The sequence below is a fragment of the Triticum urartu genome, chromosome 1A (genome assembly GCF_056163025.1).
Source record: "Triticum urartu cultivar PI428250 chromosome 1A, HENAU_Tu73, whole genome shotgun sequence".
Taxonomy (NCBI): domain Eukaryota; kingdom Viridiplantae; phylum Streptophyta; class Magnoliopsida; order Poales; family Poaceae; genus Triticum; species Triticum urartu.
The window spans coordinates 306,550,394-306,621,937 of record NC_141873.1 but is presented as its reverse complement, the minus strand read 5'-3'; the positions used below and the strand labels follow the sequence as shown (position 1 = coordinate 306,621,937).

Below are 71,544 nucleotides of genomic sequence, written 5' to 3'. Positions count from 1 at the left end.
GTGTGCAGGTGTTGTTTACATAGTGTTGCTTGGTTCTCCTACTGGATTGATAACCTTGGTTTCATAACTGAGGGAAATACTTACCATTTTTGTACTGCATCATCCTATCCTCTTCGGGGAAATACCAATGCAGATACAAGCAATTAGGAAGAATTTCTGGCGCCTGATACGTCTCCAACACATCTATAATTTATGAAGTATTCATGTTGTAATGTTATCATTCTTGGATGTTTTACCATCATTTTATAGCAACTTTATATCATTTTTTGGGACTAACCTATTGATCCAGTGCCAGTTGTTGTTTTTTGCTTGTTTTTTTTTGACTGTGAACTGTGGGGTAAAACCCCCACAGCAGATCAAAACTTTATTGAGAATATAATAGGTACAACAAGTTGATTACAAGGAGTAACCAGGTTACAAGGAACAAAAAGAAAAGAGAAAGCCCTACCAAACTAGCTTAGGGTGGGAGGTAAGAGATCCATTTGAGTAGATCATCCTTGTAAGCAGCTCTGATCCTGTGCTGCATGAGACAAATATCCTGCCGAAAAGCAAACCTCCATTTATTGAAACTGGCCCTCTCATGTCTGAACACTTTGGCATTTCTGACTAGCCAAATATGCCAGCAAGCAATGAATACCACTTCATAAAAGAAAGGCCTTGCAAAATCTCTCCTTGCCTGAGTAACCAGCTCAACCATAGATGTGCCAGCAGTCCAATCAATATCAAACGGAGTCCAAACACCGCAAAACTTTTTGTGGATTTTTTATGGACCAAAAGACTCCCGATGGGCCAGAGCAGCACCTGGGGGTGCCTCAAGGGGGGCACAACACACCAGGGCGCGCCTGGGGGCCTAGGCACACCTAGGTGGGTTGTGCCCACCTTGGTGGCCCCCCGCACCCCCTCTTTACCCTATACATTCCCCAAAATTCCAAAAACCCTCGGGGTTAACCTAGATTAGAAGTTCCACTGCTGCAAGGCTCTGTAGCCACCGAAAACCAATCTAAACCCCGTTCCGGCGCTCTGCCGGAGCGGGGAATCATCTCCGGTGGCCATCTTCATCATCCTGGCAGCCACCACGATGAGGAGGGAGTAGTCCACCCTCCGGGCTGAGGGTTTGTACCAGTAGCTATGTGTTTAATCTCTCGTGTTCCTGAGATGTCACAATCTTGATGTATCACAGGCTTTGTTAATATAGTCGAATCATATGGTGTTTTCCCCTCTCTATCTTGTTGTGATGAATTAGTTCTTCCTTTTGAGATTTCGTTGTTATCGGATTGAATACTTTTATGGGTTTGAGAGCACTTGATATATGTATTGCATATGAATACTCGTGGTGACAATGGGGTATCATATTGATTCGGTTGATATATGTTTTGACATTCAACTCGTGGATTCCCGCCGTGACATTGGGGTAATCTATGCATAGGGGTTGATGCACGTTCTCGTCTTTTGTTTCTCTGATAGAAATCTTGGGGCACTCTTTGAGGTTCTTTGTGTTGGATTGAGTATTATGAATCTAAAATTATTTTGTGTTATTTTAGTACAAACTCTTTGATAGATCGATCGGAAAGAATAGCTTCGAGGTGGTTTCGTACCCTACAAACGATTTCTTTGTATGTTCTCCGCTAGATAGGAACTTTGAAGTGATTCTTCATCGCACTTTGAGGGATGGTTGTATGATCCAATTATATTAGTATTGTTGAGAGATTGCACTAGCTAAAGTACGGACCCTAGGCCTTATTTTCAAGCATTGCAGTACCATTTTTGTGCCCGTTTACTATTTGCTACCTTGCTGTTTTTATTTATTCAGATTATAAAAATATATTTCTACCATCAATATTACGCTTTTATCACCATCTCTTCATCGAACTAGTGCACCTATACAATTTGCCATTGTATTAGGTGTGTTGGGGACGCAAGAGACTTTTTATTATTTGGTTGCAGGGTTGTTTGAGAGAGACCATCTTCATCCTACGCCTCCCACAGATTGATAAAACTTAAGTCATCCACTTGAGGGAAAATTGCTACTATCTTACAAAACTTTGCGCTTGGAGGCCCAACATGTATCTACAAGAATAAAGTTGTGTAGTAGACATTAGCGCTGTTACTCGGGAGGATCAAGTCAAGGTAGTCTCTCGTCAACTTGCCAATTTACGGCGCCGTTGCCGGGGAGACATCATCAACATCTATTAGGTAACCAATCACAAATCTCATCTCCTTGCAATTTACTTTATTTGCCATTTGCCTCTCGTTTTCATCTCCCCCACTACTAAAACGTTTTTGCAAAAACACAAAACTATTTGCCTTTTTATTTGCCTTCTTGGATTGTTCCATGCTGTTATATTATAATTTTTTTGGTGATCTAGCAAAGTAGAGATAAGTATTTCATGTGATTGTTCCATGTTGTTATATAATCATTCTTGGATGTTTAACATTCATTTTATAGCAACTTTATATCATTTTTTGGGACTAACCTATTGACATAGTGCCTAGTGCCAGCTGTTATTTTTTTGCTTGTTTTTTACTTCGCAGAATATCAGTACCAAACAAAAGTCCAAATGCCACGAATTTTTTTGAAGATTTTTTTCTACCTAGAAGACAACTTGGGAGCCAAGGAAGTACCAGAGGGAGGGACCGTAGGGCCCACCTCCCACCTGGGCGCGCCAGAGGCCCTTGGTGCGCCCTGATGGGTGGTGGGGCCCACGGAGGTCCTTTCCACCACCTCTCAGCTCTACAAATACCCAAATGTTCTAGAAGCCCTAGCGGAGTCGACGAAACACAATTCCAGCCGCCGCAAGTTCCAGAACCACGAGATCCAATCTAGAGCCCTATTTCGGAACCTTGCCGAAGGGGAACATGATCTTAGAGGGGTTCATCATCCTCATTGGTGCTCCTCCGATGATGCGTGAGTAGTTCATCAAAGACCTGCGGGTCCGTAGGCAGTATCTAGATCGCTTCTTCTCTCTTTTTGATTCTCAATACAATATTCTCCTCGATGTTCTTGGAGATCTATTTGATGTAATGATTTTTGCGGTGTGTTTGTTGGTATCCGATGAATTGTGAGTTTATGATCAGTTCTATCCATGAATATTTTTTGAGTCTTCTTTGATCTCTTATATGCATGATTATTATAGCCTCGTATTTCTTCTCCGAAACTTTGGTTTGGTTTGGCCTACTAGATTGATTTTTCTTGCAATGGGAAGAGGTGCTTTGTGATGGGTTCGATTTTGCGGTGTTCTCACCTAGTGACAGAAGCGGTGCGAGGCATGCATGTATAATACTCCCTCCGTCCGGAAATACTTGCCTTCTTTTTTGTTTGCTATCTTTGCTTGTGTTTCCATGTGTCTTCTATTTTCTTGCATCTTCACTTGCTAAAAATCTATTGATATGGATCCTCATCCGCTTGCTAATCTTTTCAAAAGATACAATTATGATGAACCAATTGCTAGTGAGTCGAGTGCACTAGATTATCTTTATGAAGTTTTGCTTGAAATTCATGAATTTGAAAATCGTGATGAAGTGTTAAAAGAAGAAATTTATAAGGTGATTCACGATATTTCTTGAATGAAAAGAATGATTACAATGATATTATTATAAATTCTATTAATGTCAATTGTTACAGTGATATGCAAAACCCCAAGCTTGGGGATGCTTGCTTTGTTATGTCCTCTACTTATTGCAATGATCATGATTGGGGTGATAATGATTCTTATGATCTTGATAGTTTTTTTAAGCCTCATGATGAATATGTTTACAATAATATTGAAAGTGCGTTCGGAAGAGTGTCAACTCTAGGTACAAATAATCCCACATATTTGGAGTGTGTTCTATCTTACAATTTTTTTTATAAAAGTGGGCTTGGAGAGGTCATGACTTTATTTGATGATAATCCCACTGTTTTGGAAGAGTGTCAACTTTGCATGCATATGGATCATGTAGAGAATATGTTATGTGATAGATATATTGTTGAATTTGAATATGATCCCACATGTAATTATTATGAGAGAGGGAAATATGGTTGTATAAATTTTCATGTTACTAAATTACCTATTTCCATGTTGAGATTGACTATGTTTTATTCTTCTTCCTTGCATGTGCTAGTTTTTGTTTGTTTTGATATTTTGTTTGCTTATAAAATGCCTATGCATAGGAAGTATTCTATACTTAAATATGATTTTCACGTGCTATATGGTGCTCTCTTTGTGCTTCAATTCTTGTCTTCCGTGCGAGCATCATTAAAATTATCAAAGCCTACCTAGGGGCATAAAACGATAGCTCTTGTTGGGAGGCAAACCAATGAATAATTTTTTTCTCGTTTTCTTTCGATTTTTGTGTGTTCAAACAATTATGCTACTGTTATGATTGTGTTTTTATGTTTTAGTTAGTGTTTGTCCCAAGTAAAGCCTTTAGGATCATGTTGGGTGATAGTTGATTTGATCTTGTTGAAAAACAGAAACTTTTGCGCCCAGTAGTAGAATTGTTAATAATCACAGAAGCATGATAAATTTCTATTTTTTTACACACGATTGATATACAAATTGCCTACGTTGTCGTAATTTTTCAGAATTTTTGGAGTTACAGAAGTATGGTCAAAGTCCACATTACTACAGACTGTTCTGTTTTTGACATATTCTAATTTCATTGCATTGTGTGCTTATTTTGATGAATCTATGGATTGTATTGGGGGATATAAGCCATGGTAAAGTCAGAATACATTAGTATAATGCAATAATAAAATATGAATGGGTTTGCAATAGTACTTAAAGTGGTTATTTGCTTTCTTATACTAACGGATCTCACGAAGGTTCTGTTGGGTTTTGTGTGATTGAAGTTTTCAAGTTTTGGGTGAGATCACGATGGATGAGGGAATTCGGAGTGAAAATAGCCTAAGCTTGGGGATGCCCATGGCACCCCAAGGTAATATTCAATGAGAACCAAGCAACTAAGCTTGGGGCTGCCCCGGAAGGCATCCCCTCTTTCTTCTAACGACCATCGGTAATTTTACTTGGAGCTATATTTTTATTTGTCACATATCATGAGTTTTGGTTGGAGCGCCTTGTATTATATGAGTCTTTCTCTATTTTGCTTTTTAGTTTGTCACAATCATCCTTGTTGGACACACCTATTTGAGAAAGCCATATTGATGCTATGATTTGTTAGAATTGTTCTATGTGCTTCACTTAAATTTGTTGAGCTATGGAATTTCTCTAGTGCTTCACTTATATCTTTTTGAGCACGGTGGTGCTTTAATTTTTGAACAAATACTCTCAAGCTTCACTTAGATTAATTTGAGAGTTAGTATTTTTTGAAGAAATTCTCTCATGCTTCACTTATATTATTTTGAGAGATGATGAAAAATTATTCATGCTCATGTTCTTCACTTATTTTTTTGAGAGCTTGACATAAGCAACGGTAATATATGAAATTAGTCCCAAAGTGATAGATATTCACGGGGGATATAATAAAAAATCATGAAAATCATTGGACATTATAAACTTGATTCTTTGTAATAGTTTTGATATATGATGATAGTGATATGTGAGTCATGTTGGTGAGTAATTATGCTTTAGTAAGAAACTAAGAATATTGGTTTTAAGGTTTGTGATTCCCTATGCAAGCAAGGAAGTCAATAGTTATGCAATAAAATTACATCCTACTTGTGGTGCATTATTCGGTGTTAGTTATGTTTAATGCTCGTTTATGAGAATTTTTGTTTCTTGGTTGGTTGCTTCTTAGTATTTTGCTAGCCTTTCCTTGCACTAAGTGGGAATACTACTTGTGCATCCAAAATCCTTAAACCAAGTTGTGCCATATGAGTACACCATACCTACCTATATGCGGTATTTACGTGCAGTTCCAAGTAAATTTGTATGTGCCAACTCTAATTTTCAAAATGAGTTTCCTTTTTGTGTGTCGTACCGCTCATGAAGCGGCAGGGTTGGCCAATATTTTCCCATGCTAGATGTGTTATATATTCTAAAGATGAGTGTTTATTCACTTGTCAATGCAGGAGAGTGTGGCGGTAATAGGGATGCCTAGTCCCGAAATGAAAAAGAAATTTACTTTATGTTGTCAAATAATAAATTCCTTGGAAAGTGTTCGTATGGAAGGCACTCGTGGATACGGCTAGCCATGGATTATGAAAGAATGGTGGAAAAAGGAATAAACTTTATTTTATGTTTGGGAACTGCCTATGATGTATCTAGCATGGAAAGTATTGGAAACTACTCGGCCATTTTCATTGACGGGAAAAGCATGCCTCTCAAAATATTTTTATCTCTCAATTTAAGCTTTGAGCTATGGCACCTCTACAAATCTCTGCTTCCCTCTATGAAGTGCCTATCTATTTACTTTATGCAATTTTTATTTTTTATTTGAGTCTCCATCTTCTCTTATAAAGCACCAACTAGGGAGCACTATGATCATATTGTGCAATGTATGTAGCTAATATTCGAGTGTGTTTCATGAATGGATCAATGATTGAGCATGATGGGCTAGGGATAACTTTCTTTAGTATTGATATTTCGAAAGACATGGATGCTTGTTGATATGCTTGAGTATTGAAGTCTTCATGTCAAATATAGACTATTACTTTGAATCATCTAAAAGTCCAAATGTCCACGCTACAAAAGAAAAGAATATGTGATGAACATGTTAGGCAGCACTCCACATCAAAAATTCTGTTTTTATCATTTACCTACTCAAGTACGAGCAGGAATTAAGCTTGCGGATGTTGATACGTCTCCAACGTATATATAATTTTTGATTGTTCCATGTTGTTATATTATTATTCTTGGATGTTTTACATTCATTTTATAGCAACTTTATATCTTTTTGCGACTAATCTATTGACATAGTGTCTAGTGTCAGTTGCTTTTTTTGCTTGTTTTTTACTTCATAGAATATCAGTACCAAACGAAGTCCAAATGTCACGAAACTTTTTGGAGAATTTTTTTTGCCCAGAAGACACCTTGGGAGCCAAGGAAGTACCAGATGGGAGGCTTGTGGGGCTCTCCACGACCTGGGCGCGCCAGAGGCCCCTGGAGCGCCCTGATGGGTGGTGGGGCCCATGGAGGTCCTTTCCACCTCCTCTCAGCTCTGTAAATACGCAAATATTATAGAAACCCTAGGGGAGTCGATGTCGGTGTCAAAACCGGCGAATCTCGAGTAGGGGGTCCCGAACTGTGCATCTAAGGTCGATGGTAACACGATACAAGGAACACGATGTTCACCCAAGTTCGGGGCCTCTCTATGGAGGTAATACCCTACGTGCTGCTTGATTGATATTGATGAATAGGAGTATTACAAGAGTTGATCTACCTCGAGATCGTACTGGCTAATCCTTAGAGGTCTAGCTTGTATGGCTATGATAATGAGTATCCTCTCTATCCGGACTAAGTCCTCCGGTTTATATAGACACCGGGAGGATCTAGGGTCACACAAGGTCGGTTACAAAGAAAGGAATCTACATATCCGGTCGCCAAGCTTGTCTTCCATGCCAAGGAGAGTCCCATCCGGACACGGGTGCAGTCTTCGGTCTTTGTATCTTCACAGCACACCAGTTCGGCCCATGGCTAACAGGCCAGACACCTGAGGACCCCTTAGTCCAGGACTCCCTCAGTAGCCCCTGAACCTGGCTTCAATGACAAGGTATCCAGCGCGTAGTGCTGTCTTCGGCATTGCAAGGCGGGTTCCTCCTTCCGAACTCCAAAATAGTCTCCGGATGAACTGATCGTGTCTGGACCTATAACACACATCCGTAGATAGTATAGTATTCCACAAATCCAATCTGCCGACAACTTTAGTAATGTGACGTCATGCTTCTCGGTTATTATTTCAAACCGTTTCCCATCCCGCTGTTCCACGTTTCAGGGCGTGGTTTTTATTGACACGTCTCGTCGAAGTAGAGATCGTGTCCCCTAATTATGGGATTTTCATCAATACGAGCGTGAGTAGCCCAACCGTCCTGCAGGAAAGATTCCTAAGAAATAGGCAGGTTCTTAGGCTTAGGAGGAGGCATTCAATACCCTCGGCCTTTATAAAGGAACCAAGGACCATCCTTTTATGCCAAACCCCTCCTCAGCCTTCCCGACCTCGAGTTCCAGCACCCAAGGTTCGACTTCATTGTTTCAAGCCTCCCCGTCATGTCCGGATCCAGCTCTCAAGGCCGATGGGTGGCTTCCTCCGTTACAGAGGAGGATATCGCAAAGCTTTGGGTGGCCAGATATTTGACTACGGAGGTCCACCATAGGCTTCCTGCTCAAGGACAGGTTATTCCGACCCCCAGATCTGGCGAGAGGGTCGTATTCATCTCCCACTTCCTCCAGGGGCTAGGGTTCTCTCTTCACCCCTTCGTCCGAGGGCTAATGTTTTATTACGGACTAGATTTTCATGATGTAGCCCCGGACTCTATCATCCACATCTTGGCGTTTATCATTACATGCGAGGCCTTCCTCCGAATCCCCCCACACTTCGGCTTATGGCTCAAGACCTTCAGTGTAAAGCCAAAGGTAGTCGACGGGGGACAGGTGGAGTGCGGCGGTGCTATGATCATCCAACTCACCGGCACTCCTTGGCCAAAAGGTTCCTTTACCGAAACCTCTAATCACTAGCAGCGGGAGTGGTTTTACGTTACGGAGCCTTGCAGCACCAAGTGGGTAGCTGTACCCGCATTCCGTCCTGGCCCACCATTACAGCTTGCATCATGGGTCAACAAGGGACTGGACTGGGGATCAGTTGACGAAGTGCAGACTTTACAGAGTCGTATCCGAACCCTCCTCTAGAGAGACATCGATCTTGTCAATGTCATTCAAGTGGTGTTAGTTCTCCGAATCCTGCCATGCCAGCGCAGGTCTCGCCGCATGTGGGAGCTCAATCCAGAAGGACCATGAACCCTCCAACACTTCTACGGTACCACACACGAAGGGATGTGGAAGTTATTTTTCGGGAAGCGGAAGCATTGTCCGGACACTACTGAGGACGCTAGCCTTAACTACAACCGTCTGGATACCCCGGTAAGCACATGGCTCCCGAGCAATTTGTAATTATGCATACCGTAATATGGTACTGAGCAAGCTATCTTCTACCAGGGCTAGGTAAAGAAGGCGGAACTGATTATGTGTCCGGCTCCTCTGCCCGAGGGCCCAACAAATCCTGTTCTAACAAGGATGCTGAACCTGGCACCATACCAGATGCCTATGAAGGAGGGCGAGGCGGAGAGTGAGAGGACCAAAGATGACCCCTATCCCAAGGGTATACCGGACTTTGTGTCCGGAGGAATCAAAATCCCCTCATTCGAAGACAAAAGTGAAGGGGGAGCAACAGTCTCCTTCCCTGCTAGGAAGAAAAGGGCCGCCTCCGAAGATTGGGAGAGGCAGGCTCCTAAGCGAGGCAAGATGCCTCCAGTGTGTGGCTCGGGCTTGGAGGACGTCGAAGCGCAGTCTCATGACGAGGACAAGCCTCAGGCCAAATCGTAAGTGAACAAGGTTGTTTTAAACATGTCACGTCCCTTTCTTATAATGCCTGGAATATATATTTTGCAGCTCAGCACGCAGTCTTCTTCAACAATCCTCTTCCTCGGGGAACCTTCTCCCAGAGATGATGGAAAGCGAGACGCCCCCACCGGCCTCTCCGTCCAATGGGGCAGACGACTTCGAGGTGTCGTCGCGGAGGGTCTCCCCCGACCAACAAGTGGTGCAAGGGATGATGAAGACATTACCCCGAAGGTGATACTTCGGTGGCCCAGGGTCCGGGGAACAACAATGAAGGCCCCGAACAGTCCAGTATCTAGCTGGATACAAATAAACTGATCCGTTCAAAGGGTGGTCATACTCCTACGGCAGCCTCCGGAGACCCAGAGGCGCCGGATATCTTGAGGAACATGCTGCGGCAGGCGTCCGTCTCAGAGGAACATCGTACCTTGATGGGCACGGTGGTTGAAAAGGTCTTGTCCGCGAAGAGCGGATTGAATGAGGCCTTTGCGAGCCTACTAAGAGGCTTCGAGGTTTGTACTGTAATATGTGCAATTGTGTTTTATTCGCAAAATACACCTGTGTATAGGTAGTAGCCCCTGAGACTCGGGTTGGCTTCCCATGGGAGGCGAACGGAGGATCTAGAAGAAATATTCAAGGACTAATCTGATTATCTTGAACACAGGCTGCTTCTCCCCTGGCTACTTCCCAGACTACGGATATTGCCGAGCTGCAACGGAAGCTTGATGTGGCCGGGGATGACATTGCATTAATCAACATGCGCCTGGACGAATCGCAAGGTATGTATCCGGGGCAGTCCCTTCACATGCATTTTTGTGATATAAGCATGACGCTGAAAGTTATATGCTGTAACATGCATGGCTGCAGATGGTGCGGCCGCCATTGAAATTCTTCGAGCGGAGCAGGCCCGGTGTAGTAATGCGGCTGCCGAAAAGGCGTCGGCTGATTTAAAAGCCAAAGAGCTGCTCGGCGTCAAGACGATGAGAAGATATCATGATGGCGCTTGAACTAAAAAATACTGCTAGCCGCTGTGAATTCCTTGAGAAGGAGAATGAAGCAAAAACGGCTGAAATTGACAAGGCCTTACAAGAGCGAGAGAAGCGCGGTCTGAATCCAGAGCCACCCGTGAGGAGATCCGGCAAGCTAGGGAGATTGCGGCCGGTGAGCCATTTTTGCTACAGACTAAGTTCGGCGATACGAACTATGCTCAGCTTAACCAATTGTGGAGTTCTCCAGACAAGTTTTTAGACTTGCCAAAGAGTTCTTCCGATGCGGCGCAGTTTTACTAGGCGCGAGAGGGGTATGCAACAGAGAAGCTTTTCTGGTCACAATTCGGCACGTCGAAGCGCCCCCTATTGCTGAATGAGCAGATGTCCCTGTGGGCCGAGCTTCATAGGATATCTGGCGCTGCCATGAAGAATGTCATAATCCGGTTATGGCCAACTGAACCTGTTCCGAGTAGTTACTTCGGCTTGGTGCAGCGGCTTGTTGATGCGGTGTCGCGTATCGACGCTGTGAAGCGGTTGGTGTGGATTGAGGGTGCACGGATGGCCTTTGCCCGAGTCAAGACATTCTGGGGGGAGATCAAGGCCATCGATGTTGCGGTGAAGAGTCCACCCAAGGGCAAGGACCGCCACGAACCGGAGCATTATTTTGAAGACGTCCTAGTGGCCGCCCGCTTGACAGCGGGTCAATGCTCAAAAGACATAATGTTCGAGTGAGGTGTATGAGAATTGTACGAATCAATTTTATAGTTAGTCTGTTTTTTTTATATATTGCTCGAAAGTTTGTGTTCCTCCTGTGTGGCTGTTTTAATATAATCTGGAAAATTTCTAGTTGTCGGCTTCAGCCCCCTCGTAGGAAGTACGGGGGTGTTCGGATAAGCATTTGATCACTCTTGACCCAACGTCTTGGTTCGTGAAGGAGGTGTCAATGCGGCGAACTAGGCAACCAGACTATAGGGTGTTAACACTTTCACTTAGCCATAGGAGTTTTATGGTGGGTCTACGACATAGCCCCTGGTATGTATGCATCTTATTCATATGATGCGTGTACATATTTGACCGAAAAAGGTCCTTCGTGTGACACGGAGGAATCGCTAGAGATTCCGATAAGTCATCGAGTGGTTGACCAGCTCTTGCCGCATCATGACAGTCAGTTTTCGGCTTTCTCTACTGAGGTGCTGATCCAGGTGAACCGGAAGCACAATCGCAGTAGTTCTCCCTTTACTACTCTAGCCGATAGAGCAGAACGTAGGATAGCAAGCACAGGAGCCGGGCAACCCAACTGTTGACCCAAGACATGATTGAGAGCTGATGCATATAAGGCCAAACTCGCGACGCCGAAGTACACTGTAAAAATTGTTCAGACTTTGTTGGCAACTCATTTGTTCCCGTACCGAGCCCCTGGCAAGTTTAAGCCGGGGTATATCTGTGAAACAACCATAGGGGGCGTTCATTTGTGGAAAGATGTGGATGATTAATTCGGGTAATGCGAACTGGGACCTGAGCGATATGCCAATGATTACTTGATATATATAAAGGCCACGCCCCTGGCTATTTAATATGCCCTGGGTAGAAGGCAGAGGAAAAAGGCATGATACATGCTCGAAAAACAGTGCGGTCTACAAAAAGTTATTTTGGACCTCCTGTCGCACGTCTGCGCCACCAGTCCTCGGTGAGGGGAATCCTTAAAGGAAGTAGCCCCGTAGGTGAGTTGTGGGTCCGAACTCCGATGGAGTCGGTCTTAGATGTTTCTCCTTTGCGCCTCCTGTTTCTAAGAGATAATGAAGAAAGAAAAAGGAAAGTAGATAAAAATGTTACCGGAGTGCTTGCCGACTTGTCCGTATTATGCTTCCGCCAATGCCCATGGTATCTTAAGTGCGTGATTGTGTATGCGTGGTATAGTTCTGACGGGTATATGATATGGGCAACGGAAGCCGAACTGCTATTTCTGCTCCGGATTGGATCGATCTTCGGGGGGAAATTGCTTCTGGCCTCCGGCATTTGGCTGGTGAACCACTCTGTCATCCCTATTGCCTGGCGGCCCCCTTCCTTTGTGTTCGGCGTTGAGCTTGCCGGCCTGCTTGAGGACCCAACAGCTTCTGTTGGTATGATTAGCTGGTTTATTTGGGTGGTCGTGAATCTGGCAGGGTCGGTCCAGTATCCTGTCTAGTTTGGATGGTCCGTCTCTATTCGCCTTGAATGGCTTTTTCCGTTGACCGGGCTTGGGATTGCTGAATCCGGCGTTGACCACTGTGTCGCTTGATCTTTCATTATCATTGTGACTGTTGTGTTTGCTTCGTCGTGGCTTTCCATTGCCGTCTCGGATTTCGGAAGTGCCCGAGTCGCTGGCGCTATTGCTTCTGCGAGCGAGCCAGTTGTCTTGTCCCGCACAAAAGCGGGTCATTAGAGCGGTAAGGGTCGTCATGGATCTAGGTCCTTCTTGACCGAGGTGGCGTGCAAGCCATTCATCCCAGACGCTGTGTTTAAAGGCCGCAAGGGCTTCCGCGTCCGGACAGTTGACTATTTGGTTCTTTTTAACTAAGAACCTAGTCCAGAGCTGCCTGGCTGACTCTCCGGGCTGCTGGACAATGTGACTTAAGTCATCGGCGTCCGGTGACCGGACATATGTTCCTTGGAAGTTGTCGCGAAAGGCATTCTCTAAGTCTTCCCAGCTGCCAATAGAATTTTCCGACAGACTGTTTAACCAATACCAAGCTGGTCCTTTGAGTTTTAGTGGTAGGTATTTGATGACATGAAGGTCGTCTCCACGGGCCATGTGGATATGGAGGAGGAAGTCCTCGATCCATACCGCGGGATCCGTTGTTCCATCGTATGATTCGATATTCATAGGTTTGAACCCTTCTGGGAATTCATGCTCCATTACTTCGTCTGTGAAGCAAAGAGGGTGTGCGGCGCCTCTATGTTGGGCCACACTATGATGTACCTCCGATGAGTCCGCTTGCGGTTTTCGGCCCGGGCGTGGCTAGGTTTGTCATGTACGAATAGGTGGCCGATGTCGCATGTCGAGGTATGTCCTCGCGATCCGTAAGTCGCTCTTGAGTGTCCTGCTTTACTACCCAAGTCCTGTTGACGGTCGTATGCATAGCCCCGAGCTGTTTTGTTCCTGCCTTTACGGCGAGGTGGGGCGGTCTGGTATTCGGCTTGAGTTACCACTTTACCCGGACCAAGTTGAGGTCGACCTTACGCCTTGTGCGTTAATGGCATGGGCTCGAGCGCCTTGTCGTCGCCCTGGGGTAGCAATCTACTCTTCAGGTAGCTTTTGGCTCGGCCATTAAGGTCGTGTTCTTCGATGGCTAGGACTTTGGTCCATCTATCATTGAGCAGATCTTGGTCAGCTTGAAGCTGTTGCTGCTTCTTTTTTAGGCTCCTTGCAGTGGCGATTAGCTGGCGCTTGAAGCGCTCCTGCTCAAGAGGTTCCTCAGGCACGATGAAATCCTCGGTGCCAAGGCTCACCTCGTCCTCGGAGAGCGGAACGTAATTGTCATCCTCCGAATCTTCGTGCATGGCCTGCTTGCCAGGGCTAGCCTGCCCATCTTCCAGTTCATCTTGTTCATTAGTTGTTTCAACGGGGTCTTCGTTGTCTTCAGCACCTTCTGGAGTATTATCTTCTCCTGTGCCGGTGTTGCTGTCTTTACTACGGCGTGACTTAGAGCGGCGCCGCTGCCGCCGGTGCTTGGACTGTATTTCAGAAGGTTTATCCTCAGCTGGACCTTCCCTGTCCTCGCCACTATTCTCCTTTGGTGCATCCACCATGTATACCTCATACAAGGAAGTGGTCGTCCAGCGTCCGGTGAACGGCGGGTTCTGGGCCTCTTCTTCTCTGAAATCGTCGTCCATACCGTCGATGTCTTCGGAGTCGTAATCAAGTTTCGTCGGTCAAATCCTCGACCATGGCTATGAAGTGGGTGGCGGGTGGGAAGCAAAATTCTCCACCGTCAGCCCCCAGTTTGAGCCGGGTATAGTTCGACCGTGAGTCCTCCGCCAAGGACAGGTTTTTTAATGAGATTAGCACATTGCCCAAAGGCGAGTGCTAGAAGATGTCTGCGGCGCTGAATTCGAAGATCGACAAACGATCAAGCTCGGCGTCCGCGGGCTCACGTGGTTCGGAACTTACAACCGGACTCGAGTCCGGGGCTCCACTGACAAAAACGTCGTGAGAGGTTAAGTCTATGTGCGGCTCCAACGCCGTGGAATCTGTGGCCTCCGTAGTGGGGTTGATCCTCCTGTCCTTGGATGGCGCGGCTTGCTCCGGATCTAGGGCCAGAGCTATTACAGGAGCAATCTCCTAGATGCGGCCAGATGATAGATTTAGGTCATGATCATTGGGGTGACCGGGAGTGGCTACCGCAGTCTCAAATCCAGCGAAGATCAAGTCTCCATGGATGTTCGCAACGTAGTTCAAGCTCCCAAAGCTGACCTGATGGCCAGGGGCGTAGCTTTCGATCTGCTCCAGATGGCCAAATGAGTTGGCCCGCAGTGCGAAGCCGCCGAACACGAAGATATGTCCGGGGAGGAAAGTTTCTCGTTGGACAGCGTCATTATTGACGATCGAAGGGGCCATCAAACCTTTTGGCGACAGCACAGTGGAACTCTCAATGAAAGCACCAATGTCGATGTCAAAACGGGCGGATCTCGGGTAGGGGGTCCCGAACTGTGCGTCTAAGGTCGATGGTAACAGGAGACAAGGGACACAATGTTTACCCAGGATCGGGCCCTCTCTATGGAGGTAATACCCTACGTCCTGCTTGATTGATATTGATGAATAGGAGTATTACAAGAGTTGATCTACCTCGAGATCGTAATGGCTAAACCCTAGAGGTCTAGCTTGTATGGCTATGATAATGAGTATCATCTCTATCCGGACTAAGTCCTCCGGTTTATATAGACATCAGGAGGATCTAGGGTTACACAAGGTCGGTTACAAAGAAAGGAATCTACATATCCGGTCGCCAAGCTTGTCTTCCACGCCAAGGAGAGCCCCATCCAGACACGGGTGCAGTCTTCGGTCTTCGTATCTTCACAGCCCATCAGTCCGGCCCATGGCTAACAGGTCGGACGCCCGAGGACCCCTTAGTCCAGGACACCCTCAGTCGACGAAACACAATTCCAGTTGCCGCGAGTTCTGGAACCATGAGATCCAATCTAGAGCCCTATTCCGGCACCTTGCCAGAGGGGAACACGATCACAGAGGGGTTCATCATCCTCATTGGTGCTCCTGCGATGATGCGTGAATAGTTCGCCAAAGACCTACGGGTCCATAGGCAGTAGCTAGGGGGTTTCTTGTCTCTTTTTTATTCTCAATACAATGTTCTCATCGATGTTCTTGGAGATCTATTTGATTTAATGAATTTTTGCGGTGTGTTTGTTGGGATCCATGAATATTATTTGAGTCTTCTTTGATCTCTTATATGCAGGATTATTATAGCCTTGTATTTCTTCTCTGAAACTTTAGTTTGGTTTGGCCAACTAGATTGATTTTTCTTGCAATGGGAAGAGGTGCTTTGTGATGGGTTTGATCTTGCGGTGTTCTCAACCAGTGACAGAAGGGGTAGCGAGGCACGCATGTATCGTTGCTATTAAGGATAAAAATATGGGGTTTATTCCTACATGAATAGATCTTGTCTACATCATGTCATCGTTCTTATTGCATTACTTCGTTTCTCCATGAACTTAATACACTAGGTGCGTGTTGGATAGTGGTCGATGTGTGGAGTAATAGTAGTAGATGTAGGCAGGAGTCGGTCTACTAATCTTGGGCGTGATGCCTATATACAAGATCATTGCCTTGGATATCGTCGTAATTATTTGCTCGTCTATCAGTTGCCCGACGGTAATTTGTTTACCCACCGTATGCTATTTTCTCGAGAGAAGTCACTGGTGAAATCTATGGCCCCGGGTCTACCTTTTATCATATTGTTTTCAGATATATCTTTTGTGTGTGCTCGTTAGATCTATTTATCCAATCTTATACAATTTAATCTATCTCATTACCGAGGAGGGATTGGCAACCCCTCTTACGCGTTGGGTTGCAAGTATTTGTTATTTGTGTGCAGGTATTGTTTACATAGTGTTGCTTGGTTCTCCTACTGGATTGATAACCTTGGTTTCATATCTGAGGGAAATACTTACTATTGATGTGTTGCATCATCCTTTGCTCTTCAGGGAAATACCAACGCAAATACAAGCAATCACTTACCATACCATGGGATCACTTGATCCTTCTCAGTACATCTTGTACGCTTTGTGTGTTGATCAACTTGATTCACTCTTTGAGTTAGTCTTGATCAACCTCTCATATGACCATTCTTTCGATAATTCCTTGAATAGCACCTTGGTCATCACATAAACTCCTTGAAACCAACACATGGACTTCAAGAAAAGCCTATGGATAAATCCTTCAAATATAAATCAAGCCAACCATTAGTCCATAGAGATTGTAATCAAAAGTACCAGAACCAAATATGGGGGCACCACATGTTCTTTTAGCGGCTGCTCCACACTTAGGGTTTGTCGAGGTGGCTCTGGTTCGATGGGCCTAGGAGGCAGCAACAAAGTTGATCTTGAGGAATTGATGAAGATGATGGGACTGAAAGTACAACATCTTGATGATGTAGTGTTTCAGAAGGAAGATCCTTCATTGGCAGAATCAGCATGATGGTTGGCAATAATCAAGTTACACATTGATTAGGAATATAGTGAGTTTTGTTTTTCAAGAATATGAGCATAACATGGGATCTAGCTTGGGCGATAATCGCTTTACTGCACACCTTGCTTGGGTGATTGGGATAAAGTAATGGACAGAGGGCCTTAGACCTTCAGAGGACATCCGGTTCTTGTGGCTCTGTATGATGGCTTTACTAAGCCATCGTCAGTCTACCTCTATATGTTTAAGATCTAGATGCAAATTCATGATTTTCCCGATGGTTTTAGTTTGATGATTTAGCTTCAAAGGTTCGAGAACTTGTGTCCGTCGAAGCTCTTTTGAGTGACTTTTCCGGAAACTTTTATTGAGCCAAAGTCCTATTGGATGTGCGTAAACCTTTGTTGAGAACATGCTCCTCTTCACGCTCCGCATATGCAAGAAGCGACTTCATCATCATTGTTTCATCCTCATATTCATCCTCATTTGTGGAAGACGAGTCCATGAAATTGTTGTAGAAGTACTTCGTGTCTAAATCCATCGTGATTGTTTCAAAGTAAGAAAAAGAAGTCCAAAAATTTGGCTACGAGATTTGGCCGAACACTTGGCAAGTGTGGTGTCCTCCATGGATGAATTCTACAGGGGCGGGCGGATGGTACCTTGGTGGCGACGGACCAGGGGTGGAAGCATGGCGTAGACAAAGCGATCTTGGTGCTTGCGTGGAGCGGCGAGGGTATGGCAAGGCATGCGCGGCCGACAGGGGTGGTAGCTGGGAGGAAGCGAATATAGAGTAAGGAAAGAGAGAGGAAGTGAGAAAAATGAGACTCCAGATGAGGTTTTTGGGTGGGCCAAGAATGGACACCCACAAACTCTCCCCTATCTTTTATTCCGGCTTGCGAGCTTCAGACATTTAAACTGTGTCGCTGACATTTGATGCACGACATTGAATGTCACAAAATGTCTAGAGTGCGGTCCGGACATTTAGAAGTGGTTCACGATGATGAAATTGCTCTTATCTGCCCCCAACTGGCACCAACTTTTCTTCTTTTTTCTCTTCTCATGGTCAAAAGAGGGAGACACCATAATAGTTAGTTGGAATTCATTAGTCTAGATTCACTCGACTTAATTGATTTACCAATTGGATACGTGCTTCAGACCATTTCACACTTGTAAGACTAGTCATAGTGGGGAGTAATTTAGAGTAGTAACATGCATATGTTACTAGTCTATGTTACTACCTCCACGCTAGGTAGTAACATATGTGTTGTGTCATGCATCACTTTATTTATTATGTTGTAGACTCATCTTTTTTTTTGATATGTGTGATGTACAGTAACTAGTTATGTTACCACATGTCTCTCTATCTTCATTAATTACATGTCACATCTTCTATTTTGCTTAGATAAGTGTGATGTTACCACCTATGTTACCCCCACTGTGGATAGTCTGAAAGTGCCACGAACCCAGACTAGCTCTTTATGGTTATTTTCTTTATGGGTTTTTTTTTGCAGAAGCTCTTTATGATTATTTACAGTTGTGGAAGCCGCTTAGCCGCGGACCAAAGTGCGGCGCTATTGACTCTCTCACTGCAGGTCGCATATCCTTGGCTCTCTACTTGGCGCCACCCGTCCCTCCGATGCTGCCGGACCACGGCTAGCTCTCTAGACTCTCCTCGTGGCATGTGCCTTTGTTTATTTTCTTAGGGCTTGCTGAGCTGATTCCCTCAGTGGAGTCTATTTGTGTAATACCTTTAATCTATATACTTTTTATGTGGTGTGTATTTTATTGACACCGAAACTTGATTGTCTTGTAAAACTCTGCTTTATATATAAAGTCGAACAAAAGCCTTTCTAATAGAAGTAACACGTACAGCAAAGCTTGCAGTGCACTCTCGAAGTCTAAGTCCAATTTGATTGCTTCCTTTAGCACTTAGCATTGATTAGTCAAGTCCACGGCCGAAGACAGTTCTTCTGCAAAGTCTCTTCCGTTGAACACGTACGTGTTGACGAGTATTTGAACAACCAGACACGCACGGCATGGGACCGTGTTCGCGATCAGGAGAGGAAATGATCTGCAGCTCACTGTTCCCGCGGGCCGTTCAGACGACGTGGCGAAAGTTATACTACTGGCAAAATTCGAGAAAGAAGAGAAAATTCCTTATTTGACATTATTTTAAAATCTGTTTTCTTATTTGGCATTGAAAAAAAATTCTCTTCTATTTGATACAAGTTTTAAATTTTATTCTCTATATAACATTTCCGTTCATTTTAAGCCTAAATGACACCTAAAAAGACTTTTTTGCTCTTCATGTGGTATGTCTGTGGGGGGCAATAGCACACACATGCAGCACCAGTGCGAGGGCAGAAGCACACACGCAGCAACACATACACATGCACCAACACACATGTACGTGTACACACGCGCAACAACACGCACGCGCACATGCACACACACACACGTAGCAACACACATGCACGCGCACGCACACACGCAGCAACACACACGCACGCAGCACACACACACATACACACACGCAGCAGCAGCACACATGCAGGCAGCGCATAGGCACGCAACAGCACACATACACACGCGCGCACGTACACACGCAGCAGCAGCACACACGCATGCAGCACATAGGCACGCAACAGCACACACACGCGCGCGCACATACACACGCAGCAGCACACATGCACACACATGCAGCAGCAGCACACATGTGCGCGTGCACCCACACACGCAACAGTACACATGCGCGCACACATATGCAAAATCGTCTTTTCATGTGTCATTTAGGCTCAAAATGGACGAAAGTGTCGTATAGGGATTAAAATTTAGGACTAGTGTCAAATAGGGAAAAAAAACTTTTTCAGTGTCAAATAAGAAACCAGATTTTAAGACAATGTTAAATAAGGAATTTTCTCGAGAAAGAAATGTTTTGTCTGTATATAAGTTAGGTAAGCATTTTGTATGTCAAAATTATCAAAAACGTTATTTGACTGACGTTTCCTGGGAGACCAACCCCAGTGAACGGCCCCATCACCGTTGCATGGATCGATTCACAAAAAAAAAAATCACCATTGCATGGATCTCAACGCGCGGCAATGCCATGTGGGATGGCCGGAGGCGTTCACTGTCTGCCGATTCCCAGCATACGCTAATTTTTTGTTTTCCCTCATTTTCTCTTTTCTCTACTATACAACTTAAAAATAACGTAAAGTTCTCGTTTCATCTTTCTTTCCATCACCTCTTTGTCTAACTTTACCGTGTAATAATCAATCATCTTAATTTACTTAGTTTCTGTATCAATTTCATTTTAATTTACTTACCAAATTGTGATCAAAATATAAGGTAAATCAAGGCAGAATTGGATGAACATTTATTTATACAATCGTATACTATGGACAGATAAATCACTTCTAATCAAAATATAAGGTAATTAACGGACAAAATTTGATGAACATTTATTTACACAAGTCATATATTATGGGCAGGTAAATCACAAGCTAACGACTAATGTCTAGAATATTTATATCCCGTTGTAACACACGGACATTGTTCTAGTTCTTTAAAAAATGTGTAACCAACGCAGAATCTCTTTGCGCGAGAACTGGGCTTTTGGCCAATGGGCTAGTGGGGCTTTTATGAACATTCGTGGTAGAACTAAGATTTCAATATAACTTTAGCATTTTTGAAGCTTTTCTTTAATTCTTCTAATAATCTCTTTTTTTACTTGTTATAGGGCAGTTTTATTTTAAGAGGATGACATTTTTATTTTTATAATAGGATGTTATTTTCATTTTCATAATATGATTGGCTTTTTATTATTTTAAGAGGATTGCAGTTTTAGTTTGAGAGGTGAGGTGACATTTTTATTACTGCCACTTTTTTGCACACAAGTTTTTGGGTGACGACTAAGAACATGGCAACTTTCCTGGTATTTTTCCCATTTTTTCATTTTTTCATTACCTTTTATAAAAAACACTATTTTTTGTGCCTTTGGGCCAATTGGGGGTCGCCATGGCCCTCCCCCTGGCGAACGGGAGAAATGATCGCCATAGGACCTCCCCCTTGGCGAACAAAAACGTTCAATGGGAGGCTCCCTCCAAGCTAATGTTCCGTGACTATTGGGGTCCCTAAATTAATGATGCCAGCCATCAAAATTAATCTTTGGTTTGCTTAACCGTTATCCAACACAAAAACATGCCCCTGAAACCAAAGGAATTAGACCATTTGTAGCTGAACTCCTAAAATGGTTTAACTCCGCAAAAGAAGAATTAAAGTAGTTAAGCCATGCCTAGCCAAACTCCTATTCAATTTAGTTGCTCAAAAATATTAAGATGACTCGCCGGCGCACGATGCATCCAGCAGCCCTTTAGGGAAGTGACGTGAGATATCTCCATGTGCGTCGTTTTAGCTTAGTTTTCAAGATGGCTTAATTCTTTCGGGCCCGAAGTAAGATGTATTGCCTCTCCATTCCATGATCAATTTCTGTAACTTCTCCCAGCTAATGAAATGAAAACCAGCTACACTGGCCACTTCAAAAAAAATATTAAGAAGAATTGTCCGTCGGCTCTCAAATTTGAGCGTCCGAAAGAAGTTCTTAGCAAAAGATTCTCTTGGGGTGCCACTTTCATATCGCTTGACGCCCTGCACACCGGCATGATCCATTTAAACTAGGGAGGACTCCATCGGGAGAAATAAGTATGTGCCCATTGACTAGTACTCCTTCCTTTCTTGAAAGAGTGACCTTCCAAATTTGTTGGAAAGTCAAACATTTTTATGTTTGACCGTATTTATATAATAATAGATTAAATTTATGTCATCAAATTAGTAGCGTTATATTCATGATAAAATATATTTTCATCATACACCTATTTGGTTTCACAAGCATTGACATACTTTCGCACAAACTCAGACAAACTTTAAGATGGTTTGACCCTCCAACAAAGTTAGAAGTACACTCTTTCAAGGATGGAGGGACTGTGTCTCGATTGTTTGAGTGCTTCCCTATGAGTGTTCGGCCGTTGCCATTGATGATTATTTCCGTATTTTAGAAGATACAATCATAGAGGTCATTCAAAGATATACACAAGCCATGATTGAGATTTGTGGACTGGAGTACTTGAGGGCAACTAATGATGAAGACACCGAGAGACTCTTTGGTTTGAGTGAAGAACGAGGATGGTCAAGGTGCTTGTATTAATTTATTGCATGCACTGGATATGGAAGAATTGTCTTGTGGGGTGAATAGGTCGGTATAAAGTCCATTTCAAAGATCCAACCATCATTCTTGAGACACTTGCATAAAAATGATCTATTGATTTGACATTCATTTATTGGATTGCTTGGCTCTCATAATGACCTGAATATGCTTTTGGGATTACCACTGTCCGGAAGGCTTGTTGCCAGATATGTTCCTCCTTGCAACTATGTTGTCAATGGGTGTCAGTACATGATCGGGTACTTGTAGATTGTGTCTCTTCCCCATGGGCCACATGTGGGAAGAGAATCCAACATCCGAAAGGCAACAAGAGACCCCACTTTGCAATGCGTCAAGAGGCGACAAGAAATGATGTTGAGAGAGCTTTTAGTGTGCTTCAAAAGCGTCTATCCATTATTCATGGTCCTGTCGAGTGTTGTAAACCACATATCCTATGGAAAATAATGACATGTTGCATCACCTTACACAACATAATCATTGAGGATGAGACAGACATGACAGAGAACTTTCATTACACCTCCAATGGAGGTCTTGTCAAGCCGGAACACAATGAGAATAAGATACGGAGATTCCTCGTAGTGCATCAAAGTATCAAAAACCAAGAAGTTCATACCTAGCTCCAAGATGATCTTGTTGAGCACTTGTGGGCAGTCCAGAACACTTGATTAATGTTCTTCTATTGTGCTCTTTATTTGGATTATTACTTCGTTGGGCCCTTTCGTGTGTTTGAATTGAATAAATAGATTTGTCAATTTTGAAATTGCAATGTTTGTGAATTCTTTGAACCTTAATTAATATGTTTGGATTTAATATATGTGCAAGTATGTAATTGAACTGGAGTATGTAAACCAAAACTTAGAAGAATTGGAAAGTTAAGTCTCTGGAGTTCAGCTAAAAAACTTTTATTTAACACCTCAAAGTTGAGAAGTTAAGGTTTGAGTGAGGCTTTAGAAGGACTCAATTTTTTAGGGGTTCAACTAGATATGCTCTTGCCACTATTAATCTTGACATGAAAAAACTCTTAGGCAAAGATCGGATAAACATAGAATCAAAAGAAAATAAGGCCAGTTTTTATGACTAATGCACTTTGTCCGTAATCATTCGCTTGTGTTTCTTCATTTAATTAAGTGCCGCTGCATGGATGCAGAGGGGGAACAACTAGGGATGAAAACGGAGCGGAAACGAACGGAACTGGGTGCTACCATATTTGTTTTCATATTTTTTTGCAGAAGCGCAAATGAATACGGAAACCCCGGAAATGAATACGGAAACAAATACTACCGGAAACAGACACGGAGCGAATACAGAGCGGACAAGAAAACAGAACGGTGTGTTGACTGGAACTTAAAACCCCCTTGAATCATAGAGAAATACACACAAAAACAAAGAAATTTAAGAAATTTTTAACATGGCTACATGATAATATGGTTGTGTTGGTAACATAGGATAGTATTGTAATAGTACATGACAATTCTGTATTGTGTCTAGTTGAGAATGTGTGTGGAAGTAAAAGTTGGTCCTCAAATGATCCAGTCTGCTCATTGTGTCATTGTCTGTTGTTTAGTAATTGGGCTACAAAGCAGCCATGGGCCTATAGTAGAAACGGAAATTCCATATTCACGGAAACGGAAAGTTCTGTTTCCGCGTCTGTTCCACCGGAAAACACCGTTCCGTTTTTGTTTCTGTTTCCGCATAAAAAATTCCACTTCCATTTCCATTTTGCAAATTTCCGTTTCCGTTTTCATATTTCCTCTCTGTTTCCATTTTTCCTCCGGAAAAGCGGAAACTTTCCACTCCATTTTCATCCCTAGGAACAACCCACCTGATCCGTAATTTTTGGACCGGAGAATACGCCATGGATGCAATGCCTACCTCTTCCCGAATGTCTCTCCTTGATGCAGAGCCTTTGAGCCAATATCGTTTTCTTTTGAGTAACAAGCAAGAGCTATGCCTTCTCATTAGGAGGAACAGAATTGGCTAGTTTATAAGGATACCTGACCAAAAATTGATACATGTTTTACACGATGTACACATCAGACCCGAGGCTGCGCACCAACCGAGCCAATGACATCCCCACACCTAAGTGCAAAGAGACGACACTCTACCACCCAACAATGGTTTCTGGAGCCATCGCTCCACATCCACACAAGCCCCAAGGAAACACACCAGCATAGTCGATGCCCCTGCGACCTTAGCGACCAAAGTCAACACCCTATAGGTATGCGATCTCTGAAGCATCTGTTCTGACTTTCACAACACGCATAATGTTGTCGTATCCCTTGACGCACGGGACCTGCTTCACATCGATCATCGTGTAGTTCTTGTTTTATCGAGACAATTAACGATGCAGAGTTCAACGGCTAGAACATTACCACCATTGATGCCTATTCTCTCCGCTCATGCGGAGGAGGCGGACCGGTGGTTCCTATAGTGGTTGACGTAGAGGTGTCCGCTATGACAGTCAGTGTTGCCGACCATACCATCAGGAGAGTCGCATCGGTAGTTACGTACGTGAACAAACTGGCGCCCAACGATACGATGAAGGAGGCGGGGACGATGGCGCCTACGGTGGTCAGCATGATGTTGGTGACGTGGACACAACGGTAAGCGTTGCTAGCCACATCGACAGAGTCATACATGCATTAACGCCCCGACCACATCTACCGGTTCTCGTCCATTACGCCTAGAAGGATCTAGCCTAGCCTCACAGACCAATACTAGTCTTTACTACGTACTTTGTCCTCATTCGTCTGCACCCAAGATCAAATTTCCAGTCAGTCACCCATCCTCAAATCGCTCCAAGCCAAGCACACTTAACTTTGAAGTTCTTTCTAAATTGGCTATCGAAAAAGAAGGGTTTCCTTGTTGATATGCATAGTCTATCATTCGTATTAAGTCGGGATGTCACAAACGTGCCGCGATCGGAGAGGCATAGGGGTGATGGCGGCCTCCATGGGACGCGGCGACAACACTGGCGGTGGGGACGACCACCATACGTCGATGTGGTACGAATGTCGATGGCTAAATTTTGTGAGGGCTATAAATGGCAATTGAGGCCACTTGCACTCGTTGTTCTGACGAAGCCGGCTGCCCTCAATTGCCAATACAAGGAGATAAAGGGGGGAGTGGCAGTGCATCTATAGGCACAATGGCATTTGTTGCGTACGACGCTATGGTGCTCGTTGGCAGCAGAAAATATATTTTGGTCTAGTGGGAGGGCAATGACTATCATAGGCACAATGGCATTCGTGGCGCCGGCAGCAGCGGCTCCAGCAGTATGGTTGATGTTTCAGTGTGACTCGCGCCGGTGTGGAGTGACAATGGTGAGTTTTGAGCTGAGGCATTGGCAGCCTCTAAGGGCCATGGCGGTGGTCTAAGGTGAGAAGTTGTCCCATCAATCCGCTAGTGCTTTTTTCGGCATAACGTGAAGTATTGTCAGATGCTGCTATCCAATGGTCCATGTTCAAGATACTGACCGGAATACCACTCCATATCCGGAGTGAAAAAATCTTTTCTAACATAATTAGTCGGGCTCAACAGCAATGAACTTGTGTCGTTAATTTGCTGAATGTGGTGTCGAACTTACTGCCTTATCCTCTTGATTTTAATTAGCTAGGCTCGGCAACTAGGATAAAAATCCTTGTCCAGAACGTCTACCACCGGATGTAGCGCTGGTGAGTGAGTACGTTCCTTACTTCTTGAAGGTGTTGCTACAAAAGAATTTAAGTAATTTCGGTGTATGTGTTTATTCATATTTTGAATGGTTTGATCAGGGTTGCCTTTGTCCTTTATCCTATTTTAATACTAATTAATAAAAATAATTGTATGCATCGCAGGGATGCAAAAATCTCCTTCATCAGGAAAAAGGAAAAGAACTTAATGAAGTGACGGACACGTGACCAATCTACATCGTGCACGTCATGCCATTTCAAAAAATATGATATAGATAGTTCAGATATAATGTGTCACAAAATTTCAACTCAAAATTTATAGACATCGCGTGGGAAGGTGCTCGAAGTCATACGCGCTAGAAATTTCCCGAATCAAGAAAACTTGGCCCTGGAAAAAACAGATTTCGAGCTGCTTTGACTAGCGCCATGCCGTTTCACCGAACACGTATTACCGGCAACAGCTTCCAAACAACTACTCCTACATCAGCTAGCTATTCTGCCTATAAATTGGGCCGCCCCCCACGTACCACTCACCAAGGCACCCAGACGAGATGAAGATCTCCATGGCAGCAGCCGCTCCCCTCCTCCTGGCCCTCGCAGCCACGGCCGGCGCGGTCACGTTCGACGTGACGAACGAGGCGGCGAGCACGGCCGGCGGTCAGCGATTCGACCGGGAGTACGGCGCCGCCTACGCCAAGCAAGTGCTCTCCGATGCTTCCTCGTTCACCTGGGGCATCTTCAACCAGCCGGACCCCTCCGACCGCAGGCCCGCCGATGGCGACACCGTGACCCTCGCCGTCCGCGACACGGACGGCATCGCCTCCACCAGCGGCAGCACCATCCAGCTCAGCGCCCGCTCCGTTGGCGGTATTACCGGCGACAACCTCAAGGAGCAGGTGGACGGGGTGCTGTACCACGAGGTGGCGCACGTGTGGCAGTGGGGGCTGCAGGAGTACGGCGCGCACTCGGGGATCTTCGAGGGTATCGCGGACTACGTGCGGCTCAAGGCCGGGTACGTAGCGGCGAACTGGGTGAAGGAGGGGGGCGGCGACCGGTGGGATCAGGGGTACGACGTGACGGCCAGGTTCCTGGACTACTGCGACTCGCTCAAGGCCGGGTTCGTGGCGGAGATGAACGGCAAGCTCAAGGACGGCTACAGCGACGACTACTTCGTGCAGATCCTGGGGAAGAGCGTGGACCAGCTGTGGAACGACTACAAGGCCAAGTACCCCCAGCCCCAGGGCTGATCCGGTCTACGTCTACGTAGTACGTACTGATATAGCATACTTGTATTACTATACAGTTGATGTACTGCCTGAATGGAATAAATCAACGTTGGCACAGTGTGTTTGTTAACGAACTGTGGAGCCAAATGGTGTCAGAGAGAAGAGTTCATGTATATGTTGCAGAGAAAATATCAGGTGATACGGGAGCTTAGGTCCTCCCATGATACGAGCTACCACGAGCTGTTGGATCTGAGATCCAAGGGTTTAAAGCCTTGGATCCCTGAGATTCGTGCCATACTTTTTGATTATTGGCAAAGTTTATCGTGTTTCAATGAATTAGATGATTTTTCCTGTGTTGCAACGAGGGTATACATAAGATTCAACATCAATCATGTTTAACATATACTTAACAGCCATGTACATGTACATTAGGCGGTATTTTTTAGTCGATTTACCGTTAAATAATTCCTCTTCCACCAACCTCCCTCTCTATCTCTATCTAAAAAACAAACACTTGATTAATTTTGAATAAATAAATCCAGTGTATAGAAGGCCTTGATCTTGCTCTTCACCGAACTGTCTTACCCATTGTCATTGAGCTGGACTGTGCTCGGGCAGTATCGATGTTAAAGGCGAGTCCTGGGGACCGCTCAAGATACAGGACATTTGTGCGAGACATCCAGTTACTCATGTTAGAGGACCGACAGGAGATTTCGATTACGCATATTAGGCGCACTCAAAATAAAGTTAGTCATAGCCTCGCAGCCTATGGGCGTAGTATATCCCGTACTGCCATTTGGTTTGGTACGGGCACAGACGAAATTGTAAATTTGTGTATGGCTGAAAGGCCGCCTTGAGTAATGAAATCTCCCTATTTTCCGCAAAAAAAATCCAGTGTATAGTGGGAATAGAGGGGAAGGATGGACCCGTATGTGAGTTATAGCGAGTCGGTTTTCCTTTGGTTTTCTTGGCATGCTAGGCATGGAATGGAGGCGGACGAAGGTTGAGCGAAATGAAAATGTTATGTCTTTGTTAGGTAGTGTAGATAGATTACATGGTATTTCATTTTTTCCTAGTTTTTTAAAAAATGTATCGTAATGTTTCATTGTGTATCAACAATCTACTTAAAAATAAATGCACTCTTAGTTGCTTGTACATTGCAAAAATTTATGCTAGAAACTAGAAAAACGACCCGATGAAACATGATTTAACACTATGAAACAAAACATTTTCTGTTATAGGCTAAAAATCATGGCACAAATTTCTCATGTTGGCGGGCGATGGATTCTTGCACGGAATAGTAGAATATCATTTCTCATGTTGCATTCACAACCTATTTTTGAAAAATCAATTCATTAGTCCGGCATGTCTACATGGCCCTTGTCTGTCATAAACTTCTTTCTCCACTAACATGCGAACCAACTTTCTAACAGTGAAAAACCCAGTCAAGATTAAGATGAATGTCGTATCAAGATGTTATGTACCGTCAAAAATGAAGTTCATTGAAAGACAACATTATTACAATTATGTGATAAAAATAAAATATCCACTAAAAAATGGTGTTGTTGTCTTTGGTTGAGTTGAGCCTACATTTATTACCTAGAAATTCTCCACATATATGGATAGAGGATTTATAGCACGCACAGATGGGGCATGTAGGTTCTTGGCTGCAGGATTGCGTCAAAAGATTCAGAAACTTGCAAATGTGTTCAGAGCTTAATTACTCCATGCATGCAGCTTTTGGCACAGACTGCATGGCCCACACACCCCACCTCGCATGTTTTTTATTTTGACTTGTAAATTTGACTATATTATATATGTTGAATCAAAAATCCAATTTATATTTCGTTTGTATATTCGTGTTTCTTGTGATGAGGGCTTTGAAATAAGACCATTGTTGAATATGTTTTGACTGGTTTGAAAAACTTCACCGAGTTTCAACTACTAAAACTTGATAGGAACAAATGATATCTTCCCTGCATCTCACATGATTAGTACAAATAAACCAGTCTTTATGATATACATGAATAACATAATGTAACTTTGCAATGGCATGTCAGTTGTCTCACAAAATTTCTTTGACCCTCCAATGTCACAAAAGCAACTCCATGTACAAAAATACATTTCAATGCAGTCAAAGAATGCTTTGTGTATTGTATCAACGCATACATCATATGTTTCTTTCATGTACGATGCAATATCATTTGCACATTGTTGATCCAAAATGTTAATTACTTTATCCTTCATATCCCACATATAAGTTCAGCAACCCTGATGCATCGGCACAACCAGGGGCGGAGACAGGGGGTGCGAGCAGGGGTCAGACACCCCCCATCGCCTGCCCCCCCCCCATACATCATATGTTTCTTTCATGTACGATGCAATATCATTTGCACATTGTTGATCCAAAATGTTAATTACTTTATCCTTCATATCCCACATATAAGTTCAGCAACCCTGATGCATCGGCACAACCAGGGGCGGAGACAGGGGGTGCGAGCAGGGGTCAGACACCCCCCATCGCCTGCCCCCCCCCCCCCTGTGATTTTTCTTAGGTACTAGCGTATACTAATGGCCCGACGTTCCAGTCCAAAGGCCCAGTACTACAGAATCCTAAGTTGTACGCACCACGAAAATAGGAATTCCTAATGTGCAGCCGTTTAGATTTAGTAGGTTCGTCCAGATTGACGGTTTCCTTTCGTTCGTGCCTTCGTGCATCCTTGTTCGCCGCCGCCTCGCGGCTCTGCCTGCCCCTCTCGTTAAAATTGAAAACCACTCCGCGATCGAATCCGCGGCAGGTCAGCTGCTTCACGGATCAATCTTGGAATCATACATTCATACCTCCACTTCAAGGTACGCCATCATACAACCGCAAGCTACTAATTTATCAGATTGTTTTTTACCTTTCTTTTCTAGTTTGTAGTCTGGGAGTCGGTGGCTGCTAGATGGGAGTAATATTTTCTGTCGCTTTGGATCTTTGTTTGCTTGGAGATTTACCGCGCCTGAGCTGGATGATGTTCTCTCTTCGTGTTTGGTCAATATATGAAATCATAGGGGAAACCCCTCTTTTGCTCAAAAAATAAGTTATCAGATCGATTACACATTAGAGATTATAGGAGTATTTCTTAGTGAATTGGTACTATTGCTACAAGTCAAAGGTTCGATTCACTAATTGGATGCAATAAGATTTCAAATTGTACATCCAATTTCACCTTTCGTTTAATGTTTGCACGTCTTCTCTATTTCTGAGGGCCCTTATCAGCCATACACAATAGCATCGCCGACTCCAATATACGAGTATTTATTTTTCATCCGATTGGATAATCAACATGTTCAACCATGGTTCTTGTAGAGCAAAATTTGAACTAATAGAAATGTATATTTTTCTTTACATTACAGAAATATATGGCAGGACATTCATATAAGTGCCATATTTTCAGACTATATTCTTGTGGCGCGTCTCTTGAGCGATCATTATTTTTCTCGCCCCCTCATGTTCAAATCCTGGCTCCACCCCTGGGCACAACAATTACAAACTAAAATTATTATGCACAATTAAAGATACTGCATTAGAGATAGATAAGTCAAGACAACATTTTTAGATGGAAACATCATGTATTAAGAAATTACCATTATGGAAGGAGTAATGGCATACTTCATCTTGCTTTCAATAAAAATATTTTGTATTGACTTCACCTTTGTTACATTAATTTTAGCAAGGGTCAATGTATGCATGGTGTTGTCACTATAATTATCATTCGCTATTAGATATTTATGATGTAATCCTAAAATATCATAACAACAATACTTACAGAAAATTCCGGCTCAATGAAAATCCTTGTGAGATCTAGACCGGTCCATGTATAGTTGTTGCTATCCATTTGACTTACACTTTGGACACATGAACTGTGTATACCTCATGATCCAGTCTTTGTGCCAATTAATTGCTCTTCTATATCACTTTCATAAACTTTCACATGCCTTTGTTCATAATGTTTTATCCATAAGTTGTAATAATAAATATATTTAGTAGTAATATTGACATAATACAAATCTAGATAATGAGAAAGAATATGTTTACTTTCTTGCCAAATTCATCTTTTTTGTCGCTAAAATGCATTGATCAAGAGATTCACTTTGTAATTTAGTTGGCAGGTAGGATATCATTGTATCATACATTATATTATATATTTCACTTAAACAGAACTAACTTGTCTCTGGACAATCTCATGGTCACAGAAATCAGCAAAATCAACATGATGAGCACGAGTAATTTCAATTTAGTTGTAATCATGCTTGACCTTCATGTGCAAATCTAAAGAAAAGTTGTAAGCAAGTTGTTCCACAATCGATACACTTGATGTATCAGAATGGCCATCATCTAGTTCAACAATTTTGATACCTAGATTATCGATGGGATCATTCTTAGTAGTAATTGTCCTTTCCACATTTGAAACCTGAATGCAATTATTAATTAAGATAGTGGCATTGTTGAAAAATCATGCAGTAATTACTTCAAATAAGACTTTACCATTTTTGTCCCTCGCCATACTTTCCATTTCAATGTTATCCTCCACATTTCCTCCGGTTCTCGCAGAACCTTGATCTGTATAATTACATTAATAGAGAGAACAAAAAAGTGTTTGAACAAATATTATCTTTTTGAACTTGCATGAATATTACTGAGAAGAAGAACTTGTTTCAAAATGCTTGGCAGAATTTGATTACCTGAGAAAATAATGTAAGATAAAATATGTAGTAACAATCATTTAAAACTCAAGTATAATACATAATACAAAGTTTTTCGCCAATATTTGTTGACTTATTTGCTCTCTAAGGAAAGCATGGACTCAAGCCTCTCTTAGTGCAACGCATGCAAGTTTGATTTAACAACGAAGAATTTCTCTATAAATTCAATATCTTGCCTTATTATATCATTTTTGGTATTCCATTTGCAGTTTCTTTTAGCATGCACGAGCTTGAATTCTTGAGGTCTATAATGTCTCACCTTCAAATATAGTATTGATTTGTCAGGTAAATAAATTGCATTTTGGATTTTTAAAATGTAAAAATGAAAATTTACTATTTGTGGGTAAGTATCTCTTATGTGATAATTGAACTTTCCATTGGAGATACGTTGCGGATTCGTTGAAGGTGAGAAAAACTGCACGTTCTTTTAAACAACTTCAAATTTTTTTATACTTCCAGTATTGATTAATGAATCTTTTGGCAAAATGTCATTGAACAATCCAATTGATTGTGTTTTTCATGCAGCCATTGTCTTTCAAACTTTTCGGGAGCAAAAATGTCCCGTCGCCTATCAACTATAATCCTCAAATAGCATACAAGTTCTACTCTTTCAATCTAGAAACAAGGAGAACAAGATAATTGTATATTAATTTTTATACCATTTTTAAGCGGGACAACTAATTCAACGATGAGATACAAACCATGCATGCATCATATGTTGTTACACTATTTCTTTCTCTTCTTTGCAAAGGAGTGTTGGGGAACGTAGCATAAATTCAAAAAATTTCTACGTGTCACCAAGATCTATCTATGGAGTCATCTAGCAACAAGGGAGGAGTGGATCTACATACCCTTGTAGATCGCGCGCGGAAGCGTTCAAGAGAACGGGGTTGATGGAGTCGTACTCGTCGTGATCCAAATCACCGATGATCCTAGCGCCGAATGGACGGCACCTCCGCGTTCAACACACGTACGGAGCAGCGACATCTCCTCCTTCTTGATCCAGCAAGGGGGGAGGAGAGGTTGATGGAGATCCAGCAGCACGACGGCGTGGTGGTGGAAGTAGCGGGATTCCAACAGGGCTTCGCCAAGCGCTGCGGGAGGAGGGAGATGTGTCATGGGAGGGAGAGGGAGGCGCCAGGGCTTAGGTGTTGCTGCCCTCCCTTTCCCCCACTATATATAGGGCCAAGGGAGAGGGGGGGGCGCAGCCTTGGCCCTTCCTCCAAGGAAGGGTGCGGCCAGGGAGGAGTCCATCCTCCCCAAGGCACCTAGGAGGTGCCTTCCCCCTTTAGGACTCTTTCTTTCCCTTATCTCTTGGCGCATGGGCCTCTTGGGGCTGGAGCCCTTGGCCCATATAGACCAAGGCGCACACCCCTACAGCCCATGTGGCCCCTCGGGGCAGGTGTACCCCCTTGGTGGACCCCCGGACCCCTTTCGGCACTCCCGGTACAATACCGATAATGCGCGAAACTTTTCCGGCGACCAAAACAAGACTTCCCATATATAAATCTTTACCTCCGGACCATTCCGGAACTCCTCGTGACGTCCGGGATCTCATCCGGGACTCCGAACAACTTTCGGGTTACCGCATACTAATATCTCTATAACCCTAGCGTCACCGAACCTTAAGTGTGTAGACCCTACGGGTTCGGGAGACATGCAGACATGACCGAGATGACTCTCCGGTTAATAACCAACAGCGGGATCTGGATACCCATGTTGGCTCCCACATGTTCCACGATGATCTCATCGGATGAACCACGATGTCAAGGACTTAATCAATCCCGTATACAATTCCCTTTATCTAGCGGTACGATACTTGCCCGAGATTCGATCGTCGGTATCCCGATACCTTGTTCAATCTCGTTACCGGCAAGTCTCTTTACTCATTTCGTAACACATCATCCCGTGATCAACTCCTTGATCACATTGTGCACATTATGATGATGTCCTACCGAGTGGGCCCAGAGATACCTCTCCGTTTACACGGAGTGACAAATCCCAGTCTCGATTCGTGCCAACCCAACAGACACTTTCGGAGATACCTGTAGTGTACCTTTATAGCCACCCAATTACGTTGTGACGTTTGGCACACCCAAAGCACTCCTACGGTATCCGGGAGTTGCACAATCTCATGGTCTAAGGAAATGATACTTGACATTAGAAAAGCTTTAGCATACGAACTACATGATCTTGTGCTAGGCTTAGGATTGGGTCTTTGTCCATCACATCATTCTCCTAATGATGTGATCCCGTTATCAATGACATCCAATGTCCATGGTCAGGAAACGGTAACCATCTATTGATCAACGAGCTAGTCAACTAGAGGCTTACTAGGGACATGGTGTTGTCTATATATCCACACATGTATCTGAGTTTCCTATCAATACAATTCTAGCATGGATAATAAACGATTATCATGAACAAGGAAATATAATAATAACTAATTTATTATTGCCTCTAGGGCGTATTTCCAACAAGGAGATCATAAGATTTATGTGCCACTTATCGTAGTCTCCAATCCAAGGCAGTTCATTATGTTTCCTTGGTACAATTTGTACTTGATTATCAATATAGAACATATGCATACATAGTTTGTAGTAGTATAGAACATACGACATTTCTTATAGTATTTGGCATTCACGTTATAACTTACTGGGAGAAAGAAGTGACAGCCATATAAGTATATGACATGACTATTTGACTCAATTTGTTGTTGTGCCTTATAATAGCATCAAGTAGATAATTTATGGCATATTCACACCAGTTATATTTTCCTATATAGTGGACTTACAAACGACTTACCAATAATCAATGATGGTGTAGTCATGTTTAGAAGAAAGTGTTACCAAATGACCCATGATAAATATCGCCTTTTCAGTTTCATTTGATAGCTCTATTATATCTCTAGCTTAAAAAATTGCTAGCCCCAAACGGTGAGAATCCTTCTCAACCATACCTATATTTGCCTTCAAGAAATCAATAGAAGCAGCAGTTGTCTGCCCATAAACGCCATCAATGTCTCTTGGTCTAGAAGGAATACCAAAAATTTTGTGCATATCTCCAGCAACTGTTGCACTTACAAGAAATGTATTAAACTTAAGATGTAGCCCCTCCCTCCCATAATATAAGAGCGTTTTTTACACTAGTGTAGTGTTAAAAACGCTCTTATATTATGGGATGGAGGGAGTACCTTTTTTATTTCAGGAAACTTCAACAACCATCAAATTTGATTTTCCAAAGCATGTTTTTTTGTAATGCGTAAACACAATAAAAACAGCATGAACATGATCTATCTTCAATCTAGATTTAGAGTTACATTTTTATCCTCATTTTTTACGCTTGGGTCATCCCCTTGAGTGTAATAATATTTTAAATTCCGCTAGATTTTGATGTTGCACTTGCTGAATAACTTGACTTAGAAGACATATGTATGTGACTAAAAGATAAAATTAGTCAATGTACCATAACAGTAGTTGTACATACTTATGATATAAATGTTTATCAATACTTGAACCTTTGAAACTAAATTATCAGACTATAAAATATTAACAACCAATATGATATGGCATCTAATACAATAAAATATATAATTCAACGGATTGCTCTTTAGCTTCATATTTCATATCACAAAACATACTATTATAGGTTGAAGTAACAACATAAAACAAAATAAAATTTCATATGTTGCTCCTCGACTCTCAGAGAGGTAAGATCATCAATCAATATATAGTAGGTTGCTGCTCACTTAACTAAGTAAGTTTTATAACTAGTGCCTACATTCCAATTTGCAGACTAATATTAGTCAATGAAGTCTCTGAAAGCTTATATATTGTATCTATAAAAACAATTGTATCTATTAAGTCGCAGAAGTCAAGTAAAAAAATGTAATAACATAAGCTTAAGTTGTTGTCCCTACAACTTGACTCAACATTGGCTTATGATTAGGTTTTTGTGTCTGTAACTAACATGTTCATTAAAATTGGCCAACTTTCTATTTCCCAAACTCTTTTACATAGATAAACTTACAACATCTATTCTTATTTGCGTCATAACATTTGACATCCAAAATTTCCTTAGTATAAATATTCAATAAGTCCAAGATCTGACTTTCGGGAAGAGAACAAACCAATAGAAGCGTTGTAACTTAACTCAACACTGATATACCGATTAAGTATTTGTGTCTGTAACTAACATGGTCGTTCAAATTTTCTAAGTTCACTTTTACGGTAACTACAAACATGTTGTAAATTTATCTATGTACCTTCATTATTATTTTTGTTCTAAGATTCGACAGCAAAACTTTCCTTACTACAAAGATTCACTAAGCCAATGATGTGAGTTCTTCAAAGTGAACAAGCTAGTAGAAGCACAAATAACAAAAAAAAGATTGAACACATAGCAAGCATATGCAATAGTTGCACCAACATGAATCTTCAATGCAGATCAAACATACAACAACATCTAAGCTCTGCAGCAAAATGTTCGGATATGACTCTGTTGTTGTTGTTACTATTGTTGATGTCTATGAGTGGTTGATAACAGAAACACTTCGGTCCCTTTTCACCTACACCATTACTGCTAGAACACAAGAGTTCTAGGAAAAGAGGAAGGTAATTGAAGAACAGGCAATGAGGAAGAAAAAGAACAGAGTGAATGGTTTTTCCACAACTCTACCGTTTTACTACAAAACTTGTTGCACACCGACTATTTTATCGAAATATGTGTACCCTCGAAACTGATCCCACAAAAACATATATATTGCTTTCCATTTATGATCAGTTTACAAATATTTGCAAAGGGCTGTATGAGGGGAAGTAGGTGATATACACAAACGGCGTTTTGAATCTTGACGCAGACCGGCGGTCGACTGCCCCTGATGCATGTCACAAATACTCTTCCGTAAGAGCATCTACAACCGGACCCTTCAAATCCGTCTCAAACGCCTGGGCAGGCCGCCCGGTCACTACTTGTTCATGATTTTTTGACCTAGACGGGCCTCTCAAACGGCCCTCAAACGCCCGGGCTAACCCCGCCCCCCATACCCAGCCCAAATATGGAGTGGATATGGGGATGTCCGGGCACGCCTGCCAAGTCGAACCCGGCCCATGCTAGCTCACCCGACCCCATAAAAAATTCTTCCCATCCACTCGCCGGACCAAACCCTAGCCACTTCACTCCCCTCCCCTCTACTTCCCTCCGCCACCCAATCTCATCTCCGGCTCCTTCCGATCCTCTTCGGCATGACGGGTAGCAGATCCGAGTCCTTCACCTCCAGATCCGTCGACCCCGATCTCATCCCGCGCGGCCCCGAGGAGGAGATGGTCGTCCGGCTTGCGCTCCGCCGCGCCCGGGAGGAGGCCCGTGAACGGCTGCGCTCAGACTCCATCCGTCGAGAATCCATTGCTTCCGCCCAAATGGAGCATGGATCCGGCGCTAGGCCGGCCATAGCTGCCTCGTCGGAGGCCTTACGGTCCATCTGGCGTCCGAACGCGCTCGCGGACTCGCAACCCCTTCAATGGCGCGCCGAGCATCGGGGCGCACCATGAGCCTCGTCCGCCGCGGCCATGGCACGACGTGCTCGCCGTGCAAGGCACCGGGCGCGGGAGGCGGCGGCGGATGTCGGCAAGGCAGAGTCACATTCTCCGGTGCCCCGTATGGCGCATCAGTCCAGGCGCCGCAACCGCATCGTGGTGGATGTCGGCGGCTCGTCCTCGGATGGATCTATCATCGATCTGACGTCCACCGGCACCGTTCGGTTCTGGTCTCCGATGAGAAAGAGTAGGGCAAGGGAGACAGCGGGGCCTTGAGTCCCATGAGCCAGCTATTTATTTAGCTTGGAACCCCTACTTAATTTAGGGTAAACTTGATCGATCGTGAAAAGAAAAACTAAAAACCACAGAAAACGAGTTCAACGGAAGACCTGACACGTAGGTACTTACACTGACAAGAATTTGAGCAGTCAAGCACGGCACAGAGACATCGACAGATTGGAAAAATATTGCCGCCGGCTGCCCCCTAGTGTAAGGAAGCCCTTCTGGCCTCATACCAAAATTTAACACCACCAAGACACGGCAGACACCATCATCATCAAACATTTAGCTTCCTCGCAGCTTCGCGAGTTCATTGACACCGCACATTGGCAAGTCGTCCAAAGATAAGTCAAAGCAAGTTTGGCCATGTTGGAAAGAACACGTCAAGCGAGGACTAGTACGCACCGGTGGTACCAATTCAAACGACTTGATGAGTTGATCACACTGCGGTCGTCCAGCCTATATAAATTTGGCCCTCCACTGCCACTCACCGAAGCACTTAAGAGAAGCTCACTAGCTAGGCACGCACGATGAAGACTGCCATTGCAGCAGCCGCTCCCCTCCTCCTATTCCTGGCCCTGGCCGCCATGGCAGGCGCCGTGACGTTCGACGCGACGAACACGGTTCCGGACTCCGCCGGCGGGCAGAGATTCGACCAGGACGTTGGCGTCGACTACGCCAAGCAGGTGCTCTCCGAGGCCTCGTCCTTCATCTGGACCACCTTCAACCAGCCCAACCCGGAAGACCGGAGGGACTACGACTCCGTCACCCTCGCTGTGGTTGACAACATCGAGCCTGTGGCCCAGACCTCCGGGAACGCTATCCAACTCCGAGCCCAGTATGTCGCCGGCTTCGACGAGGGCGACGTCAAGAAGGAGGTAATAAATCGAATTCTGCACCCAGGCCGCACGGCGCGACATACCTTCATGTATAGCTTCTTAAGTTTCAAACACGAGATTGATGCGCGCGCTCGCAGGTGAAGGGCGTGCTGTACCACGAGGCGACGCACGTGTGGCAGTGGAACGGGCAGGGCAGGGCGAACGGCGGGCTCATCGAGGGGATCGCCGACTACGTGCGGCTCAAGGCCGACCTCGCGCCGACGCACTGGCGCCCGCAGGGGAGCGGCGACCGTTGGGACGAGGGGTACGACGTGACGGCCAAGTTCCTGGACTACTGCGACTCCCTCAAGGCCGGGTTCGTGGCGGAGATGAACAGCAAGCTCAAGGACGGATACAGCGACGACTACTTCGTGCAGATCCTGGGGAAGAGCGTAGACCAGCTGTGGAACGACTACAAGGCCAAATACCCCCAGCCCCAGGGCTGATCAATCGATGCAGATATATTCGTATAATGCATGCAGTTTGTTGCTGTATGTGTACCGTTCTACGTCTACGTACCGATACAGTATACTTGTATTACTATACAGTTGCTGTACTGTCTGGAATGGAATAAATCAACGTTGGCACGAATTGAGGAGACAAATGGTGTCAGAGAGAAGAGTTCTTGGCCAGATGGTTATTCTACCATGCACGGGGTATCCACCGTCCACCGCTGTCGTGAGATTGCCGCATTTTGTGATTGTTGGCAAAATTTATTGTGTTTCAAAGTAATACATGACGTTTCACTAGGTTTTTTTTCTTGTTTTATAAAATGTATCATAGTGTTTCATTGTGTACAGTGGCGGAGCCAGGAAATTTGAATGGACAGGGCCAAGAGCTGCTAAACTTGCTTGGGGAGGGCCAGACCAATGGAAAACAAAGCGAATACACTGTTTTAGTAGAAATACTTAGTGTCCTAGTGAAAATATTTGCATGTTGGCCTGGGCCCGGGCCCTGGCTAGCACCCCTGTCTCCGCCACTGATTGTGTATAGCAATTCACTTGAAAATAGCTCAGATGGTTCGTTCATCATCGATAAGATTTACACCGGAGGAGCGTATCAGATCCAAGAAGCGAAGACTCAACGTCTCGAGACCAACTCCTGAAACCCTACTCTGCTATGTCGTTTTTATGCTTAGCTTTTTTCAATCTTAGTATAAATTATTGTCTAGCCCGATCACCAAACTCTATTGTTCGGATTGAATCAAGTTTGTTACCCCAAATTCGGGGTCTCTTATATCCGCCTTTGCGTCTTTATTAAATTTGTTAATCTTGCTCAATAATTTACTTAAGTATGATTTTTGTCTAGCGGTTTGATTTTGGTCCCCAAGCCAGACTTGGGGGTTGTTAAATCCTTTACCTTAACGAGAGCCGCTAGTCGGCATCTATGTGCTTTCTTCCTTAGTCGTTTTGCTGCATTTTTCTTTTGCTCTGGTCTTCGGTTCGTGTCTTTGGCCAACCAGACGGGTTGTCTGGCTTCTCTGTTTGCCTCTTAGTTTCCACTAGTTCGGCTAAGATTGGCCTTTGAAGCACTCCATATATGCCTTATGGCCGAGGAGGTTGAAGATGATAACTGGCTAGCTCAAGTTCTTCAAAACCAAATGCATGGTAAGTTTTTTTAACATAATACAGACGCGGACGCTTACACATACGCACATACACTAAAGCATGATGGAAACATAAATAACTTTTAAGACCAAATTAGTATTTGGCGCCAAAATAAATAGTAGCAGCTGAAACTTGGAGATTTTTTACACCATTTCTCCTTGGCATTCGGAGAACAAACTAGTACTCTTCCAGGCGGCGGTCTTGCTGGGTTGACATAATCCATCTCGCATAAAAGAAGTTGTCCGGATTCACCTCTTACTCGTCCAGCCCCATGGATCCGACCTCGGCAATAGGACAAATGTCGAACACGGACAAATGGTTCTGGAGCATGTCCCACGCCTGGTGTGCTCCCTCCCGGGATGCGGATGACTTCACGAACCTATCCGGAGTGGTGCCTCCTGAAGCGAAGGTTGAGTTCGAAGAGGTTTCATGGGGTCACCTCAACGGGCCAGAGCCTAACCTGTGGCCGGTCAAAGATCGATGACTCAAATGGTGTGTTGCAAGTTGCCAAGGTTGCAGAACTGTCCTCGTGATTCGTGGTCATTGTAGGAGAAGTTGGGCCTTGGGGATGAAGCGGTCTTGCAGTTGGCAGAAACCTGTTGAAGACGCCGAGCCGTCTGAAATCATCGATGGTGTAGGATCGTAAGTAGGCTAGAGGGGGATGATTAGACTACTTGACCAAATAAAAACTTATCATTTTCTCAGTTTTAGTTGTAGGCAAATCTTAGCAACTATCACAAGTCAAGCAACACCCTACACATGCAAGTCTAAAGAGTGGGCAATGGAAAGTAAAGATTTTGCATATGTACGTAAAGGAGGGGTCGAAGATATTAAACGCAATGAAGACATGGAGATTTTTGGCGTGGTTCCGATATGTGGCACTATCATGCATCCACGTTGATGGAGGTTTCAACCCATGGATGATAACGGTTGCGTGAGTCCACGGAGGGCTCCACCCACGAAGAAGCAACCCTGTCTATTCCACCATGGCTTACGCCCATGAAGGACTAGCCTCACTTGGGGTACATCTTCACGAAGTAGGCGATCTACTTGCCCTTACAAACTCCTTGGTTCAACTCCACATGATTTGGAGGCTCCTAAGTGACACCTAACCAATTTATGATACACCACTCTTGAAAAGGTAACATGTGTTGTTGTTGATGATGAATTCCTTGCTCTTGTGCTTCAAAAGATAATCTCCTCAACACTCAATCATTCTCTTCATGATTTGGCTTGGGTAGGAGAAGGATTGGAGTGGAAAGCAACTTGAGGGGGCTAGAAATCAAGGATCAAATGGTTGGAGTGGAATCCCTTGATCTCAACACAAGTGTAGGTGGTTCTCTCTCAAAAAATGGATATGGGAAGTGGTGGCTTCATCCTGGTTGCTCTCTCTGAGAGTAGGAGGTGGGTGGGGGTATATATAGACTTCACCAAAAATCCAACTGTTACTCACTTTTATGCACAACTCGGTGGCACCAAAAATAAATCTCGGAGGCACCAACTAGTGCAAAAGATTCGAACATTAGACATTTCGATGGGACCGGATGAATCCACTCGATGGGGCCAATTTGTGATGACCTAAGAAGTTACCTCATCTCGTTAATTCTGATCGGTTACTAAGTACTTCCGAAGTGAAATCGATTGGTTGCAGAGAGTTGGCACATGCACTTCGGTGGGACTGAATGCCATCTCGGTAAGATCGGGTTTCTAGGGTTTAGGCAGTGGCTCTGTCTGGTGTATTTCAGTGGGTCCGGGTGTGTCTGTTTCGATGGGACGGAGATGAACTTTAGGGTTCTGTACAGATTGGATTTGTGAGGTTGTGGCTGAGGTTTTTGGAGCAATATCTTCGAGCAAATGACTCATGATCAAAATCTCATCCCCTTTTAATAGTATTGGCTTTCCTATGGACTTAGTATGATCTTGAATCACTTAATAAAAAAGTAGAGTCTTGGAGCTTTTGCCAGTGTATGTCCTTTGCATTTTGAGGGGTCCACATTCACATGTCCTTGTCATACCTACATTGAACTTTTCTGAAACAATCTTTGAATAGGCATTAGTTCAATGACATATATGTTATTATTAATTACCAAAACCACTTGGGGATTAGTTGCATTTTCAGATGACGCAGATCATATCCGCTACCATGGTGCGGGCCACTGTGAAGGAGAATCTAGCTTCATCTTCCATGGTGATGTTGAGCGTGCAGTAGTCTCCACCGATGATAGTCACCAGGAATTGAGCAAGCAGCTGGCAGTCGATGGAGAAAGGCAACTGAATGAACCTGGCCGACACGCGGCAGCCTTGCGGTGGCAACGTGGCATCTCGAGTGACCATAGAGCGGTGTCTGAGCCAAGCACGAATCTCGTGTCGGTTGACCATGTCTTGTGGGAAGCTTGGCAGCTATGGGAGAGATTGACACGTATGCATGGCCACGAGTTGGTGATGTTGGCGCGTAGCTTTGTGGATGGAAAGAGTAGGAGATCGTGGGGAGAGTGATGGCTTTTCCCGCAAGCAAGATTTCTGAATTTCATCGGAGAACCGAGAAACGGTAGGTGAGTGCATCGCATGCATGAACGCGGATGTCGGCCATGCAACCGCCCATAGTGGCCTGCAGAAGCGTCGCAGCTATTGTGGAGTCAGGCTTGGCCTTGGAGAAGGAGAAGACAATGTATAGATGGTGGTCTAGGTGTAGTTCCATGCCGTTTATTGGGGAACGAGGGCGATAAGTGGGATGGAGTTGGTGCGGGAAGGGGGAGGGAGAGCGCCATTCACATGGCCAAAACTACGCCATCCGTTAGAGACGGATCAGAGGCCCTTGCAAAAAAAAAGAGACAAGATCGAGGCATGTGGTGTCTTTGTCATCGACGCCCTCCAGCCATTACAATGTTGTTCTTGGGCGACGATGCTCACTCTCCTTCTCCGCTGGTACCCTTTCTTGGTTTCTTGTCTCCACTTATTTCATGATTTTTTTTCAAATCATAATTCATGTCTCGTTGTGCTAATTTATTGATGTGGGTGTTGTGCTAATTCAGGTCGTGCAGGACACTGCTATTTTTCTGCTGTGTTGTGCATATGGAAGAGGGGTGAATCCCAACTCAAGCGAAACATTCCATTGCCCTCGTTGTACAAGAACACGAACTTCCTCATCGTTTTGGTACTATTCCACGTCTCCCGAGTATACATGGCATTTCGAAATCCGAGGAAAGGAGATAATTAGAAAACCAGGTACATTTACTCTTATATTGAAACCGTTCATGTAGCCCATCAGGTTATTTCGATATGAGATATCATCTGTTTTATTTCAAAAATGATGCTTAAGATAGTCATGCATACAGCATTTATCCTCAGTTTTAGTTTTTATCTAATACTCAATTCCTACGGGTAAGAACTTTATAACTCATCGTTGATGCCAGGCAAGAAACATCGGCCTAATTAGCAACGCACCTGACCGCTTAAGACTGATCACAGCAGGGAGTAACATAGAGTAGTAACTTGCCGATGTTACTAGTCTATGTTACTACCTCCATAGTGGGTAGTAACATATGATTGGTATCATAGAATAGTTCATTTATTAGACTATAGACTCATTATGTCTTGAAATATGTGATATTACAATAACTAGCTAAGAGGGTGCTTGGATCCAAGGGACTATTTTTAGTCTGACTAAAAATAGTCTCTTTTAGAGGCTAAAGTTCCAAGCACCCCTGACTAAAGAGAGGTTAGGACTAGTCTTGAGGCTAAAAATTTTTAGTCATAGAAAACCTACTAAAATATGTATTAGCTCTCTTTCTCTCTCTCCTCATTTAATTCCTCTCCTTTAACACATGCGAGTTCTGGATTGGAGGGTTTGAAGGATAATAAATGCTCAATAACTTGATTTTAGTCTCTTTAGTATTTGGATCCAAGCATGGGTGAGGCTAGCAAGTTTTAGTCCTACTACTTTTAGTCATGGGACTAAAACGTATCCAAGCACCCTCTGTTACCACAAACCTCTCTCTCTTCATTAATTAGCTGCCACATAAGCAATCTTGTATTGAAATGTGTGATGTTACTAGTTAAGTTACTCCCGTGACTAGTCTAAGGCTGATCGTAATGGTAGTATCATAGCTAGTATTATGCATACCAACTACTCCATCCGTTTCTAAATACTTGTCTTTCTAGGCATTTCAACAAGTGACTACATACGGAGCAAAATGAGTGAATCTATACTCTAAAATATATCTACATACATCTGTATGTAGTAGTCATTTGAAATGTCTAGAAAAATAAATATTTAGAAACGGAGGAAGTATGACTATTTTGCCGAGGTGGCATAGAATTAAATGAAAAAAGAGAGCGTTGATTATCATATCATAATACCATATCATATTAAATGCTATGCTAATACGTGTCATGCATGACAATAAATAAGGCTACCTACAATATTAGTATATAATATTATGCATTATGGAGGTAGTATCATATCTTAGTAGGCTGTTTGTTACAAGCAGCCTAAGAGGCACGCCAGCACCCCAGCCACTAAGGTTCAATTCAGACTAAAAACATGCTCACTTGTGATTATTTGATCACATGTACTCCCTCGCTCGATGTTATTGCAATAAATTTACGAGTATCGTTGGCATCTTATATTATACTGTAGTAGGACAGAGGATCTTATATATTATAAGTACAGTAGGACAGAGGAAGTAATTGAGAAAAATATCCAGAATGATTGTTCTAAGCACAGGTACCCATTGAAAAATTCCTTGCCAGACGTACACTGAATCCATGGCGCTAATCCAACTCCGTCACTGATCACACCACCTGATCAATCACTGTCGATCTCTGGGCTCTGGGCCTCGGCGTAGGCGTAGGTGAGGCCGCACTTGCCGCAGGCGTGGCGGTCGGCGTGCGCCGCCATGAAGGTCCCGGCGCCGCAGTCCGGGTTGGGGCACTCCTTGCGCAGCCTCTCCACCTTGCCCGTCGCGTCGTCCACCCTGTAGTAGCCCAGCACGGCGAGCGGGGTCTTCTCGCGCTCGTGCTTGACCTTCTTGGGCGTGGAGTAGGTCTTCTTCTTGCGCTTCTTGGCGCCGCCGCGGAGGCGGAGCACCAGGTGCAGCGTCGACTCCTTCTGGATGTTGTAGTCGGCCAGCGTGCGCCCGTCCTCCAGCTGCTTCCCGGCGAAGATGAGCCGCTGCTGGTCCGGCGGGATCCCCTCCTTGTCCTGGATCTTGGCCTTGACGTTGTCGATCGTGTCCGACGACTCCACCTCCAGCGTGATCGTCTTCCCCGTCAGCGTCTTCACGAAGATCTGCATCTTGCCCCCGTTTGCCGGTCACCGAGATTTATGACCTGTTTCGTCGGGCGGCGGCGGCGTGTATTGGGAGCTTTGGGTGGCTGGGCGATGTCGCGGCCCATGGTGGGGTGGAGATGGGGTTATATGTAAGCCTGGTTCGTTTGATTGGCCGTCCGATCCGCGACGGACGCCTGTGATCGAGCGGGTCTGAACCGACTCGTGAACGAGCCGGACACGGCAAGGACCCGTGAGACGGAGACCAGACCAGAGAAGTAAAACCAAAGCGGCGCACGCGACGCCTGGAACGAGGAGAGGAGAGAGAGCCGGTGGAGCGCGCGGCGAGCGGAGGCAGAGGGGCGCCGCGTTCGCCCGGCGAGAGAGGCGATGTCGTCCATCGGCTCCTCTAACATTGGCTTCCAGGTCCGTCCCTCGCTTGGTTTCTTCCCCTGCCCATCCATCCTTCCCCGCCCACGCTGGGGATTAGGGTTTGATGCTTTGTTGCCTTGCGTATGCCTGATGGTCGTGTGTTGTTGGGTTGCTGCAGCTGCTGAAGAAGTCCGGGTGGAAGGAGGGCACCGGCCTCGGTGCGCAGGAGCAGGTCTGTGTCCCTATTCTCTTTTCTCTTCTCCCCGATCAAGATCTCATCTGCCCATTTTCACCCAATCCGTGTGTTAGTTTTAGGGATAATTTTGTTAGTTGTAGCATGGCACTCCTAACACGAGGCTTAGTTCTCCTTGTTTTTCTATTCTTGGTACTAGATTATATGATCCATTGTGAATCAAATTGTTCTGTGTTTCTCCAAGTGTTGTAAGAGTCTTATTACTGGTCTTTGAGATCATTGCGGATCAAATTGTCTCATATTGTGGACTTCACAAAATGATAAAGGGCGTGCTGAAATTAGTTTGGTTTCTGGGTAATGATCACAGTCGGACAAATAAAGCTAAATACTTGAATTTGTTAACTATAAACAACTTACCTTCGCTTCTTGTATAATCTTGTTCACTTCACAAGCTCAGGAGTAACTGTATAACTGAACACATCCATGGGTTTTAAAATAAACAAATGCACGGTTGGCCGTCTGCTATATAACAAGTTGTGATTACACACTTGGAAGGAGCCAGCTTGTTACTTATAGTTGCCTAGCTACTCCTGGATTATTTCTGTTTGTGTACTCACTTGTCCAAACTGTCATGAAACAGGGGCGTTTGGAACCAGTAGAAACTCGTGTCAAGAACAACAAACGCGGTTTAGGTTCCAAAGAACCAAAGCCAAAGCCAAAGGTTGAGGATGATGTTGAAACAGCTCCTAGTAAAAGACCCAAGGTGAGCAAAGCATTCTTGTTGACTTGATTCCAGAACTGTTTTGTTGTAGTCCATAGGTTCTGCCGAATTCACAAAATTTGTTTACTACTCCCCTCCATTCACTATTATAAGATGTTCTAACTTTTTTTCTGAATCGGATGTATATAGACGTGTTTTAATGTGTTTGTTTACTCACTTCAATCCATATGTAGCCATATTGAAATATCAAAACATCTTATAATAGTGAACAGAGGGAGTACTATTTACTGATTACAGATTCTTTGTGTGGTACTGTTGAAAAAAGTGTATGTGTTTATATATAGTTATTAAATTAAACAAACGTAACACGTTATATTGGATGCTCATCAATTTCTTTCAGCAGAATATTTGTAAGGTTTAGAAGATAATACTGATGTGTCCTTTGTACATTTCTGCATCTCGAACCAGCGTACTTGTAGTCATCACTGATCTGACTTCCCCTTTTCATCAATGATCTGACTTAATGCCACAAATATGTTGCTATTGTCAGCAGGATGCGCCGGTAACGAAGAAGGCAAAGTTGGCCGCAAAGAGGATACGGAAGATGCAGGAAGAGGAGAAGAAAGCACAAGAGAGGGAATTCGAAATTGCTTTCTTCAGGGAATTTTGGCCTGATAATGTATAAACAACAAACCTGACAGCGTTGCACCCGTTGGCATCAACTGATAATGCCATTGTACAGCTTATCGATGCTTTTGCAGTTTGCAACTGCTGTTCACTCTTTCTGTCTTTGTTCTCTTCCAAGTGTTACATTTATTCAGTTGTAGATATTTGTGCCCTGCAGAGATATGGTGTAACTTGTAACAGACGTTCTTTGATTGAAGAAAATGTCACTTGGGTTTTTTACTACTGCTGGGGTAATATTAGAGCATCTCCAGCCCGTTCGGTACCCCAACGGCGCTTGTAGGCGAAAAATAGCGTCTCTTGGGGCCTTGCCGGCGATAATTTTGGCGTGGGGGGAACTGATTCCCAACCGCGACCACAACGGCATCGGCCAAAAAAAATTAAAAAAGCCCAAAGTAGACAAAATTCAGTTAATTTGGATGATTTCATTAATATTTAGGTGAATTTACGTAGATACAAACGTAAAACTACTCCTTAATTCACGCCGAGGAGGTTGTAGAAGACGTTGTTCTCGTCGCCGTCGCTCGGCCGCCCGTCCTTCGGGGCGTGCTTGCTGCAGCCCTGCCCTGGATTGCCGCTGTGAACTGGCTGGCTCAGCGCAGTGACCTCATCGTCGCTGTCAAAGAGCATGATGACGCTGCCCTCGTCGGGGTCGTGGCGCTGCCCTCGTCGCGGCCGTGGCGCCGCTCGGCGATTTCTTCCAGAGCACGGCGCTAGCGCTCCATCTCCTGCACCACGTAGTCCGCGCACGACCAGGCGAGGCCGCTCTCGAGGTCGACGGCCATGTCCTTGTGCTCATGCTTCACTACGGTCGCCGCCGGCTCCTTCTTCGGCTTGACCAAGCGCATGTGACCGCAGAGAGGGGAAGGGACGTGGCCGCCCTCGTTTATGACGAGGTTGCCGCCGCGGCTGCGCAGACGGAGCGGCCTCTCCTGCGACTCGGGCTTGACGGGGAGGAGTGCCGCCCGCGCCGACCTGGAGGAGTGGGAACCAGAGGACGACGAGGACGGCGTGTCCATGCGCCTCGGCATCCAGGAGCTTCCGCGGCGACGAGAGAAGGACGGCGTCGGGTACTCCAGCTGTGGCTCATTGCCGCCCTCGATGTGCGCAAGCACGGCGAGGAGAGTCCGCCCGGGCGCCCCGCCATTGACGGCGGCCCTCCGAGTTGTGGCACCCCCTCTGTGCCGGGCCGCCGTTGGTGGACGCCAGCTGCTCAACATGGCGTCGCTGGAAGTACGCGGTCCACAGCGCATGGTTGTCCGCTGTGTACCATGGTTGTTGCCACGCTTGCTCCGGCATGTTGGCCCGGATCGCCGCGATCTCGGCGGGGCGTTCCGCGTCAGAGGGCGGCGGAGGCACGGGGATGCCGCCTGCGCTCAGCCGCCATGCGCCCGTCGCGTGCATGTCGGACGGCGTCGGGTAGTTGGCCTCCTGCAGCAGGCGAGCCTCCCACTCGTGCAGCCAGTGGCGGCCGAAGCCCTTGGCCGCCACCTCGTCGCCGGGGAACCTCTCCGCCATGGCGAGTGTGGACGGTGAAGGGCAGTTTTTTGGGCGAGAAAGGTGGTCGGCACTGGAGCGGTGCAGGCGAGAGAGAGATAGCTTGGCGAGTTTGCGGCGAGCGGCGGCGAAGGTCGGCTTTTATAGCGGTGAGAGGGCGGGAGCGGTGTGGACGCATGGAGCGAAAGGGCGGGACGCGCAACGGGATTGGGCAGGGACGCGCGGCGGTAGCTCCCATCCGTCCTTGATCAATGGAAGGCTGACCGGCGACCACATTGATTCGTGCGGGAGCCGAGGCGAGGTGATCAAGACGACGAAGCATATTCGTTGACTCGGCGAGCCCACGGGGGGGGGGGGGGGGGGATCTAGCGTGGGTTGTTTTCGTGCCATTTTTCTTTCCCCCGGCGCCCCGGTCGCCCCCCAGCGTGCTGGGTTCGGTCTGGGCCCGCCGACGCTAATTTCGACCCAAACCGATAAAAATTGGGCTCCTGAGGGCGTGACTGGACGCTTTTTTTGCGCCGGCGATAGAAAAAGTGCCTTGGGGGCCTCTGGTGGGGGGGGGGGGGATGCGCAGCACCTTTGAGATGTACCAGTTCACCAGGCAACCAAAAACACATTTAGAAGCTGTGACTAGAGATGAACATCTATACCATGTCATAAAATCTAAGGTCTGAATTCAATTCAAAAATTGACAGACAAAAAGGCAAAATATGGTGTAATGTAAAAAAAGGGCAAAACTTGAGTTGATTCTCACAAAAAAATGATGGTATTCAAATTTTAGGAGCGAAGGATTTGGTGCCACATGGTAAAAAAATTTAGTTGATTTTGCAAGAAGCTTGGCATATGATACAAGTTAGCTGTTGGTAACGGGAAGTATGATATACTAATATCATGTATATTATACTAATGTATGATACTACTCCCATAATGCATAATATCGTAAGTTAGTACATCTTATGTTACTTTATTAATTGCATGTATGACATAAAGTAGTACAACATTTACTATGATGTGGAATCATAATATGATATCACATTCTCTCTTTCCCCATTTAATTGTGTGCCATCAAAAAAGTATAGTTGGCATGCATGATACATATTCTCTCTATCTCCATTTAATTGCGTGCCACATCATAAAAAAAATCTAGTTGGCATACATAATACTGTTTATGATACTATCGTTACGACCAGCCTTACACAACAAACCACATTTATTACAAAAGGACCTGCAGTGACTCTGGTACATGACCAAGAGGCCAAAAGCGCAAAGGAGAAACAGAAAATGATTTCAGTATGGTTTGAAAGAATGCAGCAGAAAACTGTCACCCTGTGGTGTCAAATCTGTCTATACAAAATACTTATGCATGTCAGGATTATGCGTTGCTTCTCAAAACCATGCCTAGCTACAACAGCAGCTATTGGCGCCACAGCACCGCGTCTGGCAGGAGCTCGACTCTGCTGGCTACCTAACAAAAAAGTGCCTCTTCCCATCATCATCCCCTCTAGAACGCCAACTCTTCTTCCTCTTGGCCTGTTTGAGGCAACGTGCCTGCCGTCGCCGCATCCCGAAGGTCCTCAGCCTTCTCGGCACTGATGTCGAGTAAATACTGCAACCTTGACAACTTATCCTGCTTCGGAATGCTCTTCATGTACACACAGTACAGGTCGTCAAGCTCTCGTGGAGTGGGCCATGACAAAGGCTTCGAAGCAGGCACGGCAGCATCACATGCGAGCAGGTCGTTCAGTGATGAAATCTGCATCAGATATGAAGCAATGAAAAATTTCACCACAAACTTCAAGAAATCTGCAGGAGTATAACCTAGCAGATGTTATTATACCTATATCTCTAGGAGCAATTATGTAAATTTAACAAAACAAGCAGACAAGGGGCACACGATACGTACCACACCATCTCTCTTCTTCTGCCGAAGCAAAGCAACAGCCTGGACAAGGGCGTTCTCCAACCTAACCTTCGCAATGTCCTGAACAATCGACCTGGCCTTCTCAGCACTTATGATAAGATCAGCTGGCATCTTTACATACACTTCCTCTTCATCAAATTCACCTGTGCCTGATGAGAATATCTCCTCAGCACACTTTTTGTAAATGGTTTCTCGCAACGGTTCTGAAATCAAGCTGTCCAGCTCGAAATTTGCGTCTTTCAATCCTCGGACCTGCTGTATACCAATCTGTCCTCGCGATATAGATGCTTCAATTGCACTAGACAACTTTGTCGTTGTGATGCTCTTAATGATTTTCTGTGCATGCTCAGATGGCAAACCAACCTGCGTTTGTATCGTTGCAAGCTGGTCAGCCTTGGATTCTGTCAACTTCCCATCAGCTAGAACCACTTCAGCCTGTTGCACAAATGCTTTTTCTGCCAGCTTAATGTGGACATCTTGAGCTTCTTTGGCGGTTAAACCAAGTATGCGTCCCAATTGCTTTAGCATTAAATACTCTGAATCGTCTTTCTTCGAGGAGATTGCTGTCCCGAATGAAACATTAGTAGTCTCACCAGTGATACAGAACATCAAATATGTTTGATACAGCTCAGCTCTATCTCTCAATGGAAGATCATCCTTGAGGGTTATCTCTTTCTGACTTGACTTGCCCAGCTTTTCTTTTAGCTCTTTATCAGGCCTTGTCTTCTTCAATGTTTCTAGTGATTCCCATTCATAGTCCTCATCCTCTCCCTCAGATTCAGTCGTTTCAGATTCTGAGGTCGCACTTGATGTTGCAGGTTCAGCAGTTGTTAGCTCCCCTTTAATGTCAGCCAGAAGCTCACTTACAACAACTGTGTTGAAGGAAATTAACTTCTTCAACTCTTTTGCCTGTTCAATGCGATTCCCAGCTGCTTTTGCTTTCTGAATGTAGTTCAGGAATAATTTCCGTACCTGCCATTGAATTTGGCAATACAGAAAATTAATTGGATCTGCAGTTGGAATATACCAAAAGATATACATAGTAGTAGTTTCTACAGAAGAATATAGGCCAATCTATATAGCCTAATTTTTTAGGTAAGAGGCATACTGCTTTACTAAAGATGGTCATAGCAGCCTCCTTTTTCAAGTTTAGACTCTGTGCTGCTTTCCTAACTGCCTCTCGTCTATCAGCGTTGTATCCATCAACTGACAAAATTGCTTCCTTGACAACCTGCAATGTCCTAAAAATGGTAAGAATACATTTACACAGAACAGGCCATCAACTTTGCTGAACTAATGCAGATATGGAATTTAACCTAAAATTATGCAGTGTGTTAATGAAAGGCACAATAAAATACATCACCTTTTCAAACAATTGACCGCAGATGTCAGTATGAGCAGCATCAACAGTTTCTTGAGGAATGCAGAGACGCACTTGGAATGCCGTCAAAGCTTCTGTTTCATCCTTGCTCAGCTCTCCGTCAGCTACAAACTGCTGAAGCTTCTGTCTGTAAATGTCTGAAGTATGAAGCAGCATTAATACGCGCTGATAATCATAAATACAAAGGCAGTAATTTTAGCCATATCATATTTGTCTTTCTTTCGTACTACCTCCGATCCATAATAAGTGTCGTGGTTTTGGTTTAAATTTGAACTAAAACCATGAAACTTATTATGGATCGGAGGGAGTAGTAAAAATCCACAACTGCTCGTACAACACAAGAACAGCAATGTATAACAAGATTAAGTAAATGCAGTCAGTTCCCTTGCTGCATATTACTTCCTATAGCCAATGTAAAATGTTGGCAACTAAAATAATAAGCTGCAGTATCAGCCCACAGCTAATGCCTGATGATTGTATAATGAATAATTGTGTGTACTGATGCAGCAAAAGGATATAGGATACCGTATAGAACCTAGTTAAACCAGATTCTCAATTTGACACGTGATTTTCCAGAATGGTACGCATATTGCTAGCAAGAGAAGGATTAAACTGTAGCAAATATAGAGCTACGCTGTAATACTAGAAGCAAGTGACAACGTGGTACCTTCATGCATCTTGCTAGCAAGTTCGGGATCAAACTGTAGCTCTTCGCACAGATTTTGGAGGAACGATGCTTTGCTAGGAGCTGCAGCCAAATCAGTGTTAAAGGATTTTGCAAGTCTCTTTCTGTATGCTTGAGATTTGACATCTGAGATGATTGCTTCTGCTTCACGCTTCCCCAGTCCAAATATATTTCTCAGATCATTCAAAGGAGTAAGCTGGAATTTTTAATCACAGAAAGATTTATCTTGTTAAAGGCTTAGTTATTGTTGTTGTTGTAAAGATTTATCTTGTTAAGATGCTACCATATGTTTTTAGACTCAATGGTCAGAGAGCATGGGCAAAAATATAAGACAGTTCATGTTGAAAAAATAAAATTGTCAGCCCGATGTGATACAATTGCTAGGTTATGTACTTCTCAAATTATTTTATCTTGATTAAAGCAACCTTTACAGAACAATGACAACAAATCAAAGTACTAGTTATTATCTATATATTGTGACTGTTCCCAGTTACTCCCTCTGTTCCTTTATATAAGGTGCATTAATTTGTTGGCATGAATCGGCATAAACTCTAGTTGAATCAGAGTATATGTTCTCTCTTTTGTCAAAAATTGCTGGTCTGATCAAGGGCTTGGTATTAAATTCATGCGAACCAGAAAATACTATTGATGTGTTACTGATATGTAACCCTAGGCCACACAGGTTATTCCTTAACAACAGTGACAGGTACCGCTTGAGTTTGTTTAGTTCAGCATCTAACATGATGTGAACTACAAAACAGAAGATGTGTGACAAAGATGGGCGTGGAGTTACTGTTCATTCCGGGTGCAAACACTTTCAGACTACTCTTGTGTTGTCTGTGATCCAAATATGTCAATAGACTAACTAACTAAATTCGTCCACACAAAGTCCAGACTGTATTTTCCAAATACTACAGCCTTGCAAACTTGCACTGCTCTACTTAAATTAATATGCTTCACAATAATAGGTCAATAGACTAACTTTGTCCACAAAAAATCCAGACTGTATTTTCCAAATCCTACAACCTTCCAAACTTGCACTGGTCTACTTAAATCAATATGCTTCACAATAATTGGTATCTATGTTAACCATTTCAAAAGAAACCTACGGAATTATTGATTACTTATTTTAGCTTGTCATCTGATATGGAGCATCAGCTAACTAAACAAAATGTGAATAACATGTGATCACCTTCTCATTATCAACAGGTCCATCTGAAAGTACATCTGTTGCATAGGCCCTATAGAGTGTCTTTAGATCACCAGCCCTCCTATCATGATCAAGCTCTCCCGCTATGCAATCCATGCAGAAGAACCAATAAGAATTCATAAGGACAACCCACCTCATCAACATATGAATTCAAAAATCTTCAGTAACTTACCTAATGAAATAGGTCCAAGCCCACGTGCAAATCGATCGCCTTGAGGGTGCTTGCTCAGTACAGTTAGCAGGCTATTAAATGCAAGGACACACTTTACTTCTTCAATAACCTGTGTTGGGCTATTCCTGCAGGCAGTGACAATATGGTTTAGTCCTGAGGTAAAAATTTGAGCATTCTGTATTGATAAGATCCAAAAAATTAAGCATAGCAAGATTCAGAGGGTTTACACTTCTTGACAGAGATACATGTATTTGCTAATAACTGAACAACGAAAACAAATGGGGCTTCTTGGAAAAGTATTTCTCAAACTTCCTTGGGAGTGCAGATAGCTCAGTTTTTGTAATAGTAGAAAAATATTATTTGCTAATTAATATTAAAGCAGATCAATCCACCAAACATACTCTAGTCTCCCTTATAAACAGCATGGTGCGTACAATAATACAGCTAAGATTTTTAACTGGAGGTTGAGTTTATATGTTATTCTTCATGATATTAAAATAATACTGAAAGCTTGCAACTCGAACAAGCCAGCAAAGACTGATAACATCACTTGCTCATGAGGTGGAAAGCCTCTCTTGTTGTGGAGGGAGGAGAAATAAATTTTATCATTGCTAGTTATGAAGTACTTTCCATAAATATAATATCAGAGGAAATTCTAATGTACAAAATACCTATGTCGGATTTAACAAAAATATATGTTCCCTTTTCTTAAAACCATCAGATTAGCAGTTAATACATTTATGTTTTCATGGAAATTGTCAAATAATGAAATCAGCCAGCAGGTTCGCAAGAGGCTTCATACGTGGCTTTGTTACGCGACTTCAAGATGTCTAAAGCTGATGAAATGTTTTCTTGAATCAACTTCTTCGCATGTTCCCTGAACATGTCAGCAGCAATCTGCCAAAATATAAATATCAGCACATGTTACAATAGAATATGCTTAGATTGACGTCGTCTGCCATGTCTTGCCATACTTAGATTGATGTCAACAATCAAATAGAAACCTGTATGGCGTCCAAGATACTATCCTTAGATTTATGCTATTTGGATATAGGTGACAAGATGCCCCAAGAACTGATGAAATGATGCTAAAGCAACCCAGCAGTAAATCTCCAGAGAGAAGGATTACCTCATCAGAAAGTTTACACGCAAGTTGGGCTCTCCTTACTTCAATGAGAGTGCCTATGTCCAGACCTAGCGAAACAGAATATGTCCAGGTGAGAACATTCATGGAATGCAACAAGTAATTAGTATACAGGGGATATCCTTGCTATCTACCCTGCTCTAAATTTAATCTACTTGAATGACAAACCTTGTAAGCACGATATGACCTAAGAATGGAACTAATGCCTACAAATAATATTTCAGCGGTACCTCTACCAATAGACTTGAGCTGTATCGCGTACAAATTTTTGGCATTGTCCCGCATAGCAATGTCGATCTGCCAAAAGATTATGAAAATGTAACAAAACAGCCATGATGTCAAATAAGACAGAGACACACAGAAACTATGCACCAAAGTAACAAGAGATAAGCAAGCATTTCAAAAAGACATGCTCTATGAGAAAAAAACATTTGACTTATGTGAATGTGTGATCTGTACATGTTAAAGCAATCTACGTCTTCATCTTTATCAGCACAAAAGATCTTCCCTTTCAACTACTACATTCAACCTGAAACAATTTTTATAGCCATATGCTACTCAAACTTTATAAGGTTGATCATGCTTGTCAAGAAACAGAGGCACTAAACATGTACAGTCAGTCTGTCTATTTTTGGTACAAGTAACAATGCATGTGTCATAGTGCATCACATTACATTGCATACATTATTTTGCAGGGAGAATTTTCACACCAGTAGATCATGTATGTCTCGCAGACTGATATGCACGACCAATAAGGGCAACAAATTTGTAATCATAGTACATACATATATATTAAAATTGGCCACGACAAAATGAGCATGCAAAGATCACCTATTGCATTATGAAGGGTGAAACACTAGCTTCAGGAGGTCTCTTACAGTAACAACGTAGTTAGAAAATGGGTGCAATTACACTACAAAGTTTAGCAAAAACAACAAACAACATAATGGAGGTAACGTTCTGCTTTCTCCATGAGATGAAATCACAAACAGAGAAATGGCATGCACAAAGGTAAAACAATGTATACTAATGTACCTGTGAATCAGTGATCCCGGAAAGATACCATGAAATCATAAACAGAGACATGCCATGCACAAAGGTAAAACAATGTATATTAATGTACCTGAGAATCAGTGATGCCGAAAAGACGTTTCCATGGAAGTAGGAAGGCTGATGCGTCTCCAAAGACAAGATTTGACACATATATCAGCTTTTGAAATGCCTAAGAAATATTTCCATGGTTACTGTTAGGAACTACAGACAGTTTTAAGTATCCATGTATTTACTTCAAAGCAGAAACAATTACCCGCCGCTGTTCAATGTCAGCATCACGGTCCCTTGTTTCCAACCTCTCTCTGTATAAGCGTCTACCAATCTATTGAAATGGGCAAAGTGGAAGGCATAAGCAGGCAGAGGGAAAATAGTGCAATTGTGAAAACAGTGACTAAAGATAATACAAACATCTGAAAACAATACGGGATACCAAGATGTAACAAAAAAAAGGCTTGGATCACGAGGGAATACCTCCATGTGCATATTTGCAGCATCTACATCATCAAGTCCAAGGCCTCTTTTAAATTTTGCAATGACCTCAACTTCATCACCTTTGAGATCTTCATCTCCTGGAGGAAGTACCGAGTAAAGAAAGCTGCAGGAAAAAAAGAAGATAGGAGAAAGAATGAGCGAATAACAAATGTTCAGGAGCGTGAAGCTCAAATATCACATTGCAAAATTGGTACGATGTGGATAGTGTTCGATTTCTAAAGACGGTAAATGTTCAACACCAATGTGAATTTAGAAGTGCTTATCAAAAAGGTACTCCCTCCGTTCCATAATTCTTGTTGTGGTTTTAGTTCAAATTTGAACTAAAACCACGACAAGAATTTGAAACGGAGGGAGTGGTATATTCAAGAACTGAGTTAACTGAATGCAATACCAAAGAATCGTACGAAATTTTTGAGTTGAATCGTGCTCATGTGCATATGTGCGAGCCTACCAATGTATAAATTGGTAGATTTGCCATATGAAAATAATATGAGTGAATAGGCATCAACATTCACAGTACTTCCACCATTATAATAGATCCGTACCATTTACGGAAATATTATGGTACAAACTTCAATATTGCATGCTGTTGTTTATAAATTGTCAGAAGTGGACCCTTTTTGGGACAGGAGGGGGTGATTGCTAAGAAAGGTGTAGCCATGTACTAGAAAATATGGCAGTACAAATACTCCCCTCCAAGAGTAAGATTGCATAGAATCCAGTATTTATCTGGTCGTTCTGTGCATATATGTTTTCACAATCATCATGGAAAACAACTGAACATCACGTGTATCAAGAGGTTTACCTGCCATACAAGTCACAGAGCTCTGTTTTGAAGGCTGCATCTTGTGTACTAACTCCATATCTAAAAATAAATAAGAGAAGGATAAGATAATGCAGAAAGAGCAATGCATTCAATACTTCCTTGCAAGTTCACATCACCCTAAAAAAATCTTTCGTCTCCTCCGTGTACATTTAACGATAGCCCCAATTATATATTTCATCTTCTACAGAAAAAGCATACAACACAACGCTGCTAGTACCCCTAACAAGTTTGGAGTTTCAAAAGTAAATGGATTTGCACAAACTACATTGCAAGCCTAAATTTGATACAAGACAAAACGAGCACAACAAACCGTTGAGATGATCAAATAGCTGGTATAATCTACTTTAGTGATCTAAGCGCTCTTATATTTCTTTATGGAGGGAGTATTTCAGAAAAAAAAAACATACTTATATAGCTGATATAAACGACGCAAGCATACAACGAAGGCAGCAGCTACACGGAGGTAATCCAAACTCACTTGTTCGCGATGGCCTCCACCTCGCTGGCCTCCAGCTTGGTGGGGTCGTCATGGCCGGCGACGTAGTTGTGCAACCCGACAGCGGCGACCTCCGGCACTACAGAGTTCACCGCGACGGCAGCCGCGACGCTGGCCCCACCAAGCACGGCCGCGCCCGCGAACGCCGCGGCCCGGTTGCCGCCGCCGGCGCGGAGCCCGATGCCGTAGCCCGCCGCCAACGCCGCGGCGGAGACCGCGAGCTCCGCCGCCGTCCGTGCCACCGGCGGCAGCGCCTCCACGAGCGGCTGCACGCCGGTGAGCTCCCTCCGCCCTCCGAACACCTGCCCACTCCGGCTGCCGAACACCTCCTCGTCCCGGTCCGCGGCGTCGCCCTCCCCCTCCCCCGAGGCCGCCACACGGCGAGACCGCCGGCTGCGGAGGCGGGCGAAGGCGGTGCGCTTCCGTGGCGGGAAGCGGAGGAGGGGCAATGGTTTGAGCGGGGCGAAGAGGAGCGGGGAGGCGGCGGGGCGGGGCAAGGGCCTCGCGGAGACGAGGGAGAGCTCCATTGTAAGATCTCGCCTGGACGGACGGCGGCGGCGGGCGGAGGGGCGGGGGAGGAGGGGGAGGGGCGGGGCGAAGGGTGTGGATAGCGTTGCGACGATGGGGATTGGTGGGGGCGGTCGGGGCGGAGCAACGCCTGAGGGGCTCGGGCGGCTGGCTGGGCAAAGGGGTGGGACGAAGGGCCGAATTTAGGGGCAAGGCAAGCACGAGGTTTCCTTTTCCTTTTCCCTTTTTCTTTTCTTTTCTTTTTCTTTTGATTTGATTTGAGGATTAAGGAAACCGGAAGTAGTTACGATGTGATACAACTGCTTGTAAGAAAACCCAAAACATACCTACTCACTGTGTTGCTCGTGACATCACACTCCTTAACCAGGAAAGCTATTTCCTCACAATTAAGCCACGAATTTTCAAAAGTTGAAAAATAACTTGATAAAAGTCTTCAAAGATGAGTGTGTGCTTTCCTTTAGACCACACAGGGCGTCACGTTGATAAGATAAATGACAAGTCTTCCGTGGTTCATTCCTAGTCCATAAGTAATACTATTATGAATGTCATCGAGGTTGGTAGTTTGTTGCTTTCACTTTTTACCTCTTTGAGGCTTGTATGACATTGTAATAATTTGGAATGTGCCTAAAGTGAGAGAGTTGTTTTCATCCGTTATTTGCAAAACAAAAAAGGGTAAGAAAGGGGCGTCGATATGAAGCTATGGGATCTAATAAGCTAATCTAACTAGATTATACGGACAATCTCGTTGAGCACAAATAATCATCATAAGGATCTTGCCGTGCAATACAAATAAAAAAGAGACTTAATTAGCCTATGAGTTTTGGGAGGCTATAAACTTTGGGTTTTTAACCTCTCGGATGGGCTTTGTGGGCCAAACTCATCGAGCAAACATCATTTGTGTTCTATGTGCCGCTTTCACTAAATCAATAGGATGAAAAAGGTAAACGTTCAACGTTCAATGCCAAAAAGAAAACAAGGGAAAATGCTAGCGTTCACTCGACAGGTGAAGCTGCGCGCATCAACCGCCTCTACGCCCGTTAGATTTGTTTTTTATCAAACAACTCGTAGCCATCTTCACCCTATCGTAACTTGGCCCGTGTTGAAATCCGTTCAACCACAACAAGAGGTATGTTGCAAACATTGAGTCGCCGCCCCGTGCTCTATGTCGCCGCTCGCCGGTGAGACCCCGTGCCCCGCCTCCTCCTCTTGTTCTCCTCATTTTCCTCTTCTCCTCTCTCTCCCTCTAACCTCACAGCCCCCTCTGCAGGTTGGCGACCATGGAGCCCACTCTGTCCAAGCTCGTGTGGGAGGGCGCGTGTTGCCACCACTCGCCGACCAGCGAGCACCTCACATGTCGTGCTTCTTCTCCACCCAACGACGTTGGCCTCGCGGGCCTCTGCTACCATCGTCAGCAACCCCGGCGCCGCTCGTGTCAAGCGTTCGTCCCTGACGCCGAGGGACCTTGAGACCCCGAGCCGTCGCCCCTTCGTCCTCATTGTTGGGATCCCGAGTGGCGATGCCCGTCGTATATGAATCTTTTTGCAATAGTGGCGACGAATGATGGTGGTGCTCAACGGCGGCACCGTATACGAGCTTTAGCAATAGCGGCGGCAAACGATGATGCTACTCAACAGTGATGGTGTACCAGCTAAGGGGCCCTTGTCAGTTCCGACCTAGGCCACATCGGGCGTCCCATAGTGTATAATCAAAAGGTTCCAGAAGACTGGGTGTACACGACAAGATGTTGGAGCCATGGAGGACTTTGCCTCCCTGTACGTCACTGACTAGGATCTTGTACCCCAGTACCCCTGGTACCTATATAAACCTGGCTCATAGAAACCACGAGTTAGATATTTACAATCTCTTGATAGATATATGTACTATGTACTCACTCAAACACAATAAACTAAAGCAGGACATTGGGTATTATCTTCTCGAAGAGCTCGAACCTGGGTAAAATCCATGTGTCTCTGTTACCCTCGTTTCAGGATATCTAGCTTAGGTTTAGGTTCCGTCAAATGGCGGTGGATTTTCTGCAACATCATCTTGTTGCAAAGAAAGATTTCTGCATCATCAGCTATGTTGCAAAGTGGTACTAAATAGGCAATGGCGTTCTTACCACATCACCTCTATTGCAAAGGTTTTTATAACATCATCTATGTTACAAGGTTTCTGCAACATCACCTTTGTTGTGATGGTGAAGGGCGCTTGTCCGCTTGATGGCACCAAATCCGATGGCTCGTGACCCGGTCGGTCTTTTAAAAAGATCAGCCGGTGGACGTGTAGCGCCTCGTAAATCAAACAACTCTAGAAGTTCGACATAGTTACCGAGCTAAACCACTTATGGATGGAAATTGATAGCATGTCGCTCTTTCATGGTTGTGTTTTATTTGTCCTTGTTGTGATCTTCAGTAGCTTTGGTGCACAAAGCCAAAGTATCCCACCCCTCGATCCATGGCAAAGTCATGCTAGAACAAAGTCTCACCACCTATCACCCGCACATGATAATCTGAAGAGAACCATCAAACGAATAGTCTATCCAAGTTGGGTGCGATGTTTCTTAGCTCGAGCTCAAACGAGCTTGGGTGAATAGTAAATTCCATAAAAACAGAAAAAATATGAAATTTTCTTGTAGCAAAACTTTGAAAAAATTTAAGTGCTTGCAAGGTTTCATCATGGAATGACATTCTTAGAAGTCGTGGCAAAAAAAATCAGTACTTTAAAATGCTTTCGAAAATGCTTTGGAAGTTGTGGCACAAACTTCCCCGATCTTTACGATGAATTACTAGCTTCCACTGTGGGTTCCCGCCACATTGGGTGGCTTGGGATTGAGGTTCTCATATGGACATTTGTGGATGATTCGCAACAAGTTTGTAATTGAACGAGCCTTGTTGCGGCAGTCTATTGATGCTCTCTACAAACTGTGTAGTTTTTTTTTGCCGTGGATCGGAGTTGTGACGCCCGGATAATTAGGCTACAGTGAACCTCTGCTAATGATGCCACGTCACCTCCATTACTGTTGCTAATCTCGCGTTAGTTCGAAACGGTTCGAATTCAAATTCAAAATTAAGCAGACAATAAAAGTTTTTAAATATTAAAACTAAAATGTTCGGTGTGTGTCAAATATTGCTATGGTAATTATAGTGAAGAAAACATAATTTTACAAAGTGCCTAAGTGCTTTAAAACTAAATAAAATAGAGAAGGAAATAAAAGAAAAGAAAATACAAATCAGACCAAAAAGAAGAAAAACAAACAAAAGAGAAAAGCCCCCCTGCTGGGCCAAGTGGCCCAGCTGGCCTCCACCGGCCCAGCCGGCCGGCCCACTCCCTCCCCTTAACCCTCGAAACCCTAGTCGTAACCACCCGTCGCCCCACTCGCTCCCCCCCGCCCCACTCCCCTCGACCCCCACTCCGCTCGATCCCCTTCCCCCATCTGGATCGAGGGAGCAGTCCCGAGCCCCTTCAACGCCAACCCCGCCGTCCCCCATCGCCAAGCGCTCGCCGGACCCCGTCGGCGCCGTCCCGTCGTCTCTCCCTCGCCTTTCCCCTCGCTCAAGATCACGCCCGAAGGCCGCAGACGCCACGGCCACCGCCGCGTCGCCTGGACCTCGCTGGCCTGCTTCCGCCTCCCCGCTGGTCTGCCTCCTCCACGTCACAGTCGTCCCCGTCCTCCTCCTCACGACGCTGCCTTAGTCCCTGCGCCCCATCGTGAGCTCCCTCCCTTTTCCCCTTTCTATCTCACGTCGCCGCTCCCGACCGCCCCGACGAGCTCCTCCGCACGCGTCCGTCGCCGTGGCCTCCTCCGGCCTCTCCTCCTGCCCTCTGCATCGGCAGCCCCGCGCGCCCAACCGTCGCCGGCCAGTGCTGCAACACAGCAGCTGCTGGCGCTGCTACTGCCGCTGTCTGCTGCAGCTCCGCGCCGGCCGCGCTCACCATGGCCCTGGTGTTGGGGAACGTAGTAAATTCAAAAAATTTCCTACGCACACGCAAGATCATGTGATGTATAGCAACGAGGGGGGAGTGTGATCTACATACCTAGTAGATCGACAACGGAAGCGTTTGGTTCATGTAGTCGTACGTCTTCATGGCCCGACCGATCAAGCACCGAAACTACGGCACCTCCGAGTTTTAGCACACGTTCAACTCGATGACGATCCCCGGACTCCGATCCAGCAAAGTGTCGGGGAAGAGTTCCGTCAGCACGACGGCGTGGTGACGATCTTGATGTACTACTGCAGCAGGGCTTCGCCTAAACTCCGCTACAATATTATCGAGGACTATGGTGGCTGGGGGTGCCGCACACGGCTAAGGAAAAGATCACGTGGATCAACTTGTGTGTTTCTCGGGTGCCCCTGCCTCAGTATATAAAGGACTAAAGGGGAGGAGGCTGGCCGGCCAAGGAGGGCGCGCCAGGAGAGTCCTACTCCCTCTGGGAGTAGGATTCCCCCCCCAATCCTAGTTGGAATAGGATTCGCGGGGGGGGGAGAGAGAGAGAGGGGCCGGCCCCCTCTCCTTGTCCTATTCGGACCAAGGGAGGGGAGGGGCGCGCGGCCCATGAGGGGCTGCCTCTTCTCTTTTCCACTAAGGCCCATCATGGCCCATATAGCTCCCGGGGGGGTTCCGGTAACCTCCCGGTACTTCGGTAAAATCCCGATTTCACCCGGAACACTTCCGATATCCAAACATAGGCTTCCAGTATATCAATCTTTATATCTCGACCATTTTGAGACTCCTCGTCATGTCCGTGATCACATCCGGGACTCCGAACTCCTTCGGTGCATCAAAACTCATAAACTCATAATATAACTGTCATCGAAACCTTAAGCGTGCGGACCCTACGGGTTCGAGAACAATGTAGACATGACCGAGACACGTCTCCGGTCAATAACCAATAGTGGGACCTGGATGCCCATATTGGATCCTACATATTCTACGAAGATCTTTATCGGTCAGACCGCATAACAACATGCGTTGTTCCCTTTGTCATCGGTATGTTACTTGCCCGGGATTTGATCGTCGGTATCCAATACCTAGTTCAATCTCGTTACCAGCAAGTCTCTTTACTCGTTCCGTAATACATCATCTCGCAAATAACTCATTAGTTGCAATGCTTGCAAGGCTTAAGTGATGTGCATTACCGAGAGGGCCCAGAGATACCTCTCCGACAATCGGAGTGACAAATCCTAATCTTGAAATACGCCAACCCAACATTTACCTTTGGAGACACATGTAGAGATCCTTTATAATCACCCATTTACGTTGTGACGTTTGGTAGCACACAAAGTGTTCCTCCGGCAAATGGGAGTTGCATAATCTCATAGTCATAGGAACATGTATAAGTCATGAAGAAAGCAATAGCAACATACTAAATGATCGGGTGCTAAGCTAATGGAATGGGTCATGTCAATCAGATCATTCACCTAATGATGTGATCCCGTTAATCAAATAACAACTCTTTGTCTATGGTTAGGAAACATAACCATCTTTGATTAACGAGCTAGTCAAGTAGAGGCATACTAGTGACACCCTCTTTGTCTATGTATTCACACATGTATTATGTTTCCGGTTAATACAATTATAGCATGAATAATAAACATTTATCATGAAATAAGGAAATAAATAATAACTTTATTATTGCCTCTAGGGCATATTTCCTTCAGTCTCCCACTTGCACTAGAGTCAATAATCTAGATCACATCACCATGTGATTAACTTCGATAGTTCACATCATCATGTGATTAACACCCATAGTTCACATCGCCATGTGACCAATACCCAAAGGGTTTACTAGGTTCAGTAATCTAGTTCACATTGCTATGTGATTAACACCCAAAGAGTACTAAGGTGTGATCATGTTTTGCTTGTGAGAGAATCTTAGTCAACGGGTCTGCCACATTCAGATCCGCGTGTATTTTGCAAATTTCTATGTCAACAATGCTCTGCTTGGAGCTACTCTAGATAATTGCTCCCACTTTCAATATGTATCTAGACCGAGACTTAGAGTCTTCTAGATCAGTGTCAAAAACTTGCATCGACGTAACCCTTTACGATGAACCTTTTCTGTCACGTCCATAATCGAGAAACATATCCTTATTTCACTAAGGATAATTCTGACCGCTATCCAGTGATCTACTCCTAGATCACTATTGTACTCCCTTGCCAAATCAGTGCAGGGTATACAATAGATCTGGTACACAGCATGACATACTTTATAGAACCTATGGCCAAGGCATAGGGAATGACTTTCATTCTCTTTCTATCTTTTGCCGTGGTCGGGCTTTGAGTCTTACTCAACTTCACACCTTGTAATACAGGCAAGAACTCTTTCTTTGACTGCTCCATTTTGAATTACTTCAAAATCTTGTCAAGGTATGTACTCATTGGAAAAACTTATCAAGCGTCTTGATCTATCTCTATAGATCTTGAAGCTCAATATGTAAGCAGCTTCACCAAAGTCTTTCTTTGAAAAACTCCTTTCAAACACTCCTTTATGCTTTACAGAATAATTCTACATTATTTCCGATCAACAATATGTCATTCACATATACTTATCAGAAATGCCGTAGTGCTCCCACTCACTTTCTTGCAAATACAGGCTTCACCGCAAGTCTGTATAAAACTATATGCTTTGATCAACTCATCAAAGCGTATATTCCAACTCCGAGATGCTTGCACCAGTTCACAGATGGATCACTGGAGCTTGCACATTTTGTTAGTACCTTTCGGATTGACAAAACCTTCTAGTTGCATCGTATACAACTCTTCTTCAATAAATCCATTAAGGAATTCAGTTTTGTTTATCCATTTGCCAGATTTCATAAAATGCGGCAATTGCTAACATGATTCGGACAGACTTAAGCATAGATACGAGTGAGAATCTCTCATCGTAGTCAACACCTTGAACTTGTCGAAAAACCTTTTGCGACAATTCTAGCTTTGTAGATAATAACACTACTATTAGCGTCCGTCTTCCTCTTGAAGATCCATTTATTTTTATGGCTTGCCGATCATCGGGCAAATCCATCAAAGTCCATACTTTGTTCTCATACATGGAACATATCTCAGATTTCATGGCCTCAAACCATTTCGCGGAATCTGGGCTCATCATCGCTTCCTCATAGTTCACAAGTTCGTCATGGTCTAGTAACATGACTTCCAGAACAGGATTACCGTACCACTCTGGTGCGGATCTTACTCTGGTTTACCTACGAGATTCGGTAGTAACTTGATCTGAAGTTACATGATCATCATCATTATCTTCCTCACTAATTGGTGTAGTAGTCACAAGAACAGATTTCTGTGATGAACTACTTTCCAATAAGGGAGAAGGTACAATTACCTTATCAAGTTTTCTACTTTCCTCCCACTCACTTCTTTCGAGAGAAACTCCTTCTCTAGAAATTTTCTGAATTTAGCAACAAAAGTCTTGCCTTCGGATCTGTGATAGAAGGTGTATCCAATAGTTTCCTTTGGATATCCTATGAAGACACATTTCTCCTATTTGGGTTTGAGCTTATCAGGTTGAAACTTTTTCACATAAGCATTGCAACCTCAAACTTTAAGAAACAACAGCTTAGGTTTCTTGCCAAACCATAGTTCATACGGTGTCGTCTCAACGGATTAGATGGTGCCCTATTTAACGTGAATGCAGCTGTCTCTAATGCATAACCCCAAAACGATAGTGGTAGATCGGTAAGAGACATCATAGATCGCACCATATCTAATAAAGTACGGTTATGACGTTCGGACACACCATTACATTGTGGTGTTCCAGGTGGCGTGAGTAGTGAAACTATTTCACATTGTTTTTAACTGAAAGCCAAACTCGTAACTCAAATACTCTTCTCTACGATCAGATCGTAGAAACTTTATTTTCTTGTTACGATGATTTTTCACTTCACTCTGAAATTCTTTGAACTTTTCAAATGTTTCAGACTTATGTTTCATCAAGTAGATATACTCATATCTGCTCAAATCATCTGTGAAGATCAGAAAATAATGATACCTGTCGCGAGCCTCAATATTCATCGGACCACATACATCAGTATGTATGATTTCCAACAAATCTGTTGCTCGCTCCATTGTTCTGAAGAACGGAGTCTTAGTCATCTTGCCCATGAGGCATGGTTCGCAAGCATCAACTGATTCATAATCAAGTGATTCCAAAAGCCCATCAGCATGGAGTTTCTTCATGCGCTTTACACCAATATGACCTAAATGGCAGTGCCACAAATAAGTTGCACTATCATTATTAACTTTACATCTTTTGGTTTCAATATTATGATTATGTGTATCACTACGATCGAGATCCAACGAACTATTTTCATTGGGTGTGTAACCATATAAGGTTTTATTCATGTAAACAGAACAACAATTTATTCTCTTACTTAAATGAATAACCGTATTAAAATAAACATGATCAAATCATATTCATGCTGAATGCAAACACCAAATAACACTTATTTAGGTTCAACACTAATCCCGAAATTATAGGGAGTGTGCGATGATGATCATATCAATCTTGGAACCACTTCCAACACACATCGTCACTTCATCCTTAACTAGTCTCTGTTTATTCTGCAACTCTCGTTTCGAGTTACTAATCTTAGCAACTGAACTAGTATCAAATACCGAGGGGTTGCTATAAACACTAGTAAAGTACACATCAATAAGATGTATATCAAATATACTTATGTTCACTTTGCCATCCTTCTTATCCGCCAATCACTTGGGGTAGTTCCGCTTCTAGTGACCAGTCCCTTTGCAGTAGAAGCACTTAGTCTCAGGCTTAGGACCAGACTTGGGCTTCTTCACTTGAGCAGCAACTTGCTTGCCGTTCTTCTTGAAGTTCCCCTTCTTCCCTTTGCCCTTTTCTTGAAACTAGTGGTCTTGTTAACCATCAACACTTGATGTTTTTCTTGATTTCTACCTTCATCGATTTCAGCATCACGAAGAGCTTGGGAATTATTTTTGTCATCCCTTGCATATTATAGTTCATCACGAAGTTCTACTAACTTGGTGATGGTGACTAGAGAATTCTGTCAATCACTATCTTATCTGGAAGATTAACTCCCACTTGATTCAAGCGATTGTAGTACTCAGACAATCTGGGCACATGCTCACTAGTTGAGCGATTCTCCTCCATCTTTTAGCTATAGAACTTGTTGGAGACTTCATATCTCTCAACTCAGGTATTTGCTTGAAATATTAACTTCAACTCCTGGAACATCTCATATGCTCCATGACGTTCAAAACGTCTTTGAAGTCCCGATTCTAAGCCATTAAGCATGGTGCACTAAACTATCAAGTAGTCATCATATTGAGCTAGCCAAACGTTCATAACGTCTGCATCTGCTCCTGCAATAGGTCTGTCACCTAGCGGTGCATGAAGGACATAATTCTTCTGTGCAGCAATGAGGATAAACCTCAGATTACGGATCCAATCCGCATCATTGCTACTAACATCTTTCAACACAATTTTCTCTAGGAACATATCAAAATAAACACAGGGAAGCAACAACGCGAGCTATTGATCTACAACATAATTTGCAAAATACTACCAGGACTAAGTTCATGATAAATTTAAGTTCAATTTAATCATATTACTTAAGAACTCCCACTTAGATAGACATCCCTCTAATCCTCTAAGTGATCACGTGATCCAAATCAACTAAACCATGTCCGATCATCACATGAGATGGAGTAGTTTCATTGGTGAACATCACTATGTTGATCATATCTACTATATGATTCACGCTCGACCTTTCGGTCTCCATGTTCCGAGGCCATATCTGTATATGCTTGGCTCGTCAAGTATAACCTGAGTATTCCGCGTGTGCAATTGTTTTGCACCCGTTGTATTTGAACGTAGAACCTATCACACCCGATCATCACGTGGTGTCTCAGCACGAAGAACTTTCGCAACGGTGCATACTCAGGGAGAACACTTCTTGATAATTAGTGAGAGATCATCTTATAATTCTACCGTCAATCAAAGCAAGATAAGATGCATAAAAGATAAACATCACATGCAATCAATATAAGTGATATGATATGGCCATCATCATCTTGTGCTTGTGATCTCCATCTCTGAAACACCGTCGTGATCACCATCGTCACCGGCGCGACACCTTGATCTCCAAGCTTGTGCTTCCACGACTATTGCTACCGTTTAGTGATAAAGTAAAGCATTACATCGCGATTGCATTGCATACAATAAAACGACAACCATATGGCTCCTGCCAGTTGCCGATAACTCGGTTACAAAACATGATCATCTCATACAATAAAAATCAGCATCATGTTTTGACCATATCACATCACAACATGCCCTGCAAAAACAAGTTAGACGTCCTCTACTTTGTTGTTGCAAGTTTTACGTGGCTGCTACGGGCTTAAGTAAGAACTAATCTTACCTACGCATCAAAACCACAACGATAGTTTGTCAAGTTGGTGCTGTTTTAACCTTCGCAAGGACCGGGCGTAGCCATACTCGATTCAACTAAAGTTGGAGAAATTGTCACCCGCAAGCCACCTCTGTGCAAAGCACGTCGGGAGAACCGGTCTCGCGTAAGCGTACGCGTAATGTCGGTCCGGGCCACTTCATCCAACAATACCGCCGAACAAAAGTATGACATGCTGGTAAGCAGTATGACTTATATCGCCCACAACTCACTTGTGTTCTACTTGTGCATATAACATCAACATATAAAACCTGGCTCGGATGCCACTGTTGGGGAACGTAGTATATTCAAAAAATTTCCTACGCACACGCAAGATCATGTGATGTATACCCGGAACACTTCCGATATCCAAACATAGGCTTCCAATATATCAATCTTTATGTCTCGACCATTTCAAGACTCCTCGTCATGTCCGTGATCACATCCGGGACTCCGAACTCCTTCGGTACATCAAAACTCATAAACTCATAATATAACTGTCATCGAAACCTTAAGCGTGCGGACCCTACGGGTTCGAGAACAATGTAGACATGACCGAGACACGTCTCCGGTCAATAACCAATAGTGGGACCTGGATGCCCATATTGGCTCCTACATATTCTACGAAGATCTTTATCGGTCAGACCGCATAACAACATACGTTGTTCCCTTTGTCATCGGTATTTTACTTGCCCGGGATTTGATCGTCGGTATCCAATACCTAGTTCAATCTCGTTACCAGCAAGTCTCTTTACTCGTTTCGTAATACATCATCTCGCAAATAACTCATTAGTTACAATGCTTGCAAGGCTTAAGTGATGTGCATTACCGAGAGGGCCCAGAGATACCTCTCCGACAATCGGAGTGACAAATCCTAATCTCGAAATACGCCAACCCAACATTTACCTTTGGAGACACCTGTAGAGCTCCTTTATAATCACCCATTTACGTTGTGACATTTGGTAGCACACAAAGTGTTCCTCCGGCAAACGGGAGTTGCATAATCCCATAGTCATAGGAACATGTATAAGTCATGAAGAAAGCAATAGCAACATACTAAACCATCGGGTGCTAAGCTAATGGAATGGGTCATGTCAATCAGATCATTCACCTAATGATGTGATCCCGTTAATCAAATAACAACTCTTTGTCTATGGTTAGGAAACATAACCATCTTTGATTAACGAGCTAGTCAAGTAGAGGCATACTAGTGACACTCTGTTTGTCTATGTCTTCACACATGTATTATGTTTCCGGTTAATACAATTATAGCATGAATAATAAACATTTATCATGAAATAAGGAAATAAATAATAACTTTATTATTGCCTCTAGGGCATATTTCCTTCACCTGGGGCGTCCCTCTTGCGCGCCCCGGCTCCCCCTTCGCGCCCTCCCCGTGTGCCCGCGCGCCCCGCCGCGGCCTCGTCCCCTCGCCACTCGCCCCACTCACCCCTGCCGGCGCCTGCTTCTTGCGCCGGCCGCCTTTGCCTTGCCGCGTTGCCCGCTCACCGGTGCACCGGCGCCCGCGCACGCCAGCCGCCCCATCGGGTGCGCCCCTGCGAGGGCCATCGCCCGTTCGGCTGCGCCCGTGCGAGTAACCCGCACACCCGCTAAGGCTCGCCAGAGCCACTGGTAATCGGGCCCCACGCCCGCCGGAACGGTTTTATTAAAAAAACAATAAAAAAAACAATAATTAAAATAATTAAAATATTAATTAATTAATTAAAGAATTAATTAACTTAATTAACTGTGTTTAACTAACCTAATCAATTAACTAAACTAATTAAACTTGTTTAGTTAGTCATAGACAATGACAGTAGGACCCACATGTCAGTTTGACTAGATCAACTGACTAGTTGACCGCTGACACAATAATGACGCCATGCTAACATCACAAGTCACTGTTTTGGATAATTTGGATTTAAGCAATTCAATTAATTCTAGAAAATAGATAAATCTTTAAAAATTAATATAAAATAAACCGTAACTCGGATTAAATTATTTTCAACATGAAAGTTGCTCAGAACGATGAGACAAACCCGGATACGCGACCCGTTCGTCTGCCACGCATCCCTAGCATACCGAACATGCAACTTTCCCCCTCCGGTTCATCTGTCTGAAAACACGAAAGACC

The 71,544-nt window shown here is 44.1% G+C and overlaps 5 protein-coding genes across 6 annotated transcripts; 3 read left to right on the top strand and 2 right to left on the bottom strand.

Annotated features, from left to right (window-relative positions):
- Positions 1 to 26,563: 26,563 nt before the first annotated feature.
- LOC125530078 (uncharacterized) lies at positions 26,564 to 27,404 on the top strand. Its single transcript, XM_048694503.2, has one exon. It carries the CDS (start codon positions 26,600 to 26,602, stop codon positions 27,293 to 27,295), a length of 696 nt encoding a protein of 231 aa, XP_048550460.1. The 5' UTR covers positions 26,564 to 26,599; the 3' UTR covers positions 27,296 to 27,404.
- Positions 27,405 to 38,318: 10,914 nt separating this feature from the next.
- LOC125506988 (uncharacterized) lies at positions 38,319 to 39,305 on the top strand. Its single transcript, XM_048671696.2, has 2 exons — positions 38,319 to 38,714; positions 38,813 to 39,305. Exons 1-2 carry the CDS (start codon positions 38,367 to 38,369, stop codon positions 39,158 to 39,160), a joined length of 696 nt encoding a protein of 231 aa, XP_048527653.2. The 5' UTR covers positions 38,319 to 38,366; the 3' UTR covers positions 39,161 to 39,305.
- A 5,605-nt stretch (positions 39,306 to 44,910) lies between these two features.
- On the bottom strand, positions 44,911 to 45,729 carry LOC125506966 (ubiquitin-ribosomal protein eS31y fusion protein-like). Its single transcript, XM_048671676.2, has one exon. The coding sequence runs from the start codon at positions 45,615 to 45,617 to the stop codon at positions 45,129 to 45,131; it is 489 nt and encodes a 162-aa protein (XP_048527633.1). The 5' UTR covers positions 45,618 to 45,729; the 3' UTR covers positions 44,911 to 45,128.
- A 105-nt stretch (positions 45,730 to 45,834) lies between these two features.
- On the top strand, positions 45,835 to 47,785 carry LOC125506973 (uncharacterized). 2 transcript variants are annotated; one of them, XM_048671689.2, is made up of 4 exons: positions 45,835 to 46,016; positions 46,141 to 46,194; positions 46,796 to 46,918; positions 47,430 to 47,785. In XM_048671689.2, exons 1-4 carry the CDS (start codon positions 45,981 to 45,983, stop codon positions 47,559 to 47,561), a joined length of 345 nt encoding a protein of 114 aa, XP_048527646.1. In that variant the 5' UTR covers positions 45,835 to 45,980; the 3' UTR covers positions 47,562 to 47,785. The 2 variants fall into 2 exon arrangements, with proteins under 2 accessions (XP_048527646.1, XP_048527640.1); XM_048671683.2 differs by having other exon boundaries at positions 47,427 to 47,785.
- A 2,464-nt stretch (positions 47,786 to 50,249) lies between these two features.
- On the bottom strand, positions 50,250 to 59,086 carry TIC110 (translocon at the inner envelope membrane of chloroplasts 110). The gene is made up of 15 exons (XM_048671669.2): positions 58,420 to 59,086; positions 57,921 to 57,980; positions 57,095 to 57,218; positions 56,877 to 56,945; positions 56,694 to 56,792; positions 55,801 to 55,867; positions 55,556 to 55,620; positions 55,229 to 55,323; positions 54,427 to 54,551; positions 54,237 to 54,337; positions 53,027 to 53,240; positions 52,342 to 52,496; positions 52,087 to 52,209; positions 50,961 to 51,950; positions 50,250 to 50,810 (listed from the first exon to the last, which is right to left on the bottom strand). The coding sequence occupies exons 1-15, from the start codon at positions 58,962 to 58,964 to the stop codon at positions 50,559 to 50,561; spliced, it is 3,084 nt and encodes a 1,027-aa protein (XP_048527626.1). The 5' UTR covers positions 58,965 to 59,086; the 3' UTR covers positions 50,250 to 50,558.
- Positions 59,087 to 71,544: the final 12,458 nt, after the last annotated feature.

What these genes read in the sequence shown, in the direction of transcription:
- LOC125530078 (XM_048694503.2), top strand. Translation starts at nt 26,600, where the DNA reads ATGAAGATCTCCATGGCAGCAGCCGCTCCCCTCCTCCTGGCCCTCGCA.
- LOC125506988 (XM_048671696.2), top strand. Translation starts at nt 38,367, where the DNA reads ATGAAGACTGCCATTGCAGCAGCCGCTCCCCTCCTCCTATTCCTGGCC. An exon ending in AGGGCGACGTCAAGAAGGAG is followed by an intron (nt 38,715 to 38,812) that starts GTAATAAATCGA and finishes GCGCGCTCGCAG; the next exon opens with GTGAAGGGCGTGCTGTACCA.
- LOC125506966 (XM_048671676.2), bottom strand. Translation starts at nt 45,617, where the DNA reads ATGCAGATCTTCGTGAAGACGCTGACGGGGAAGACGATCACGCTGGAG.
- LOC125506973 (XM_048671683.2), top strand. Translation starts at nt 45,981, where the DNA reads ATGTCGTCCATCGGCTCCTCTAACATTGGCTTCCAG. An exon ending in GCCTCGGTGCGCAGGAGCAG is followed by an intron (nt 46,195 to 46,795) that starts GTCTGTGTCCCT and finishes GTCATGAAACAG; the next exon opens with GGGCGTTTGGAACCAGTAGA. An exon ending in CTCCTAGTAAAAGACCCAAG is followed by an intron (nt 46,919 to 47,426) that starts GTGAGCAAAGCA and finishes TGCTATTGTCAG; the next exon opens with CAGGATGCGCCGGTAACGAA.
- TIC110 (XM_048671669.2), bottom strand. Translation starts at nt 58,964, where the DNA reads ATGGAGCTCTCCCTCGTCTCCGCGAGGCCCTTGCCCCGCCCCGCCGCC. An exon ending in CTCTGTGACTTGTATGGCAG is followed by an intron (nt 57,219 to 57,920) that starts GTAAACCTCTTG and finishes TTTTTCCTGCAG; the next exon opens with CTTTCTTTACTCGGTACTTC. An exon ending in AAGTCGCGTAACAAAGCCAC is followed by an intron (nt 54,552 to 55,228) that starts GTATGAAGCCTC and finishes CACTGCCTGCAG; the next exon opens with GAATAGCCCAACACAGGTTA.